Source organism: Oryctolagus cuniculus, chromosome 7 (genome assembly GCF_964237555.1).
Source record: "Oryctolagus cuniculus chromosome 7, mOryCun1.1, whole genome shotgun sequence".
NCBI classification, from domain to species: Eukaryota; Metazoa; Chordata; class Mammalia; order Lagomorpha; family Leporidae; genus Oryctolagus; species Oryctolagus cuniculus.
The window spans coordinates 858894-930982 of NC_091438.1; the positions used below are offsets into that span (position 1 = coordinate 858894).

Here is a 72089-nt window from a genome sequence, read left to right on the forward strand (position 1 = left end):
CTCAGACTTCCCTCCTCCCTGATGGCCCTGCCTTTGGACCCACTGGCCAGGGCCAGCACTAGCCTCAGGAGTCCCACATGGTAGCCAGCAGTCCTGATGGAGAAAGACAGGAGAAAGAACCCTGCTTGAACCAGGAGTGCACAGCTAAAATGGATGGCTGGAGGGGGCACCGGAGGCCCCTCAGGTACTCGAAAAGCCCAGGAGTCCTCTGAGGGGACACTGGGGAGGCTGGGCGGGCAGGCGGGCACAGACTCCCAAATCTAAGAGGGGCGCCTCAGCTTGTCGGGGGGATGCAGGTTGTGGAGGTGAGGTGGGGCCCTCCTTGCTGGGGAAAAGCAGAAGAGGGAGAGTCAGAGGCCAGCGAAGAGTGGCAGGTGGGGCCCTGGGCCAACTCTGCGGCCCAGCCGGGCGGAACTCAAGAGTAGCTGACCTGCCCTGGCTAAGGGGCTTCATCCGGGGCTGAGGACCCCGCCTTCAGCCAGTAGCAGGTGTGACAATGCCCAGGAGGGAGGCAGGAGGCTGCGCGTCCCTGCCTCACCTGGGCTGATGGGTGCAGAGGATTCTCAGGATTTGAGGTCATCAAGCAACCGAAGGCTTCACCCTGGCCACTGCTCAACTGCACACCCAAGGGACAAGGTGACCCCCGGCCTTTCACCCTGGCCTGTGCTGGGGCTCCCAGGCCAGGGGGCAGGACACCCCCCTGCCCCCAGCAGCACAGCTCCGATTGGGGCAGGTGTGGCATGCCCAGGAGGAAGTTCAAAGACCTCTGGCTGTCCCACAACAACACCCCCCAAGTTCCCAGCCCCTACACCATCAACCACAAGCTCCCTGGCCTCTCTGACAGCTCAGAGGGCACCCACATTTGCCAGTGGTGCAGATTCTGTCCCGAGAACCCCCAGGCTCAGCCACGGAGGCCCTGGGCAGCTGCACTGAGTCCCGAGGCTGCCTGGGAAGGGAGAGGAGAGAGCCAGCTGGCCCAAGGACAGAAACAGGAAAGAGGGAGTCTGGAGCTGCAGTAGGGAGAGGGAGGGGCTTGGCCCTGAGGTCCCAGGGGTGCCCCCCAGTGTGGGGCTGGTGCAGTGGGGCAGATGCTGTCCTGAGGCAGGCAGAGTGGCAGGTGCCTACCTTGGCTGACGCTCCTCAGGGGGCACTGAGAGGGATTCTGAAAGACAGCTCAGGAGCCTCCCAGAGTTTTGTCTGCCCAGGAAGACTGAGGAAGGCCCACCTGTGGGCTGTGGTTGGGGTAGGGCAGGGCTGGGGGTAGCTGTTATTGCCACTATGTGGGGGGGCACGTAGACATCCTCCCCCCATTGGGTAGGCTCAGAAATCCTCATGGGGGATGGAGGGTATTGGCACCACAGGGGTTGGCAGGTGCTGGCAACCTCATGGGTCGGGGAACAGAGGCACCCTCACAGGTCAGGGGGCATGGGCACCCTCACGGGGTTGATGGCCACAGCGACCCTCACCAGGTTGGGTGGCAGCCATCCTCACAGGGTCAGGGGCAGCTACCACCCTCATGGGGTTGGTAGTTCAGGCACACTCATGGGGCTGGGAATACTGGCACCCTCATGGCTCAGGGGGCACTGGCACCCTCATGGCTCAGGGGGTAGTGGCACCACATGTCGGGGCCCCTGCACCCTCAAGGGATTGTGTGGTATAGTGAGAAGGCCATGCCAAGATGGCCACTGGCAAGAAAGTGTCAGTTACTCAGGAATTGCTTCAGAAACTCCCTGGGAAACCACCTGGCAATGGAGCCTGCCTGGCAACAGGCTGTGATTGGTCAGGGCATAAACCGCCCCTTGACAAGATTGGCTGCCTCGGCTATATTAGCTGCTGCACCAACTGAAATAGACAAGTCTGCTGGCTGCTCACCTCTGGCCTGCTTTCACCCAACTCCTGGCATCTGTGTGGTGACTCTGCACCTCTTGCCCCCACCATGCTCCTCCTCTCAGAATGAATCCACAGCAACATCTGGCACCAACGTGACTGAGAGAGAGACAGTGTGTCGGACTCGGTGAGGTCCTCCCTTGATTTTGGCAAGTAGGCCCCTCGGTGTTTTGTGTGCTATTCGGTTCTGTGAGGGTGAGCACAGAACCCCCTCCTACACCCCTTTCCTTGTCCTTGTCCTCCATCTAAGTGACCCCAGGTTAGTCACACACCGCCCAGAAACCTAATGCCGCTTCTCACCTCCTCCTTTTACTTCCGGTTCACCTGGCGAATTCACATAAGGGACCGATCATCCCAGAATTTGTAACCAAGTCATCTACCCTTCCTTGAGAGAGTTGACGCTCTGGAGACACCGTGTGGACATATGGCCTTGACCTAACGAATCAAGGAAGTCCCCCACTAAGCACAGGACAAATGTACGACCTGATACACCACTGTCTGTCATGTAGGGAACCCCTGCATAATGCCATCAACCATTGAGGTGCTAGGAATTTGTTTTGTTATGGCAGCAGTACTGTGCGTGTCTTTCCTTTGGCTAGAGTTGGCGTGCCGTGCCACTCTTAAGCACTCAAACATGGGAAAGATAGCCCCTCTCAGAAACCCACACAGATGACCAAACATAATGAATCTGTGAGTGATAAGAGCCTGTCACTCCAGGTCCCTGTCTCACAGGCATCAGTTGATGACTTAGGGAGAGAGCGCTCTGACAGTGAAAATGACGTGTCAGCAGACAACGCAGCAATGCCTAGTCAGACACCCCCCAGATACCCATGGGATGAACTTAGACGACCTCAAGGAAATAACCCATGTGAGGTCATCCCATCCGCACCCAGTGAGGGTCCCCATGTTTGTGGCAGTCCCCAGGTACCCCAGACTCTCAGAGCAGCTGCTAGACCCCATCCCACCTGCATGTTTGCCCTAAATGTAGGAGCAGATGTGGAATTCAGGCCCTGGATTCCAACACCCATAGAAAGGCTTTTGCTGACCAAGGGCCAAGGATATGCTTGTGTCTATCCAGAGAATGCGGGACAGCCCATTTGGGTACCAGCCAGAAACATCAAGCCTGCAACTGATAGTCAACCAGAACCAGCTGAACAAGACAGAGTCCACTTTGTCAGTGGACACACCTGCTACCAATTGTTGAGCTGCTGCCCTATCATCCTACCCTGAGGAACTGCCCATAGCCATATTTTCTACTGTTTTATATCCCCACTAGCTCTGGTCAGCCACTCAAATGGCCCACAGCCTGCATGCAGTTACCATTGTTCCTTATTCCTACCCCCACCTGAGCAAGCACTCCTATGGTCTCCTGTTTTGAGCGCTGCTTAGTCAATGATGGGTAAGATCCCCTGGGGGACAACTTAAGACAGACACAGCCATGAATGGAGACCACATGGAAACAGGGTCAACAATGGTATGGCCAAGAATCATGTCTCCCGTTGCTCAAAAATAAACAAAAAGGGGCAATGTGGTGGAACAAGAAGGCCATGCCAAGATGGCTGCTGGCAACGGAGCCTGCCTGGCAATAGACTGTGATTGGATGGCTTTGGAAACCACATGGCAATGGAGCCCGCCTGGCAACAGGCTGTGATTGGATGGCTTCCAAAACCACATGGCAATGGAGCCTGCCTGGCAATGGGCTATGACTGGTTAGGGCATAAACTGCCCCTTGACTGGATTGGCTGCTTTGACTATATAAGCTGCTGTACCAACTGAAATAGACGAGTCTGCGGGCTGCTCACCTCTCACCCGCTTTCACCCGACTCCTAGGACCTGTGTGGTGACTCCACGCCTCTTGCCCCCACCACGCTCTTCCTCTCAGAATGAATCCACAGTAACAATTAAGTTCAGGGTGGGAGCAGGGGCTGCCTCAGAATGTGGATTAAAACTCGAGATTTGCACTCTGGCCCAGGGGTGTCTCTTTGAGGACAGCCAGGCCTGGATGCAGCTCCAGGAACCCTGCAGGAACACACCTGCCAGACAGAAGCTGCAGGGTAGCTCCTGTTAGTTAGTTACCTGATAACCCACCCTTAATTAGCTTGAAGGGTCTTAACCTGCTACTTCATTCCCCCATCCAAATTTTTATCTTCTCTCCTTTATTCAAAGAGAAACTGCATCCTGCACCTGGATGTTGTTAACCAAGAATTCATACTCAGCTTCCAGTCCAAGCCACGTCTCCAGGTGCCACTTGGGGGGTGCCTGACAAATGAACAGGTATCCACACCACACAGAAGAGATGTTCCAGTTACTGGTGTTACTTCTCTAACGATGAGGTGGTTTGGGCCCCACGTGAATACTCATGAGCTTTGCACACACTGATACATAGACCAGCCCAGAGGTCCCCAAGGCCTGGATCCAGGAAGAGGATTCTCTCTAGTGCTTTGTACTTGGCTAGAGTTGAGGATGCCTGCACTCATTTCTGCCCACTCACACAGCCCCACACCCTGGGTGCCTAAGATCCATTCTCAGGCCTGCCTCACCACCACTGACCAGCATCAGGATATTCTGAGACTCCCCACAAAACCTCTGGAGGCTCTGAGAGTACACAGGGAGGGCAGGATGACTGATCCAGAAGAGACTTTTACCTATGGGGGCCTGGGGCTGCAGGAAATTGTTTTTTTTTTCCTCCCCCAGGCTATGGATTAATTGAATCTGGGAGTAGAGATGCCCCTTGCAGCTCAGTGACTAGAGAACAACCTCTCTTTCATCCTTTCAAAAGGTCAGCACCTTCAACACCAGAATGGGCTCATCCTGGCCCCCACTTCACATATGATCTCAGTGACAGCTCCAAGGCCAGCAGTCAGGCCTCTTGGAACCTGTCTGGGGCATGTAGGAAAAGAAGGGGCCTCTTGGGAGAGAACATGATGCCTTGGGCCACCTGGCCAGGTTTTCTGTGATTGCCAGGACAATGGCAATCTCAAAAGCAAAAATAATCAGGTTTTGCAAAGAATGATATTCATTTGGGAATGGTAGAGCAACGCAATGGTTGAACATGTGTCATAATAGACTATGAGTGCACTCAAAGGGTCTGAGGGAGGGGGAGTTCTTAAAGGAAAACATAAGGAATGCTATACCAAATACTTGGAAACAACAATATTGGATCACAATGGATAATACCTAGGCTGAGTCCTTTACAATAGTTACTATTAGACAACCAAGAGTTTAGCATCAGCTTCAGGGCTGCAGCAGGTTGGACAGGACAGGAGCTGAGACGGTGCTACGGGACTCGTGGTTGTTAGTGACCATACAGGAAGTGCCCCTAGAACGGTGGTAAATGCCCAATTAGGGTGAGCCCAAGAAATAATGGCAGAAGCATGGACAAGAGTATACACACGAGTCCACGCTTCCTGCTGAAAAGAGAGTCGAGTGTTTACAAAGACATGTGATGCAGAGGTTTTGTCTCACAGATGAACATTGCATACGATGCTCAGACCATGCAAAGAGATTGATGTGAGACACTGGTAGAAAATCAACATACAAGGGACTTCGGAGTGCACTTACTTTAGAAATGAGAAATATCAACAAACAATTTCTCTTTGGTTTGTCTGTGCTTTGATGAGGGAAGATTGCCTTTCATCTGAGAGCCATTTTTCATTGTGTGGTATGCTGCAATCGCACCGAATTAAAATATTTTTCCTAGTTGTTTTTCTCTGAAAATGTTCATCTTAAGGATGTATTTACAATAAGATTGCATTTTGGGGCTGGTACTGTGGTGCAGTGGGTTAAACCACTGCTTGAGGTGCTAGCATCACATACAGGTGCCAGTTTGAGTCCTGGCCACTCCACTTCCAATTCAGCTCCCTGCTAATGTACCTGGGGTAGTAGCAGAAGTGCTTGGGCCCCTGCACCCACGTGGGAGACCTGGAAGAAGCTCCCAGCTCCTGGCTTTGGTCTGGCCCAGCCTTGGCCATTGCAGCCATCTGGGGAGTGAAGTACATAGAAGATACCCCCCTTTCTATCTCTCTCTCTTTCCTCTCTCTCTCTCTCTCTCTCTCTCTCTCTCTCTCTCTCTCCAACTCTATCTTGCAAATAAAGTAAATAAATCATCTTAAAAGATATTGCATGTTATATACCTATTACCATCAGATAGCTGAATAATTTTGGGGCTCCTAAGCTTACTGGGGATGCATTGAAGACCTGAATTTAAGGCCTATGACTAAATTTGCTAGGAAAAAATATAGGGGAAACACTTCAAGACATTGGTGTAGATGGTGACTTCTTGGTTAAGGTCTCCAAGGCATAGACAACGAAAGCAAAACTAGACAAATGGTATATCAAAACTCAGAAGCTTCTGCATGTCAAAGGAAAAGGTAGAGTGAAGAGACGTCCAACAGAAAGTGCAAAAATACTTGTGAGCTACTTCTCTGATAAGGGGTTAACATCCAGAATATATCAGCAACATAAAAAACTCAACAAGAAACAACCAATCGAGTTAAGAAATGGGGAAAGGACCTCAGAAGACAGTTCTCTGAAGAAGAAATGCAAATGGCTAACAGATATAGTGAGGGAATTCTTAGGGGATAATAATTTAAACCAATCCAAGCATTTGGTATATGATTGTCCTTGAATTCAGAACATGGCAATCAGGAGGTAATTAGTTCTGACAAAATGATACTACATTATTGGTTTTGTAATAATTGTCAAATATCATCAGTTTCTCATAGTGGATTCCAAAACATTTGGAGAGGCTTATTACTTTCTAGACATTTGGGAAGGAAGGAGAGACTGTTCAGTGCTCAGAAAGGTGTTCTTTAAAACCACCACAAGAGAGCAGTAAGACATAGGCTTTAATATCTGCACCCCTGTTTCTCAGAGGCTTGGGAATATGTTTATTCCACCTTTCTTGTGTTAATGTCTCCTTTTCTTCATTTTAAAATTCTCAAACATCTTGAGATAAATTTACTCTCTCTGGAACCTTCTGATTGTACATCTGTGTCTGTATCTGTGTGCACATGTGCATGAGTATATGTTAATGTTCATACATGCATTGTGATGTGTGTGCTTGTCTAACATGTATAAATCTCTGTTAGTGTTGTTATTGTATATCTTCATGTGTACCTTCATCTGTGTGTACTATGTGTGTGAAGGTTAAGTGTATGAGTGTGTGTACCTTTATGAAATATATGTTTGCGTATACCCACTCACATCAAATACTATGCACATGTATGTGTGTGTGTTAGATGTGCACTGTGGTGTGTCCATTTGTGTGGCTCAGGCCTATTCAAGTGTGGGCTAGGGTATGTGACATATGTGTGCCTGTGTTCATGTTTGTGGGATTTTATTGGATGGGCAGGGAGATTTCAAATAGCATTTATATGTGTGTGTAATGACAAGGAACTAAACCAACTGCCCTCTTTTTAAAAGATTTATTCATTTATTTGAAAGTCAGAGTTACACAGGGAGAGGAGAGGCAGAGAGAGGGGGAGAGAGGTCTTCCATCTGATGGCTCATTCCCCAATTGGCCACAACAGCCAGAGCTGTGCCGATCTGAAGCCAGGAACCAGGAGCTTCCTCCATGAATCCCATGTGGGTGCAGGGACCCAAGGACTTGGGCCATATTCCACTGCTTTCCCAGGCCATAGCAGAGAGCTGGATTGGAAGTGGAGCAGCCAGGTTTTGAACCAGCATCCATATGGGAAGCCAGTGCTTCAGGCCACAGTGCTGTGCCACAGCACTGGTCCCACAAACTGTCTGTAGAACTTTCTTCCCAATTGAACACCTCACTCTGGCAGTGTGCTGTCTGCACTCTCTGGAGAGATCAGAGGAAACCCTTTGACTCCCATGTTGAGACCACTACTCTGTCTGTGTTTCTCTGTCCTGCACAACAGTTACGTTCACTGGATTGTGTGGGGGCCATCGTAAGCCCCCAGACCCACCCTTAACTATTTGTTCTGTGTAGAAGCTCCGAGTCTAAAGAGCACTTTAGTATTTATTTCTATCACCACACAGTCTTACTTTCTCTGATATTTGACCATTTCATCTCTAATGATTGACTTTCTTAGAAAAATACAGGTGTCAACTATCCTCTCAAATAATCTGTTTCTAATATGACCATTTTCTTGGCTTCAGCAGATTCTTTTGAAGGAAAACTTGTCAGCTTATCTTCCTAAAGCTTATTTATGCCCGCCTTTATTTTAAACTCTGTATTCCTTTGCAAAAATGCCAGAGGAACCTTTACAAGCTCTGTTTTCTTAGAAATAGTTGATTACTTGCTTTTGAGGTTTGTCTTGAAATGGTGTTCTCTGATCTTAGTGCCTGATATGTAGTCATTTTTCATGTTTTCCCACCTAGCATTTTCTTTTTATTTATTTATTTTTTGAAAATAACACAGAGAGAGAAGAAGAGGCAGAGAGGCAGAGGTCTTCCATCCACTGGTTCATTCCCCAATTGGCTGCCATGGCTGGAGCTGCATCAATCTGAAGCCAGGAGCCAGGAGCTTCTTCTGAGTCTCCCATGTGGGTTCAGGGCTCCAAAGACTTGGACCATCTTCTACTGCTTTCCAAGGCAATAGCAAAGAACTGGATTGGAAGTGGAGCAGCCTGGACTCAAACCGTCACCCATATGGGATGCCGGCACTGCTGGCAGCAGCTTTACCTGCTACACCACGATGCCAGCACTCCCACCTAGCATTTTCTAACTTCATAGCATTCTGAGAGAGCAATGACTTTGCAGCCAGAGTATCCCAAGATCAAACCAGGGGCCAAGTCAAATCATTTGGCCTTTACAGTAGTGGCTTTGGCTATAGCCTGCACACTAAGTTATATAGTAGATTACCCATAAACTCCTACTAATTTTCATTTAAATTTTATGAAGGAAATGTTTTAAAAACAGTTTCTCAGACAAATTATAGTTGAAAGATGTTAATGTATGGTGGAATGAGAAGGCCATGCCAAAATGGCCACTGGCAAGCAAGCATCAGTTACTCAGGAGTGGCTTAGGAAACCCCCTGGGAAACCCCCTGGCAACAGAGCATGACTGGCAACAGGCTGTGATTGATGGCTTTGGATACTTCCTGGCAACAGGCTGTGATTGGTTAGGGCATAAACCACCCCTTAACCAGATAGGCTTTCTTGGCTATTTAAGCTGCTGTTGCAACTGAAATAGATGAGTCTGTGGGCTGCTCACCTCTGGCCTGCTTTCACCTGACTCCCGGGGTCTGTGTGGTGACTCCACGCCTCTTGCCCCCACCATGCTCCTCCTCTCAGAATGAATCCACAGCAACAAATGTAGCTGATTTTCTGCATAAGAATCAGAAAATATTAATTCTACATTATTCAAAATGGAGAATGTCGCTCCCCCTCTTCGTGGAGGAACGACACTAAACCCTGCCTAGGCTTCATATCCGAGTCACGGCACCATTATGTCGCTCCCCCTCTTCGTGGAGGAACGACACTAAACCCTGCCTAGGCTTCATATCCGAGTCACGGCACCATCATGTCGCTCCCCATCTTCGTGGAGGAACGACACAGGACCCTGCGCTGTTCTTTTGTCTGCTCGGCCCTCCCCGGGTTTGCTGCTGGTTCTTCCCGGGTTGGCTACTGTCCCTCCCACCTCCGTGGAAGGGCGGTTCCCCCTGCCACATTCCCCACTTCCGCGGGGGAGCGGCACACCGCCGGCCGGCTCTCTCGGGGGCTGCACAGGTGTTCCCCTTAGATGTTCCTCGTGCATGCCGTCTCTCTCCTCCTTTATAGTCCTCCTCCGCCAATCCCAACTTGGCTGCCCACACGCCGAGTACACTGCTCTCCTCCAATCAGGAGCAGGTCCTGCAGCTTGTCAAGTTGGTGAGAGGCAGCTGGGTAGAAGCTGTTGCCTCCTCTCCCAGCGCCATATTGTGGGAGAGCAGATGCATAGAATAAGTCTTAATTCCAGTAACTCAGTCCAGTCCGGGTTGCTCCCCACAGAGAACTTTATGCTTCAAAAGAACTCTAAAGCTACTGACCTAAAAAATATGAGGGGGTCTTCAAAAATTCATAGAAAGTGCATATTTTGAAAAAACTATGCATGGAGTTGAAACAGTTTTGCATCAAAATAAACATATCTTAATTTTATTTTTCCACAATTTTTGAAGCCCCCTTGTATACAGACTCTATAAATATTTCTATCAACACTTTTTATCCTACATAATGTTCAGTACTTGTTGACATCACAAGAAACAAGATTTGGGTGAGAACACATTGCTCAAATAACCGAATCTTCAAAAAATTCCAAAGATTTTCAAATTACATCACTCCGAAGACAGATAGACATTTAAGCTATTTTGTAATTACATTCAATAAAAACACAAGCTATTGCTTTGGAAGATTATGTTTATCAGTTGACAGTATCAAAACAGAGTCAGCATAGGCATTTGGTTCAGTGGCTACGCTGCCTCTTGGGACACCTGCATTGCATACCAGAGAACCTGGGTTGAAGTCTTGTCTCTGCTCCTAATTCCAGCTTCCAGCTAATGCAGACTCTCAGAAGGGATCCAATACTTGGGTGTGGGAGACCTGGATTGAACTTCCAGCTCCTGGCTTTGGCCTGACTGAAGCCTGTCTGTTGCAGGTGCTTGGTGCATGAACCAGTGCATGAGAGTTCTGTCTGTCAGTCTTGCTGCCTCTCAAAAAAATCTGCAAAAAATATAAAAAAAGAAGCAAAATCAAGAGTTGGAAATGTGAATTGATCAGGAGGACACCTTCCTGACAACTTGATTTGTGCTTCCTGATCCATGGTTATTCTCTCCATTCTTCCCATCCCCATTCAAGCTATGTCAGTGAACACTTCCCCCACTGTGAGATTAATCCATCCTTGATCCCAGTCCCTTCTTATTCTACTTTTTACCCTATAGTTAATCTGGCAGTGAGATTGTTAGAGTCGACTGCCCGAAAAACGTCACCAAGAGACATCTCTTATGCAAACAGCAAGGGGAAGCTTTATTGATTATCCAGCATGCTGGGGCTGTCTGATCATCATGAGCAGAGCAGCCCCGAATAACCAAAGGTTAGAGTTTATAAAGGCAAAAACCGCAAAACCGGGAAGGGGAAGAGAATACACGGTTGTTAAGCGGTTGCTAAAGTCTTACAATCAGCAATTATGATCTTAAGACATAGACAAATCACATCTTCATTATTAGCCCAGGTAACCCAGGTGTAACCTTTCTACTTTTAAGCTTGAGCAATCATGCTAGGGGGTTTTTGTGTGTTGCCAAGGGTGATGTAGTGCACTGCTATTGTCCGACTATTTGAGATCATAGTTTCGGACCAGAGTCTCACGGTGGGGGGGGGTTGCTTTCCCAGAATGCAGTCTCAAGTGCTCCAAAATGGAGTCCCTACTGTCAAGGTGCTACTTCACTCTGTTTTATTTTCACAGCTGCACCAGGAAGGTTTAAACCTGTAAGCTTAAGCTTAACTTTTTACACCCGCACATATACAATTTTAACTCTTCATTCCCCACTCCTTGTTGTAAGGATCTCTAATCTTAGAGATTGTTTTTTTTTTTTTTAATGTGACATATTGTTGTCTTATGACCATGAGTTTAACATTTTTAACTTGTTTCCGCATGAAGGTGATGAGTCTATTTAACACACAAGGTCCTATGGTTACAATTAGGAGTAGAACAATTAAGGGTCCTGCTAGGGCTGACAGTAGGGTAGTAAGCCATGGGGACCGGCCGAACCATGACTCAAACCATCCCTGTTGAGTTTCCCTCTCCTGTTGCCATTTTTCCAGTCGTTTTCTGAGTTTGGCCATGAAGTTTCCACCTGGGTTTAGTCAGCATAAAAACAACATTTTTCCTTTAGGGCCACGCATAACACACACCCCCCCTCATGAAAATGAGATCCAACCCCCGCCTGTTCTGTAATACTGAAATGCAGATACTGGGCTACATCTGGGAGATTGTGGAAGATTTGTCAGGCAGAAGGGGCGGGGATCTCCACCTGGCAGGTTATCAGGTAGAAGGGGGCAGGGCAGGATGCAAAGGCCGGGCTGTCCATGAAACATTGTCAGGATGACTGAGATGCAGATGCATATGGTGGACACATTAGGCCTTTATGTCACACACACATAAGCTCATAACTAACTTTCTGCCTAATATTTTTTTCCTCAAGAGGTAATACCCAAAATTCTTCTTTGGGATTATGGATGGAGTTCCGTCTTCTGTAACTTCTTCGAAGCTGGCAGGTGGGCGTCGAGGGGGATTTGGGTATTTCCTCTTGCTACCTGTCTTATGGTGTGCAACAGTGGCCTTGGAGAGACTGTACTGCTTGGTCCAGAGGGCTGCTCAGGTAGTCCAGTGGAATGGGCTGGAAGCCTTGTCTGACGACCATTTGGAGTTAACAGCTTTTAGTCTGTTAGAGACAAAACAAATAAGGGCATTAAAAACACACGGTGTAAGGAGAAGCATCTATAGTTTCAGTACAGGAGTGGAGGGGACCACTTCCCCCTGGACTATTGGATAGACTTTTAAGGCCTGGCAGGGTGTGTGTGGCCCAGACCTATCCATGGGGTGCTGTTAAGAAAATTGTAAGAGATGCAAATCTCCTTTAAGGGAGGCACCCTGTTGACTCGCATTACATGGCTGGACTAGGAGAGTTAAATAGGAGGCTGATAGAAATAGGCAATTTACGTTTTACTGACCCTAGGCCATCCCCAATAGCAGTGGCTGGAGCTGGAAGCCGGGCAGAGGCTGGGCAGAGCCAAAGGCTTTTTAGCTCGGGGCCACAGGGTCTGTAGTTCTGAACCAGGAGTCCTTCGACACCCAGGGCAGTTCCGTGTCCAGTGGCTGTGCTCTTGGCAGGGCCGACAGAAGGCATTTGCTGTTACGACAGCTGCTTGCCCAACGCCCTGGCTCCTTATATCAGCAACAGGTGCACAGGTTTGGGGTGCACTGGCCTTGCTGGGTCTCCTTGACGGCAGATCACCGTGTAAAGCAGCCATTGATTGGCCTGTTGCCCATCCATACATTGCTCCTGCTGCTAGCTTGCTCCTCATTCCACTGGTCTCTAATAAAGTGGACCATGGAGGCAGCCTCTATGATGCCAGTCAAGGGGGGTGCCCAACCCAACCCTGATTTTTGGAGATTTTTTTAATATCAGGGTGAGCTAGAAAAATTATGGTCATGGGCAAATTCTGACACTTAGTATTTTCCTGCGAGTTAAGACCGTGCCCATGAGGAGAACTATGACCCTTTAGGTAAGATCAACTGTGGTGACCTGTTTGTATACTTTGAGGTCGTCAGTGTAACTTTTCACACCAAAAAATTGATCTAGTTGTCACATTATTTTACAGTTTAACCCCCCCCCCCTTTTTTTTTTTTGTTATGTTGTTTGGGGCCCTATACTGTGGCCAGGCATTATTACAGAAAAGGTCAGTCATCCCTTATATAAGGTCTGGGGATCAAACCGTACATCACAGTGGAGAGTCCTGCAGAACAGTAGTAACTTCCCTTCTGAAAGAGAAAAGAGGAGAAGTGAGGCAGCAAGTTGGGTCTCTAGCCTGACTTTTTGGGCTTTTAGATTTAACTGGCAGTTTAACCAGTGTTTACTGTGTAGCCTGACTTAGAGGAGAAATTGTGGCAGAGGTCTCTGCCATCCTTTGGCTTCCGGGTATTTACCGTGTAGCCTGTGGACACTAGCGCTTTCTTGGGTTTCTGGAACCCAGTTTTTTAGCATCTGCCGCATAACCATAACTTAACAGAGACAGTAGAGTACACAATGGATTAATATGAATTTTATGTCTCTTGTCGAATAAACCAGAAATTAAAAAAAAAACCCTTGTATATAAGAGTTTACATAATTTAGAATTATTTAACAGAGTCAAAAAGAGCTTACAGGACCTAACTCTAGAAATGGCAGAGTAATCGATTAAGCAGACACTGTTAAAATAGACGTTACAGTTTTTGCAGAAACAGATTTTAAGATTTATGATTTAGACCATTTTTAGATATTTACTAACATTAGTACACTTTTTTTTTTTTTTTTTAAACCCCATTGTTATAACAGAAGATTAGACTTTAACTTTAGGTCAGTGTAATTTTGGTATTAGCACTTAACTCTGTAAATAATATTTTAAAATTATAAACATTTTAAAACTTTTTATGACTTGTTTACACCTTTTGAAACTTTATACTTATAGTTATTTTTACATAGTCTTGAATTGTCATGTATGGCCAACCTATGAGAATACATGTTAACAAACTCAGTTTTTTTTTTTTTTATTGAATTTGAGATGTTAAAAGTATATATAATATATTTTTCCAAGTTTTACTTAGCACTGATGCCTAGATGACTTAAGACACTGAGTTATTAATGAATACCACACCATTATCTGAAATAAAAGTTAAAATTACATTTTTATGTTTTTAAGTAACACAAGGATAACACCTCCTGGACAGCAAACATTAGTGTATGTTTACAACTTTGAAAAGATCTTCCTCATTAAGAGAAACAAGTTTAAAGCATATCAAAGACATGTAAAACTGAGCAAGCAAGCCACTGAGCAAACCGAAGGGCATTTGCATTACCTCAATTTTCTGAACCAATCTGTATTGGCTTACTTTAGTTAACAACATAAAGGCTTGTATACACAGAATTTTACTCTTATTTTTATAAGACCGCTTTAGCTGGAAAGCAAAAACATAAATACAGCATAGGTCTGACACTATTTATAACATTTTAATATATTTTATATAATCTGAATTGACTCAAGCAGCTGTTACTTTAACAAATTTAGAGTCTCATCCTTTGAGAGTTCCAGGGATCCGACTGGAAGCCCAAAGTTGGAAGACTCGGTTTAGAATTTAAGCTGTCAGAGAGTCAAACCATTTAGCCAAAATTAGTACATTTCTGATCAGTTGGGTAATTACTTAGACATTAAAAACAGATAAACAATGTAAACAAACTTCGCGCTGTAGTTTTTCCAATCAAGACTCATAATGGCAATAGAAAAACGCGAAACCTTCAAGACAGGTGAACGCTCTCAGATGAGTCAGGGACAGCAGCACAGAAAAGAGCTGATTATCAGCATATGAACCCATTGTTTAGGTTTTTATTAGCTGCAAAGAGAAAAACCCATCAGGTTGGAAAGGGTTAATGGCTTAAGGTTCTGGCTCCCTTAGGTAAGGTCAGCAGTGGTATTGAATTGGAAATTCCTCCAGGAGAGGAAAAAGAAGCAGCCCTGGGGTGGGGGCTCTGCCTAGAGATATTTGGAGTGCAGAGAAAGGCTGTGGTCCCCCATTTACAGGGAAGACTGCACACACCGGGGCCTGGCAGGACTAGCCGTGGGGTGTTGGGAACCTTCTATAATTTAACCAAAGCCAGATTAATTAGGACTACTGCAGACACTCAGTCAATTACAACAGATAGTTAACTTTAGCTCTTTTCCAGATTTAGTCCTCAGGCAATCAAAGCTTAGCAACAGTAATAGTTTACAAAAAACTTTTAAGACGCACCAGAGCTACCATAAGCTGCAAAGACGGAAAACTTTTTACCCGGTTGGAAAGGGTTAACAGGTAACAGGTAACAGCTTTTCCCCAGGTGGAGAGACCTGTGGAATTTCCCTCTCCCTTTCTCCTCGCCAGTGGTATAGGAATGGAGATGAGGAGAGCAAAAGAGTGGGGGAGGGAGCCCCCCCCCCCCGGAGGAGGAGGAAGGCAGAAAGCAATGAAGCTCCTCATGTCTGGGGGCTGAGTGGGGTTTGAAATCTCCTATCACTCAAGGTTACCCACTACCTAGTTGTCTGAGTTTACCTGGAGGGCCAATATTAGCCTCGACCGAAGCTAAGCCCTGCTCGCGTAGCAGTAGGCAGCGTGACCAGGCGTCCCTCCGAGAGAGAGACCTGGTCCTCGGGTCGCAGTCCGGCCGCCGGGAAGCCAAAGCGAGCTCAGGGGGTCTCCAGGCTCTCAGCCAACTGCCCTTCCTAATTTCCCTCCCATTCCTTACAATCCCTCTGGAGTTTCGGCCGTAGCTAAGCCGTGGCCGGGGGGACTCCGCGTTCTCGGAGAGCTGTGGGGTGCCGGACACTCAACGGTCACTTCCACAGATCCGGTCCCGCTTGAGGGAAGGAATACTGACCTCCGATGTTTTCTCAAAATCCCGGTCTGGGTGCCCAGGACGGCCAGGGAGGAGAACGGCCTCTTTCACTTGGCGAATGAGTGGTAAATGGAGAGCCCTCCGGGGGGCCATTCAGAGGCACAGAAAGACTGCCACTTTACCTTCTTGACTGACAAAGAAAGGTTATGTGCCCGGTCGCTTACCTCCTACCAATGATTTAAAGTTAGAGACAAAGGTGTAGACACAGTCTGGCCCATGTTAGCAGACAACACAATGTACACGAACAGACAAACAGTGTAGAGAATCAGCACACAACAACCACACAAAGTGTCCGTAGAGGAACTGAGATAAACTACTGGTCGCGACGATGCTAGCAATACAAACACAGACTCTGGAACCGCCTCAGAGCCCTGTGAGGATGCCGGTAATACAAATGCAAGCTCCGGAACCACTTCAGAACCTACAAATGCAGACTCCAGAACCACTTCAGAGTCACGCGACAATGCTGGCAATACAAATGCAGATTCCAAATCTACCAAACGGGAGCCATCACAGCACCCCATACAATGCTAAATGACAAGAGAACACAATCAACAAACAACAAGACAACCAACAAAGCACCTTACAACTACAAAAGACTAATAATAAGAAGGCCTTACCGGCCACCCCGTCTGTGCTGGGAATGCAGACTCCACGCCTGCCCCGTCGGAAGTATCTGGGCGTCCCCAGCCTTCCTTTGTCCTCCTGAGGCGTCCCTCAGGGCCGTAGCCTGTGGCCCCCGGGCACGTCTGCCGGCCACAGCCAGGAAGGGCTCACGCCCTGTCCCAGCAGCTACTACACCAGCACAGTTCCCAAAACCCTGGAGCGCTCACAAACTACCAAAATCCAGAATGAAGAGACACAAACCACAAATAAGCCGGCCGACAACACGAATAGGCGCCTGCACTTACCCCAAGAGATATCCGTTGGAGACGTCTGCAGGCAGCAGTCAGATCTCGCTGGGGCCTCCAAATGTTAGAGTCGACTGCCCGAAAAACGTCACCAAGAGACATCTCTTATGCAAACAGCAAGGGGAAGCTTTATTGATTATCCAGCATGCTGGGGCTGTCTGATCATCATGAGCAGAGCAGCCCCGAATAACCAAAGGTTAGAGTTTATAAAGGCAAAAACCGCAAAACCGGGAAGGGGAAGAGAATACACGGTTGTTAAGCGGTTGCTAAAGTCTTACAATCAGCAATTATGATCTTAAGACATAGACAAATCACATCTTCATTATTAGCCCAGGTAACCCAGGTGTAACCTTTCTACTTTTAAGCTTGAGCAATCATGCTAGGGGGTTTTTGTGTGTTGCCAAGGGTGATGTAGTGCACTGCTATTGTCCGACTATTTGAGATCATAGTTTCGGACCAGAGTCTCACGGTGGGGGGGGGTTGCTTTCCCAGAATGCAGTCTCAAGTGCTCCAAAATGGAGTCCCTACTGTCAAGGTGCTACTTCACTCTGTTTTATTTTCACAGCTGCACCAGGAAGGTTTAAACCTGTAAGCTTAAGCTTAACTTTTTACACCCGCACATATACAATTTTAACTCTTCAAGATCTCACCTATCTGAAATATGGCTTTTCAGAACTCAGTTCAAGTTCACTGATGTCTAAATCAAGTTCTTGTATACAGTTTTATACTCTGAAGATAAACACAATAATAATTCTCTACCCTATACTTATGTGGTTATAAGTCCTTAGGGTAACCACAAAAAACTAGAATATCTATAAATTTTAATTAATTATCTAACTTAGCTGCTTAAGAAATACTCAAATGTGAAAACAAGCCAAATACATAAATCTTAAAGAAGAAATTATGACAAGTTGTCATGAGGGAAAGGGGGCCAGTGCTGTGGCGTAGCAGGTAAAGCTGCTGCCTGCAGTGCCAGAATCCCATATGGGCTTCAGTTCATGTTCCATCTGCTCCACTTCCGATCCAGCTCTCTGCTGTGGCCTGGGAAAGCACTGAAGGATGGCCCAAGTCCTTGGGCCCCTGTACCCACATGGGAGATCCAGAATAAGCTTCTGGCTCCTGGCTTCAGATCAGCACAGCTCCAGCCCTTGCAGCCAACTGGGGAGTGAACCAGTGGATGGAAGACCTCTCTCTCTCTCTCTCTCTCTCTCTCTCTGTAATTCTGCCTTTCAAATAAATAAATAAATAAGTATCTTTAAAAAAAAAAGAGGGGGGGCAGCACTGTGGTGTAGCAGGTAAAGCTGCCGCCTGCAGTGCTGGCATCCCATACGGGCACCCGTTCGAGTCTTGGATGATCCACTTTTGATCCAATTCTCAGTTATGGCCTGGGGAAGCAGTAGAAGATAACCCAAGTCCTTGGGCCCTCACACTCATGTGGGAGACCTGGAGGAAGCTCCTGGCTCCTGGCTTCAGATAGACTCAGCTCCTGCCATTGTAGCCATCTGGAGAGTGAACCAGCAGATTGAAAACTCTCTCTCTCTCTCTCTCTCTCCCTTTCAAATGAATAAATAAATCTTTTAAAAACAGGAATATCAGAATATGTATCTATAAACAGCTAAAATCTTTTTTAAAAATTATTTATTTGAAAGAGTTACACAGAGAGGGAAGGAGGCAGAGACAGAGAGGTCTTCCATCCGCATCTTCTACTGCTTTCCTAGGCTGTAGCAGAGAGCTGGATTGAAGTGGAGCAGCCAGGTCTCGAACCGGCGCCTATATGGGATGCTGGCACTACAGGCAGTGGTTTTACCCACTATGCCACTGCACCTGGCCCATTGCTAAAATCTTTTAAAAGAAACAGTAGCAGTTGCAATAAGAACTTTCATTCATCACTGTCCCACCCTCCCTGTAGATTTGAGAAGGAAATTGCTTTTGAAAACAATCATGTCAACACCATGCAGGAAAAACAGAGACCATCCAACTTTATTTAACACAGTAAGCCCACCAATTCCAGTGCAGCCACCTGCCAAACCAATCAACCTTGTAGGATGTCACTATGCAGACATGATAGAGTAATACTGGAAGCCACACAGGGAACATCAAGTTAGTTTCAGAGATCAGATATCACACCATATTACAGGTCATCATGTGGACCTAAAAATCAGTATTACAGGTCACTGTCCAGGCCTCATACTAGTTTCAGTGGCCATCTTTTTTTTTTTTTTTTTGACAAAGAGTTAGACAGTGAGAGAGAGACAGAGACAGAGAGAATGGTCTTCCTTCCATTGGTTCACCCCACAAATGGCCGCTATGGCCAGCGATGCGCCGATCCGAAGCCAGGAGCCAGGCAACTCCTCCTGGTCTCCCATGCAGGTGCAGGGCCCAAGCACTTGGGCCATCCTCCACTGCCTTCCCGGGCCACAGCAGAGAGCTGGACTGGAAGAGGAGCAACTGGGACTAGTACCCAGCGCCCCAACCAGGACTAGAACCTGGGGTGCCAGCGCCACAGGTGGAGGCCTAGTGAGCCACGGCGCCGGCCATGGATATCTTATTGGTAGATATCTTGTGCTTTAGGTGGAATTTCTTCCCCCATCCCCCCAGACCTTTCTGTGTCCAGCACTCTGAAGACCTGTCAGCCAGAGATTGGAAGCATTTTACAGAGTGCAGATCTGAGATTTCATCCTTGCTGGGAACCTGGCGCACTTCTCACACCCTTGATGGCTACAGTCAGAAAAGGCAGGCTCGCGTGCCCTCTGGTGCACTTCTCACACCCTTGATGGCTACAGTCAGAAAAGGCAGGTTCGCGCGCCCTCTGGCGCACTTCTCACACCTTTGATGGCTACAGTCAGAAAAGGCAGGCTCGCGTGCCCTCTGGTGGCTTCTAGGACTCCGCACAGGACTCGCGGCCGTTTGCCACAGACTCCATCTCCCAGTGGTCCCCACGGGCATCCTGCTTCAGAGGACCGCGTCTCCCAGAACACCTCACAGGCTCTGGACTCAGACTCCATCTCCCAGAGTCCCGTGGGCGCCTGCCTCAGACTCCATCTCCCAGAGCCCCGCGGACAGCCGACTTCCGAGTACTCCTCTCACGGAGGGCCCTGCGGGGGTGCCCTTTTGAGGAGCCCGTCTTCCAGAGCACTCTGTGCAAATCCCTAAGACCCCATCTCCAAGAGCCCCATGGGTGCCTCAGACTCGAACTCCCGGAGCCAGCGAGCGACAAGCCTCAAAGGACTCCATCTCCCAGTGGTCCCCACGGGTGTCACGCATCAGAGGACCGCGTCTCCCAGAACACCTCATGGGCTCTGGACTCAGATTCCATTTCCAAGACTCCCGTGGGCGCCCGCCTCAGACTCCATTTCCAAGACTCCCGTGGGCGCCCGCCTCAGACTGCATCTCCCAGAGCCCCGTGGGTGCCCGCCTCAGACTGCATCTCCCAGAGCCCCGTGGGCGCTCGCCTCAGACTCCATTTCCAAGACTCCCGTGGGCGCCAGCCTCAGACTCCATCTCCCAGAGCCCCATGGGCGCCCGCCTCAGACTCCATCTCCCAGAGCCCCGTGGGTGTCCAGCTTCCTAGGACTCCGTCTCACGGAGGGCCCTGCTGGGGTGCCGTATTTGAGGACCCCAGCTTCCAGACCCCCTGAGCATGAAACTCTCAGAAAGCCATCTGCGAAAGCCCCGCGGGCGCCCGCCCCCGACTCCAACTACCAGAGCCCAGCCAGCGACAAGCCTCGGAGGACTCCATCTCCCAGGGGTCCCCGTGGGCGTCTTACATCAGAGGACCGCGTCTCCCAGAATGCACTGTGGTCTCCTGCTTCAGACTCCATCTCCCAGAGGTCCCCGCGTGCACTGTGCATCAGAGGACCGCGTCTCCCAGAACTCCACGCGCCCCCCCACCCCGCCTCTGACGCCATCTCCCAGAGCCCAGTGAGCCACAGCCTCAGAGGACTCCATCTCCCAGAGTTCCTAGCAGGATGCTTACGTCAGAGGACCGCGTCTTCCAGATAGCACTGTGGTCTCCCGCTTCAGACTCCATCTCCCAGAGGTCCCCGCGCTCACTGTGCGTCAGAGGGCCACGTCTTCCAGAACACCTCGCGGGCGCTCATCTCAGACTAACTTTCCAGGGTCCTGTGAGCGCCTGCGTCAGACTCCATCTCCCAGAATTCCTAGCAGGATGCCTACGTCAGAGGACCGCTTCTCCCAGAACACCTTGCAGGCGCTCACCTCAGACTCCATCTCCAGGGACAAGCTTCAAAGGACTCCATCTCCCAGTGATCTCCGCCGGCACCGCGCGTCAGAAGACCGCGATTCCATGAAGGCACCGGGGCGTCCATCCTCAGACCCCGTCTCCCAGCGCTCCCCGCGGGCACACACACACACACACACACGTTATCCTCAGAACGTTGGAGCCCTAGAGTGTGGAGTGCAGAGCACGACAGGATATCTGTCACAGATGCGTGGACACTCACGACGCGTGGTGGGAGACGGCGCTTGTGTGGAATCCACAGGCCGGAATGAAAGTGGAATGCACACGATCAGTGCACCCTCCTTCTTACAGGGCCAACAGAGGCTTCGGGCGTCAGGCGTTGCGCCACAGCGGCTTAAGTGGCTGCCTGCAACGCCGGCATTCCCTATGGGCGCTGCTTAGATCAAGGCTACTGCACTCCCAATCCAGTTCCCCGCTGATGTGCCTGGGAAAGCCTTGGGTGGTGGCCAGAGTCTTGCACCCGTGCCACGCCCATGAAAGACACAGAGGGAGTTCCAGGCTCCTGGCTTCAGCTTGGCCCTCCCCACTATTGTCGCCATTTGGGGAGTGAACCAGCAGATGGAAGATCTGTCTCTCCCTCTGTCACTGTAGCTCAAGAAAGAAAGAGAGAAGGAGGGAGGGCGGGAAGGAAGGAAGAGGAAAAAAAAGAAATTTAAAAAGAAAAGGAGTCTTAGGGAGCCTGTTTCACCGTCCCGCCATTCAAGGCCACAGCTGCAGACCCATCAGTGAAGAGCAGGTCTGCACCAGAAATCTCCAGAGCTTTAATATTTGTCTGCTGTCCAGGACCACGGGCAATAAATTACTGTTGTGATCTACTTCCTGAAAACCCATAACCCCAGTCCCATTGTGAGGAAAGTCAGAAAAGAGAAACTCATGGCATAAAGCTGGAGACCTAGAAGCCATGAGCGATTTTCTAGTAAAAATACATAAAAGTTTGGGCCAGTGTTGTGGTGTAGTGGGTTAAACCACAACCTTTAGTACCAGCATCCCATATGGGCACCGGGTAAGTCTCTCCCTGGTACTCTGACACCATCAGAAGCACATGTCCTACCTCTCCAGTCTATGCATATCCTGGAGCCTGTGTGAAGTGGCACAGACCCTAAATGCCTCCATTCCACTTTTATCTTCACTCATTTCCCAGCGTGCAATCTTTCCCCTGAGGGCATGGATTTCAGGGGACACAGTGCACATCTGCTCTGGGAGATAAGTAGGAAGTGAGAGAAACCTGGAAGGAGATTCCCTGAATCTGAGATCCCCAGAGGCGATCCCAGCTCTGCCCTCCACTGCCTTCCTCTACAGTGGAGACTCCCTGGGTTCCTACAGCCACGGGACAGGTGTGGAGAGTCCTCCCCTTTGTGGTGCATCCTGCAGAGTAGTGCAGTCATGAACATTTATGTCCTTTATGTCTTAGCAAAACTGAGTTCCCATCTCCATGGAGAACCTTAGGAAAGGTCATGTGGGGTGAGCTCCTGTTTCTATGTCAGCTTTGCAACACTGAATGTAAAAATGGTCACTGAAAAAACCAGGAAGCTTGCTTATTGTGAGAGTTGAAGGATCAAATTCCACTGCATATTAACTGTAAATTTCAAGATTTAGAGGTGACTTTTTCTTTTTTTAGTTTTCTTAAAGATTTTAAAATTTATATGAGAGTTACAGAGAAAGACAGAGAGGTCTTAGATCTACTGGCCCAGTCCCCAAAAGGCTCCAATGGCACAGACTGGTCCAGGCCAAAGAGATCTTTCCCAAGTCTCCTGCATGTGTGCAGGGGACCAAGCACTTGGGTCGTCTGCCACTGTTTTTCCAGGCTAATTAGCCCAGAGCTGGACTGGGAATGAAACTGTCAGGTCCTGGACTTGTGCCCATACTGGATGCCAGCATCACAGACGGCAGCTTAACCTGCTATACCACAATGTCAGCCCAAAGTAGTTTTATTTTTAAACATTGCCTTTGTTAATGAATTAATAAATCTATTCATCCTTGATTTTTCCAGTCATTTCTTTGTTCTCTGTGAATTTGCATTTGCTCTTTGGGATACCAACCCTTCTGCATTATTGACTGCAAACATTATATGAGGTTCCCTCTGTCATTCATGAAGGGATGAAAGCATAAACTCATTTTAATGTGAACCTAAGGAGATCGTTTTAACATTAGAGACAGATAATCTTTTTTTTTTTTTTACAGGCAGAGTGGACAGTGAGAGAGAGAGACAGAGAGAAAGGTCTTCTTCCGTTGCCATTGGTTCACCCCCCAATGGCCGCCACGGCCAGCATGCTGCGGCCGGCGCACCGTGCTGATCCGATGGCAGGAGCCAGGAGCCAGGTGCTTCTCCTGGTCTCCCATGGGGTGCAGGGCCCAAGCACCTGGGCCATCCTCCACTGCACTCCCTGGCCACAGCAGAGAGCTGGCCTGGAAGAGGGGCAACTGGGACAGAATCCGGCGCCCCAACCAGGACTAGAACCCGGTGTGCCGGCGCCGCTAGGCGGAGGATTAGCTTAGTGAGCCGCGGTGCTGGCCGAGACAGATAATCTTGAGGTAGTTTCCTTTTTCCCTTCATTTGCTGGATTTTATTTATTTCCCCACCTCTCTGGTGTAAGCATGGTTTTAATAGCACAAGTTTCCATTAGTTGTGTTTCCAGAGTGGCCATGAGAAGCCACTCAGATGTAGTCAGCTGACGCCTAGTAATAGTTCTGCAGTATAAAGCACAAGCACATCAGAGCACTGTGTTGGTTTCTGATTTTCAGACTGCTTTTTATTTTGCTTTTTATAAACATCACAACTTGAATTAACATATCTCAGTCCATTGCTGTGGATAGAAGTTAAACCATGTGTTGTAGAAAATAGGGTGTGGAGGGAGAGTTTCTGGGTGATGTTCCATCTCTGTCTGGCTTCTTGGTGATTTGGACCTGGGTCAGTGATAAATTCATGCTTCTCTCTGGTCTGCTTTGCCTTCTAGGAGTCCAACTGTATATTATTCTAGCTATTTGTTCCTCCAGGTTATTGCTTTGCAGGTTCCTTTGAATGCCTGTTATAATTCAGGCCTATTTTTGGTTAGGAATGGCAGCAGTGGAGATGAATGTATGTGTTACTGTCGTCCCACTAAGCAGCCTGGAGTAGAGCCGATGGGTTTACTTGACAGTGTGAACTTCCCTTCGTGTTCCTGGAAGCAGCCTCGCCCCCTGCATGCAGGCAACAAGGTAGCAGGACAGAGGCACAGCAAACGATGCCATGGAAATTTACTGTCGCAGGGAGCTATGCCATGCTGCATTGGCTTCTGCATTGGCAGTGCTTAGCCTCGCCAGCAGGGCCATCCGCTGGGGCTGCCTCCTTCATACAGTCAGCCCTTCTTTCTTAGTGACCATGGCTCCTGTGATAGCAAAGCTACAGGTTTGGGTGGTGGAAACCATGGAGGAGTCAACAATGTGGAGCAGCTTGAGTGTATTTCTTTGGTGCTTGAATGATCCTGGCCCACCTGTACAGCTTCTGTGTCTAACATCACTGCCTTCTGTTGCATGGTGGCTCTGCTCTGTCGTGTGTCAGAGACCTTTGGGTGGCATTTTCATTTATAGAGCATGAGCCTAGAAATGTCACTTCCCCAGTGGTTTTAAGTATTAGTTCTTTGGCCTCAGTTTCTGGAAACTCTCTGTCTTAATGTCATGGCCCAGCACAGAGATGGTGTTTTTCTGGCACTTGCTGTGTTGAGATGGCTGTGTGGCCTTCCTGCTTTATTCCATAAGTGAATGAAATCCTGTTTCAAAGATCAGAAACATGATTTGTTCATTTCTGAGTCATGGACAGCAGGCTACCTCACTGGCAAGGCATGCATAAATGGTTATCGCATGATACCTGGTAAAAGCCACTTGGTTCTTCCTTTAGTTCTGAAAAACTAAAGCTTGTAGAGTGTTTTTGTAGGCTACAAGCTGACCATTATTGAAGGTGCTGTGAGCATGTGGTAACCCTGTATTCCTAGTCTTGGTTAGCATGTGAACGGTTGTGTCTAATGTCTGAAAAAATATATAGATATATATTTCTAAACCTCCAAGAAATAAAGGAAACAAATTGCTTTCAAATGCTTGTGAGTATTTAAATGTTTGGTAAGTAAAATAGTAGTATCATAGACTTAATAATAGCTCTGTCTCCCCATACGTACATGTGATAAAAAGTTACTAGGAAATTACTGAAAACAATGGCTAGCTTTCTTTAATATTATTTCTCTCTAGAGTAGAGTGTAGATCCTTTCTAAGCCAGATAAAGTACTGAAACAGTAATTACTGAACATAAGTTTACGTATTCTATTTGACATCTTGCTTCCGTATGATAAGAAGAAGCAAAATATCTTGGAGTATCTTAATGAATATGAAAAGGATAAGCCGGTGCTGTGGCTCACTAGGCTAATCCTCCACCTTGTGGCACCGGCACACCAGGTTCTAGTCCCGGTTGGGGCGCCGGATTCTGTCCCGGTTGCCCCTCTTCCAGGCCAGCTCTCTGCTGTGGCCCGGGAGTGCAGTGGAGGATGGCCTAAGTCCTTGGGCCCTGCATCCCATGGGAGACCTGGCTCCTGCCATCGGATCAGCGCAGTGCACCGGCTGCAGCACACCGGCTGCGGCGGCCATTGGAGGGTGAACCAATGGAAAAAGGAAGACCTTTCTCTCTGTTTCTCTCTCTCACTGTCCACTCTGCCTGTCAAAAAAAAAAAAACCTGATATCACATGAGGGTCCTTATTCCTCTAGAAATTACAGATTCACAAATGTGTTAGTCTGCTATCAAATGCTGCTCCATGACTGCACTATAGAGTGAATGTTCGTGGCTTCCTCAAACATATCTGTTGGTATATTTAGCCTGTTGTGATGGTCTTCGATACTGGGGTTCTTGGTAAGTGATATGGTCACTCTTACAACAGAACCCTATGTGTTTTTGTTTTTTGATGATCTTTTTTTTTTGACAGGCAGAGTTAGACAGTGAGAGAGAGACAGAGAGACAGAGAAAAAGGTCTTCCTTCCATTGGTTCACTCCCCAAATGGCCACTACACCTATCTGAAGCCAGGAGCCAGGTGCTTCCTCCTGGTCTCCCATGCAGGTGCAGGGCCCAAGCACTTGGTCCATCTTCCACTGCCTTCCTGGGCCACAGCAGAGAGTTGGCCTGGAAGAGGAGCAACTGGGACAGAATCCAATGCCCCCTCTGGTACTAGAACCCCGGGGTGCCAGCGCTGCAGGTGGAGGATTAGCCAAATGAGCCACAGTGCCAGCCTAGAACCCTATGTCTTAAACATTATTTGGCTGTTTCTGCTCTGAACAGCTCTCGGCAATTTTGACAAATTATTTCAACCATAATTGTTTCCATACTTCTCAGCATGTCCTAGGAAAATAATTTATTTGAAATCACAATTAAGAATTACAGAATCAAATTGTTGCAGTTTGAGTCAGTTTTTTATTTCAGGTTGGATAATGAGTGTGAGAAAAAGGAGAAGTAAAGTTTCACTGAGGAGGGGATCCAAGGGAGTGTTCCAGTAAGGTTGTGGACAACACAGCTTATTTAGCAATTGCCTGTTGATTGATCAATCGCCTATGTTGGGGCCTGCTTTGTTGTTTTGTTTCATGTTTGCATATGTTTTCTTCAGGGGTCTGGTTTCTGGTGAATTGAGAAATGGCTTCCTTACATACATTTCAGGAAATGATCATTGTCTCTGACCAGGTTATCTCTCTATTGAGGTCTGATCTAGCTTCCAATACCTGGAACATTCTATACATCAAGGAAGTGGTCCTGGTCTCTGATGAGCTGAGAATGCCATCTTTCTGAGTAGAAAGAGTTGAAAGACGTTACCTCACTGATCACTATAGAAATGCCATAGTTGGAAACTTGCTGACAGGTTGAAAATGTGGTGGTCTGGCTGGTGCCGTGGCTCACTAGGCTAATCCTCTGCCTTGCGGTGCCAACACACCGGGTTCTAGTCCCGGTCGGGATGCCGGATTCTGTCCCGGTTGCTCCTCTTCCAGTCCAGCTCTCTGCTGTGGCCAGGGAGTGCAGTGGAGGATGGCCCAAGTGCTTGGGCCCTGCACCCCATGGGAAACCAGGAGAAGCACCTGGCTCCTGCCTTCAGATCAGCATGGTGTGCTGGCTGCAGCGGCCATTGGAGGGTGAACCAACAGCAACGGAAGACCTTTCTCTCTGTCTCTCTCTCTCTCACTGTCCACTCTGTCAAAAAAAAAAAAAAAAAAAAAAAGGAAAAAAAAAAAGAAAATGTGGTGGTCTGCTCCGACACCAGAACCTGGTATCTTGTAGTTATTTAAGAAAAAAGGACACTTCTATATCCCAGAACCCGTTATTTTCCTATCTTTCTGCTGGTATTTCACTTACTGCATTCTCACAAGATAGTTACTCAAGGAGCACCGCCCCCCGCTACCCTTACAATGCTATAGTTGATCTGCTGACTGATGTGAGATGAGAAGGCCATAGATATCCAACTGCAGCACCAGCAACAATAAGCACAAAGAAACACATAGGAGCATCTGACTACAGAATTGCCCACTTTTGGCAACTGAGGTTTATCTTCAGTTATTGAAACTGGAGTTAGAGAAGTATTTAACTTCATAATAGTAAATGAGAAATGGGCATATCTTTCCCATTCATAAGATTCTTTTTTCATTTGCTGACTGAGTGTGGTGGCTGCAGCTGACCAATTCTACAATAGCTTCTCTGTGCTGAGAACTACAGGTTGCACTGGGAGGCCAAGATGCAGCCCCTCTCCTACCAACACCTCTTTTTCTGTTCTATCCTCCATGGTAGGAAGGTTTGATTGCTTCTACAACACAAAACTCAGAGATCACAACCAGTTAAATTTGTGTTTTAACTCTGGTATACTACACATAAAACATGAATGCCATGGCATTGTTCTTAACCATCATTTTTGTACTATGTCTATGATGATTAATAATTATTCTGTAAAGAATTTTGATGGTGTTCATGTTTGCAAGGAATTTCTCCCTATATTAATTATCTGGTTTTTTTTTTTGAGTTCCTTCTCCATAGACTTCTCTTATAATTCTGTTTCTGTGAATTCGTTGGTAACAGTCTATGTTTCATTTATGAGTTAAGATTCTGAGTCTCTCCTTTGTAATCTAAGTGTTTGTAATATGTGTTCATTTGTCAAAGAATCAAGTTTGATTTTGGTGATTTTTAAAAAGATGTACTTATTTAAAGGCAAAGATGGAGGGGGGGTAGGGAGGGAAAGAGAGAGATATCTTTGACTTTCTGATTTAATCACCAAATCAGCACAGTAGCCTGGGCATAATCAGGCCAAAACCAAGAGTACAGAACTCAATCAGGGTCTTCAAAATGGTGGCAAAAACCCAGGTATTTGAATGAATATCTTCTTCTTCCTATTTGCACAGCAGTGAGCTGGATGGGGAGCAAAGCAATGTGATTGTTTACTTCCCACATACTCCATACAGTCAGGTCCAGGCTTGCTGAAAGCCAGAAGCTTGAAACTCTACAGCTATATCCCACATTGGTGGCCAGGACCCAGGTTCCTGTGCCATCACATGCTGCTCTCTGTGATCTACATTAGCAGAACAGGTACCAGTAGCCATAACTGTGACTAGAAACCAAGTATACGCATATGGCGCTTAGGCATCCTAACTGGTTGGTATCTTAACCAATAGGCCAAATGCCTATTCCATATTGTATGTTCTTTTTAAAAACATTTTATTTATTTTATTTGAGAGGCAGAGTTACAGACAGTGAGAAGGAGAATCAGGAAAGAAAGGTCTTCCCTCCATTGGTTCACTCCCCAATGGCTGCAATGGCCAGAGCTGCGCCAATCCGAAGCCAGGAGCCAGGAGCTTCCTCCAGGTCTCCCACATGGGTGCAGGGGCCCAAGGACTTGGGCCATCTTCCAGTGCTTTCCCAGGCCTGAGCAAAGAGCTGGATTGGTGGTGGAGCAGCCAGGACCAGAACCAGCAACCATTTGGAATGCCAGTGCTGCAGGTGGAAAGATTAACCCACTATGCCATGGCACTGGCCCCTCCATATTATATGTTCTTAACACAGTAATTTGTATCAATATGTAATGTCCTTTTTGTCTCCTGCAATGATTTTTGTCTCTCATATAATTGTCTGATGGTAGTATAACCACACCAGTTGGATTTTTTACCTATGATACAATTCTACATTTCCTTTTCTGTCCATCACTTTGAACCTCCTTTCTATTGAATCTACAGTGATTTTATGTAGACAGTGTATGGTTGGATTTAGTTTTAAAGCATTCTGATATCTTCTTTTTCATTAGAGTGTTGACACTATTTATATTGGAATAATTATGACATTACTTCTGAAATTTTACATTTGCTTTTTGTTCTCTCTTAGACTTTTTATCTCATTTCAACCCACACAGAATTTTCTTCATTTCCTTGAATTTTGTAGTGAACACTTTTGATTCCCTTCTCATTTTCCTATTTGTACATGTTTAGGATACTTTTGTTCTTATTACCAATACTTACCTTGGCAAGATTAACATAGGAGACAAAGAACATTATTGAGGAAAATTATTGGGTCAAGAAGACAATATGGGGTTGGAATTGGGCCTGTTAGTTAATGCACTGGTAAGGATGCATGCCCCAAATATGTAAAAAATCTCAAATGTATATTATATATAACATTCTAAATACATAACCACTTAGCCCGAGTTGATGCCACCTGCAATAGCACACAAAGACAACGTTCCTATACGCCTCAGTCCAACCCTTTTTTTTTTCTTGGTCAAAGATAACATTATTATAACTTCCATGCACGAACATGCTTATTTCTAATTATGTTTATGTATTTCTCTTTTAATTGTAATAAGAAATAAAAGGAAAGGATGGACAACTATAAAACCATCCTCGATTCACCATCCTCTCAAATAGAGCAGGAGCTGAGGAGGGTCATGGTATAGTTGGTTTTCATGGTGGCATTAAACTTTGTTCCCTCTCTACATTCAGGAAACACCTTCAGAGCAACAGGTATTTCCCAGAGTTACCTTGATCTTTTGACTTTGTTCTCAGTCATCTGGATTCTCCAACTTTCCTTCTAACAATAAACACATGGCCACTATGCATGAATGTGCACTGGTCCTGGGGTTCTACATATATAACACTTTTTTAAAATGCTTTGGGAGGTAGCTAGAGTGCCAATTTCAGGGGTTCCCAATGGCCAGCCCGAATCCCTTCCTCATGCAGAACAATGTGTCATTACAAGCTTCTTCTGAAACTTTTTCTCTGGAACAATGAACAGTCAAGGTGAATCCAGATCATGTACCTGCTTCATGCAACATTTGAGGGAACTACAGGTCAGGGTGGTGAAAGCCATGGCCACAAGTGACACAGCTGGCAGGCATGGTGTTCTCTAGATGGTCAGATCCTCACAACATTTTGTTTCTCATCTTATAAAATGTGAACCATTGTCTTCTTTCCTCCTTCACCAAAAATTCATCACACCAGAGTCAGTTGGCATATACACTGGGGTGATAAATGATCCCAAGAAATGGTGTGTGTCACATTTGCACATGAGCTGCTGGATAGCCTGAACCACAGGGGCTCAGGCTTTAGGAAACTGCTCTCTCACTCTAGTTTTACACTTTCTGCTTGACCCTATGGGACTGTTTGTCTTTGGTTATTTACCTTTCCAGCCTCATCATTTTCCTGCTCCCTAGTAAAACCCTTCTCTTGGCTCCCTTGTGAACCTGTTCTCCCCTTCCTAACCCTTCTTCCTCCTCCTGCCTGTCTTTGCTTATCTAAGGTTATGACTATGAATGCCAAAATCCTGCCTTAATCTTGGAGTTTTATTTTCTGTGTGCTCATAGTATGAACGTTAATTTTATATAATAACTAGCCTGAACCACCAACTGCCCATACATTTGGCCCAGCCCCATTCTCGATGTGTCTATGTGGGAATTTCTGGGTAGGTTTAACATCTGAACAGCTAGAGTTTGTAAAGGAAATTGCTCTTCCTGGTGAGCCTTGAATAGAGCAACAGGACTGAACAGTCTGATCAAGAGGGCACCCCCTCCCTTCATAGAACATGTGAGAGAACTTAGGGGCAGGGAAGTGAAAGACCTCACCCCAGTTGACACAGCTGACAGCCATTGAATTTTCCTGGTGATAATCCCTCTCACCATTCTGGGTATGTCACAAAATTTGAGCATAGGAACCATTATCTGCTTGCCTTCTTCAGCAAAGGTTCATTGTAACAGGGCTGGTTGGCATATAACTTAGGGATGAAAAATGATTCCAAGAAGCACTGTTTCACATTTGCACATGAGCCATATGATGTCCTGAACCATGAATGCTTCTGAAAGAGATACTAGGGATCTCTGAATATGGAGAAAGGAGGAAAAATGTCCCAGATGCTCCTGAGGAAGTAGGAGCATTGGATTCCCCCTGCTGGGTGTTTCCTTGGTGGAGAAGCCATTGCAGGTGCATGTTTGATGTTTTGTTTTTATTTTGTTTTGGATGAATAATTCCAATTTGTATTTATCTGGAACCCAAGAGAGAAATGAGCAGAGCCAGTGTGGGCTGTTGGAAGCAGGCATGAAGTGAGTGTTTTCAATCATCATCCACACAGCACCTCACTCTATCCTCAGATCACCCCCAAGGTGCAGGCATCATTATCATCACTCTGTGGGTGAGAAGACTGAGGTTCAAAGAGGGAAAGGAACTTGTTTTAGCAAAGAAGGACTCAAAACCAGGGACAAAAAATAGCCAACTTGGATTTGATTTAGAAAATTTGTAATGCTGTAGATCTACACCATCCTTTTAGGTTTTTCAACCAGGGAATACCTTGATGAAAACACATGGAAGAGCTGGCTGGTAGCATTTATAAAGGATTTACAGAGGTAGGAAGAAACTGGAGCATAGAGAAATGACATAGAAGGTTGTGACTGCAATCCAGACACTGGAGATGGAGCAAACAGAGTGTGGAACTAGCAAGCCTTGGTCCAGAACAGGCCTACTGTTTAACACACTGGTTGGGATGACCATATTCCATATTGGAATGTCTGGGTTCAAGTCCAGGCACAGCTTCAGATTCTAGCTTCCTGCTAATGTGCACCCTTGGAGGCAGCAGGTCATGGGTCAAGTAGTTAGGTTCCTGCTACCCACAGGGAGGACCTGGATGGAGTTCTTGGCTCTCAGTTTCAGTCTGGCCCAGACCTGGTAATTTCTGGCATTTGAGAAGTTGGATTAGCAGATAGAAGCTTGTTTTCTCTGCCTCTCAAAAAATACATAAAAAAATACCCAAAACACCCACAAAACCTTGTTCTAGTCTTGTCCCTGCCATGCTTCCATTACTGCTGGGGAACCCTGAGCAAGTCACAGCCATTTCTCTGAAGCTTTGTAATTTGTCCCTAAGATGCTGATGAACTGATAATAGAAAACCTTGAGGTTCTTTCAAACTCTAAAATTCTGCCTGAGATTTATAAATTTTAATGCATTCTGAATACCATCTTGAATCCAGAAGGGAATATAGATGTAGTAATTATTAACATAATCTTGTCAAAGTACAAAGGAATAGGCTTGATTTTAAGAATTTTTTTTTGGACAGGCAGAGTGGACAGTGAGAGAGAGAGAGACAGAGAGAAAGGTCTTCTTTTTTCCATTGGTTCACCCTCCAATGGCTGCTGCAGCTGGCATGCTGTGGCTGGCACACTGTGCTAATCTGAAGCCAGGAGCCAGGTGCTTCTCCTGGTCTCCCATGTGGGTGCAGGGCCCAAGGACCTGGGCCATCCTCCTCTGCACTCCTGGGCCAGAGCAGAGAGCTGGACTGGAAGAGCAGCAACCAGGACAGAATCCGGCACTCTGACCAGGACTAGAACCCGGTGTGCCGGCGCCGCAGGTGGAGGATTAGCCTATTGAGTGGCAGCATCGGCCAAGAATGCTTTTTAAACCAGATTACATCACAACAAGCCCATCATTTCAGCATCTTTCTGTTTTCCTTGTTTATGAAAATGATTTGGGCACTGCTGCTATAGCAGTGGTTGACATTAAAGTCAAATAAGAATATTATGTTTGAAACAGAGGAGAGGATTTAAGCTTATCTTTCTAAGAAATTTATGAAAATATACTCGGCAGGCAAAAATTGCATTGTCATCAAATTAGTTTTCTAAGCTCAAATTTAATTAAAATGAGACACTTCTACAACTGGTTCAATCAACAGAGTGTAAAGAGATTTTGGAGGGGCTGGCACTGTGACACAGTGGGTTAACGTCCTGGCCTGAAGCACTGGCATCCCTTAAGGGCACCAGTTCAAGACCTGGCTGCTCCATTTCCGATCCAGCTCTCTGCTATGGCCTGGGAAAGCAGTAGAAGATGGCCCAAGTGTTTGGGCCCCTGCACTCATGTGGGAGACCAGGAAGAAGCTCCTGGCTCCTGGCTTTGGATCGGTGAAGCTCTGGCCATTGCGGCCAATTGGGGAGTGAACCAGCAGATGGAAAACCTCCCCCCCCACCTCTCCTCCCTCTATGTAACTCTGAATTTCAAATAAATAAATAAATCTTTTTAAAAAAAGAGAGATTTTGAATAGAGCACACAGGAAATAAATATAGTACTACTCAAGTAAATAACCAACACAACAGTTACAACAGTTGTCTGTCTGCTGTTGCTGGTGATGCTTCTCAAATATCTTTAACAACTTCTGGATGAATTGGCTTCTGCTGGTGTGAAGCAGGCCCGTCACACCTGGCTCACACTTGCAAACCTCTCTCCTCCTCACACCTGACCACAAGTCTGTCTCCAAGATCCGTTCAGTGCTTGGTGTCTGGTTTTTCCCAGAAGGGATCCTTCCTCACCTTTATAGATGTCTGGGTGGCTGCAATGGCCTTACCCCATTTAGCTGGGATAAAGCTTTCACCTTGCTGTTTCTGGTGTCAGAGCCCTCAGGGATCCCATGGCTTGCAGGATGAAATCTCCTGCAGCTGAGACTGCTGCTGTTTCAGCTGGGCAAATGAATTAGATTTCTTTACAGATCTCTGCACATCTGAGAGTCTGCATCTTGGAATGCTTTGCTCTTCCTCTGCCAACTCAAGGACTTTTCCTCCTTCCATTCTATCTGGAAATTCACTTCCTTCAGGATGTTTTCCTCATTTAGTAGCTACTCAGCAAGTAAACAACTCTCTTTTGTGGAGCTTTTAATTGCATTAAGTGCTTTTAAGATGAATTATCCAAGTCTAGGGATAAGCAAGTCAGAGATTTTCATTCCTTACAATGTTTAACAATTTGGAATTTGAGAACCAAGTGGGGAAAGTTCCTTATTTCACATGCAGGTCTGTGTATGTTGGCTCTCTGGCTTGGAGAATCTAGTTACTTCCCTAGTGACTTTCACTAGAGTGGCATTCTAAGTGCCATGCAGGAGGATTCCTGGGCCCTTGAAAATGCTTTCCGTGCTTCTCTAGGGATTGTTATTATCTGAAGTCAGCTGAAAAACATAAATTCTTCATTTCCCCAGCCTTTCTATTTGTTGTGCTGCACTTTCTATTGCTATAAGCTGTTTTAGCTGAGACTGGATAATTTATAGACATATTGGGAATCATGGTTCTGGAAGCCAGGAGTTCCAAGGTCTGGCAGTTACAGCTGGGAGGCTCTGAGGCTGCTGCATGTTATGGCAGAAAGCAGCTGATAAGCAGAAGGAAAAGAAGGGGCAAGTCAGAGGAAGCAGCCTGGCTTTATCCAAAGGGACTCTTGTCTGGAAGAACAAGAGCTCCCTCTTGGGGAAAAGACCTTAATTCATTTATAGAGGCTCCAGCTCTATAACGGACACACTTCCTACTAGGTGCCATGTCCAAAAACTGTCCCATTGAATAATTAAAGTTCCAAGCCATGAACTTTTTTTCTTTTTCCCAGAATGTAAGACCACCATTTCATGAAAGTGTAAGTTGGCAACTCTTTTTTTTTTGTTTGACAGGCAAAGTGGACAGTGAGAGAGAGAGACAGAGAGAAAGGTCTTCCTTTTTCCATTGGTTCACCCTCCAATGGCCACTGCAGTCAGTGCACAGCACTGATCTGAAGCCAGGAGCCAGGTGCTTCCTCCTGGTCTCCCATGCGGGTTCAGGGCCCAAGGACTTGGGCCATCCTCCACTGCCTTCCCGGGCCACAACAGAGAGCTGGACTGGAAGAGGAGCAACCGGGACAGAATCTGGTGCCCCGACCGGGACTAGAAACCAGTGTGCCAGTGCCACAGGTAGAGGATTAGGCTATTAAGCCGCGGTGCCAGCCCAAACCATGAACTTTTAATGGACAATTCAAAACCACAGTGCTATTTAAACCGTATCAGTTTTTTTTTTTTTTTGTAGAAAAGTGTCTTGGTTGACTTTTGTGATACCTCTAAATTGAGGGATAGGAGAAGTGTATACAATTAATACTTTCCCACACATTGATTGTACGCTGGAGATAATATAAAGGGCTGATGTCAGATGCTAAGCTTTCAGTCACAAACATCAAGTGGATTCATGGGGTGATTAACTGGGGAATATTGATGGAGGCCCATGAGAATGTCACTTAAGTAAGTTAGTTGACCCTCGCAGCCTGGTAGATGATGAACAGTTAACAACGCATCTGCTTACATGAAATGTGTGAGGTCTGGAAAACCTTGGGGATATCAAAGTCACATAAACAACCTTGATCTGACTTGCATGATCCAGGCAGGGGCTAGTCATAGTTGTGAAAAACACCAACATATCTCCCAGGATTTCTAGTTTCCCATCCTTATTAATCCTATAAGAAAGCATATTCTCTCACTGGTGATTTTACCAGACAGTTGTGTATGTTGGGGACCTCTTGACCAAAGGAATAAGATGCTTCTCTGGGAGTTCTTTACCACAAAGACAAATTAATAGGAGAGATACATGAGGGAGCAACATTGTTTTCAGTTTGGTTTGTATTGACTGCATAGTCAGATACTCATGATTCATTTAAGGTGCACTCCTGTCCATGTTTGGCTTTGTCTCCATTGTGTAGCTTATGCTAACAGTTTTGGCAAGAAGGCTCTGCATTGCTTTGCTTGGAAGGTCAGGCAGACATGCAAGAAAGGCTTGCAATCCCTTCTCACTGTATTTCTTCTGAGCAGAAGCCTGGTGAATTGGGTTGAAGTGAAAGGTCTTTTCCCTTAGCAGAAATTCCCACCTGGGTCTGTTCTTCTGGGAGGGGCTCAAAGCCAATTTAATGACACCAAACACTTCCCTGCAGCTGAGGGCATTGGGCTCTAGTCACAGCTAGGGCTACAGATTGCTTTTCATGCTGATGTAGCTCACAGACAGCAGCATGTGATGACTGAAGAACCTGGGTCCCTGCCACAAAAGTGGGAGGTGTCCACCTGGTTCCAAACTATGGCCTGGCTGGGACCTGACTCTTTTGAATATTTGAGATGTGAACACTCCATTTGCCCTGCTCTCAATTCAGCTCGCTGCTGTGCAACCAGGATGCAGCAGATGATCAAACACTGAGTATTTACCACCATTTGTAGGACCCAGATGGAGTTCTGGGCTCCTGGCATTAGCCTGATTCTGCCCAGGCTACTGAAATGAAATGATTTATGTTTTAAAGTAAGACTGCTAGGTTACAAGCACCTGAAAGCTTTTAGGCAAACAAGATAAACAGGAGTATAGTGGCAAGAACAGGTGATGAGAAGGCAGGACAGCTTGTAACCCCAGTGTTTCAGCCTGTGAAGAAGCAGGGGAAATGGCTGGTGCCATGGCTCAATAGGCTAATCCTCCACCTTCAGCACTGGCACACTGGGTTCTAGTCCTAGTTGGGGCGCTGGATTCTGTCCCGGTTGCCCCTCTTCCAGGCCAGCTCTCTGCTATGGCCAGGGAGTGCAGTGGAGGATGGCCCAAGTCCTTGGGCCCTGAACCCGCATGGGAGACCAGGAGGAAGCACCTGGCTCCTGGCTTTGGATCAGCGCAGTTCAGTGGCCATTGGAGGGTGAACCAATGGCAAAAGGAAGACCTTTCTGTCTCTCTCTCACTGTCCACTCTGCCTGTCAAAAAAAAAGAAGGGGAGGGATCTCCATGCTAGGAAATCAATAGTCAGCTCTAACCACCCCAGGTATGCTGACCTACCAAGCTGGAAATCTTGCAAGATTGTTAATAAAGTTTCGATGTTGGTGCATGCACTTCCCGAACCCATCATTTGACTGGATGAGTGAGGTTGTTCATCATACAGACCAGTCTATGAAGCATCAGTCAACAAATGCAGGGCCATCCACGGTGAGTATGTGTCCCTAGAGAGACAAACACACATGTGTTGGCCTTCATTACTTGGCTGTGGTTTCCTATACTAAACTGAATTCCAAAGATGCCCAGAAATGAGGACAGGCAGGAGCCCCCATTTCACTGCTGTGGGTACTGAGGAGCTGCCTGTGGATGAACCTTTTGTGCAAGTGAGAGTTGTTTGGCGATGGCTGCCCATGTCTACTCTGATACCTTCTTCCTGTATTTGGGGAAATGGGCCCTGGTTGGCCCAGTGATATTTTTGGTCATCATGGGGTGAGGGAGGAGGGATTGAGGTAAGCTTGGGGGCTCAGGCTTCAGATACAGCTCTCACTCCAGAGTCTTACTCCTTCTGCTCACCCCTCAGGAACTGTTTTCTCTTTGGTCATTTGCCTTGTCAGTCTCATCATTTTCCTGCCCTCTAGTATCCCCTTTTCTGGGCTCCCTTTTTTACTTCTTCTCCCTTTCCAGCCTCCTCCTTCCTGCCTGACTATGCATATCAAGGATTATGGCTATGAATGCAAAAACCCTGCCTTAATCTTGTTTTTATTTTTTTATTTTCTGTGTGGTCATAGTATGATAGTTAATTTTACATAATGACTGGATTGGGCCACCGAGTGCCCATACATTTGGCCTAGCCTCATTCTTGATGTGTCTATGTGGATATTTCTGGCTTGGTTTAACATCTGAACAGCTAGAGCCTGCAAAGAAAATGGCCCTTCCTGGTGATGCTTGAATAGAGCAAAAGGACAGAGCAGTCTGTAATCAAGAGGTCACACTTCTTCCTTTATTGTCTTCAGAATATTCTGGATAGTGTTCTAGAATTTGATGAATGACTCTCCTGGGTATCCAGATTGGGAAATGGGAACACATGAAGGTTTCTGCAGTAATGTTTGATCTTTCCTTCATAGGACCTCTGCCTCCACCTCTATTTGAATATGCACTAGTCCTGGGTGTCTTTCACATACCACACTTGTTTCAATGCCTTTGGGAGGTGGCTCAGGTGCCAGTTTCAGGGGTTTTCAATGTCAGCCTCTGTCCCCCCCACATGCACACCAGCTGTGACATTGCAGACTTTTTCTGAAACTTTCATCTGGAAAAACAATGAACAGTCTAGATGCATGCAGATTATGTACTTTCTTCATAGAACATTTGAGGGAACTAAGGGCAAGGGATAAAGTTTATTACTTTCAGAGCATCTTTCTCGTATAAACCTCAGGGAAAAGCACAAGTGTCCATTCCTTTCCTTGACACTCACAACCTAGCAGAGATATTTTCCAGACCAATCTTTCTACTCTAGCACCATGTACTGGAATATTTGTTTTTGAAGGATCCCATATCTTGGAAAATTTAAAAAAACATTTTTATAATGATTGGCTGGTATCAGGAATCCCATCCTGCTTAGCCAGTTTCACTATAGTCTCACAAAGTGTCTCAGTATGGATTTTAACTTTCATGTGAAGTGTAGATGCTGGCAAAATCTTTCCATTCTTTCTATATTCTCCATATACTTTATTTACAAACATATTTATAAAGTCAGTTCACAATGGTCAGTAGCATGTCTTGATTAGGATCAATGCAGTTTGAGATCTTGTCCAAGTTAAGATATTGAGGAAGCAGTTTCTGCTGATTAACTGGAAGTGATCAAAATTCTCTTTCTATTCAATGTGCCAGCTCTTACATTCTGGGGCCATAGTGGCTGAGAGCATTCGTGATCTTCCAGAAGTGCTAGTGCTCCATCCTGTCCTTTTCCTCCTCCATGCTGCTCAAGGCAGCAGAGGACATCGCCATGGCCAAGCCCCAGTGCAGGGTGAACAGTGATTCCACCGCACCACTTCCAGCACTGCTGCCACTGCTTTCTGGCCAGCAGCCTTTGGCAGCTGAGTGGCGGGAAGCTGTGCTAAACTCCTCTGCTGCATCCCTGCCACCATCCTTGGCTTGGTGGCAGCTGCTCTGTCCTCCTCTTGATGGTGCCAACATGGACCTGCTGCAAACTCAGTGCACATTTCACTCCCTGTTTCCCTCAGTGCTGCCTCCATGCTGGAACCACTGAGGTCCTGAGGTATCCTTGGAATCCCCCACAGGGTTAAAGGGCTACACAGGGCCTTATTAAGAGTTGGCCCAAGGCACAGTGACAGGATTTGTTCACGTACTATCAAGAAATATTTCCAGGGTCCTGTACTCTGATGTGTCATGGGCATAATTCCTGGGGCCCATGGCAATGGAGATCTTACCACAGCTGCAGGGGCTCCCCAAGATACAGCTCAGACACCCGGTGTAAGCCTGATGGATCATCTCTGGGCATCAAGCTCAGCAAAGCAGAGCTGCTTCCATTCATACTCTCATTGGTCCCTGGACCAAAGCAGGTGGGTCTAAGGAAGATGGGGCAGGGCTGGGTCCAGGCACCTGAAGCCATCCTTTCTAGTCTTTGTGACCTGACTGGAGTTTAGCTGTTTGACCCTGCCCACCCCTTCACTTTTGCTTTCTTGTCTGCCAGTTGCAAACTCTATTCCTGCCTTTACAGGAAAGAAGCTGTGGTCTAGCTTCTTCTGCAAGTAGATGCAGGACCCTGCAGTGGGCCTCAGTGAAATGCATGCACCTAACCTCCTGTGAGCACACTTGTCATTAGACAAACATCCTGTCATCCAGTGCTTCCAAACATGAGTATTTCCTTCTCCCTGCTTGCCTTGTTCTGGCTTTGATCCATTACCTTCCTGCCCTTGAGTTCTCATTTTTGTTCTAAAACAATGCCCTGGTCCCCTTTACCTTATTCCACCTCTGGCTATGTAGACATGTCTCGACTTCAGACTTAATGGGATTAGAATTCACTTGCTCTATCAAGCATTTAAAACAATCATAACTAGGGTGTTATGTTGTGGAGCAGCAGGCTAAGCAGCTGCTTGCAAAGTCATCACCCATAAGATCATGAATTTTAGTACCTGTAACACCACTTCCTATCTAGCTCCCTTGTATAATGCCTGGCAAGACAGCAGAAAATTGTCCCATTCCTTGGGTGCATGCCTCCCATGTAGAAGACCCAGATGGAGCTCCATGTCCTGGCTGTGGCCTGGCCCAACCACTGCTACGGTGGCCATTTGGACAATTAACCAGAGGATAGAAGATGTCTGTCTCTCAAACTCTCTCCCTGTCTTCTCTCCCTGTTACTTTGCCTTTCAAATACTAACAAAAATGTACATCTCTAAAGTTACTCACCACTAGCCTAAGCTCATGCAAAAGAGGAGCCCTGTTTTATTAACCACAGCATCTGTAGTGCCAGGGACATCTCTGTCCTTTCAAAAACATGTACAAATTAGAGACTTTTTAAAAAATTTATTTATTTACTTGAGTTACACAGAGAGAAGAGAGGCAGAGATAGGGAGCTCTTCCATCTGCTGGTTCACTCTCTAGTTGGCTGCAATGGCTGGAGCTGGGCCAATCCGAAGCCAGGAGTCAGGAGCTTCTTCCAGGTCTCCCATGAGGGTGCAGGGGCCCAAGGACTTGGGCCATCTTCTACTGCTTTCCCAGGACATAGCAGAGAGTTGGATCAGAAGAGGAGCAGCTGGGTCTAAAACCAGTGCCCCTATGGGATACTGGCACTGCAGGGGTTGCCTTTACTCACTATGCCAGAGTACTGGCCCTGAGACACGTTATTTGTATACCTGGGCCATTGTCTGTCCCAGATTGCAGAAAATGTGGTGAGCAATAAGGACTGTGTCATACACATACCTGATGGGATGGATTCAGCCTCCCAGCCCGCATTTGTGGTCTGCCTTGTCATGCTGTCCTTAGTATGCACCATCTGATAATCCCATCAGATTCTCAAGTTCAGCGTATTGAGTTTACAGAGTCTATATTGTGCCTACTATTTCTGAGCCTCTTTCTGGAAGGGGTGGTATTGACTGGAATATGCATGAGGAAATAAAATTATAGTTTGTTTTTCACATCTTCATACTCTGAGGCCTATATTTTGTTTTTTATTATCTTCCCTCTCCAGTCTCTGGAGAAGCTCAATGAAGGTGACAGAGAAGTGCTTCCTGACTCTGAATGAGAGGCAGATTTGAACTTGAGCATGGTCTAATCAAGTGAGCAATGTGAAACCCTCTCAAACCAAAAAGGAAAACAAGGCATCTGCTAAAGGCATCCTCACAAAATGTATATAAACTGCACTTGTTACTTTTGCATGTTGATTCATGTATATGTGTTCAATTTAAATGGTGTAGCAGGTAGCCCACATTCCCAGATTGCCCTCCAGTCTCTCCTCACCTGAGGAAGAGGCCAACGGTGGGGATCATGAGAGCAGTTGTGTCCAGCAAGCCCATTATCACTGACCCAATATTGCATCCCCCCTTCTCATGTGCAGGGAAATTGGAAAACTTGTCTTTCTTATACCCTGGAGGTCTGTCCAGCTTGAAGTCACCTCCTTGTAAAATCTCAGGATGAGTTGTGGAGGGCATGCCCAGCCAGCAATGCGGATCTGTCTCCCAGAGAATCTATTCATGGTGTATAGGCCTGAGAAGCTTCTGTTTGCATGGTTTGGGATAGTACCAAGGAGATCTGTGGATGGAGACACTTGAGCAGGGGCATCATGTTATCTCTGGTTGACTTGAGCAGAGGGAAGTAAAGGTCGGGGAGAGAAGTAGGTGTAAAATATTGCATGACATGTTTAAGCCATTCTGAATTGCGGAGAGCCATCCTCCAAGATTCTGGGCCCCCAGGCACCAAATATCTGTCTCTTGCTTCTTTTTCCTCACTGCTCTGGGATGGAAAGGAGAAAAACAACTCACTTTGCTCTTAGCAGATTACCCTCTTCATGAACTAGCTATGCACTGCAAAAGGAGAGGGGGATGAAGAAAGTGGATTAAATATTTTGACACAAATGGGTCCATGGTATCACATAATGATACCAAGAACAACATCCCACATTGTCTGGTTCCACTGATTATTTTTAAAGATTAATTAAAAAGGGACCATGACAGAGACAAAGGAACACACACACACACACAGACATGAGGAGGGGGTGTAAAGGGAGAAGGGAGGAAGTGGGGGAGAGAGGGAGAGGAAGTAAGGGAGGGAATGAGGGAAGTCTTCAACCTACAGGTTCAACCAGCGCTGGACAGGTAGAATCCAGAATTCAGGAACTCCATGTGGATCTCCCAGGTGGGAGCCAGAGACTCAAGTCCTTGAACCATGGTCTGCTGCCTCCTAGGGATGTTAACCTGGAGATGGCTTGGAAACAGAGCATCTGGGACTTGGTCTGCCATTCTGATGTCAGCTGAGCAGCAGAAGCCTAACTTGATGTGCCACAACACCCACTCCTCTGATTTTTTGTTAAGCTTTATTTGAAGGAGAGAGATTGTCTCTGAATCAGTCAATCAAAGAGAAGATCTTCCATCTGTTGGTACCCTCCCCAAGTGACTGCAGTGATTGGAGATAGGCCAATCTGATGACAGGAGATTTTTGTGTGTCTCCCACAAGGGTTCAAGGACTTAAATACTTGAGCATTCTCTGACTTTCCCAGGTGCATTGTGGAGCTGGATTTGAAATGGAGCAGCTGGAACTTGAACTGCCCAAGTGGCAACATTACCTCTATGCTACAGCACCAATCCCATCACTGATTTCTTTTTTTCCCATAGAAGACTTTCATTTAGAGAATACAAACCTCATGCATTTCATAAGTACAGCTTTAGGAATATAGTGATTGTTCCCACCATACCCACCCACCCACTCATCCCATCTCCTGCTCCCTGACCCACTGCCAGTCCCATTTTCCACCAAGGTCCATTTTCAATTGACTTTATTCACAGAAGACCAGCTCTTTACTAAGCAAAAAGTTCCATAGTTTGCACCCAAAAAACTGTTCCTCAACAGTTGAGACAAGGACTGTTCAAAGTCCTTTCATCTTGAAGTTAATTTCACTTCATTTTTTAGAAACTTAATTAACTTTAAAGAAGCATTGAAGAATGATACATCATTTTGCGAGCACCTAGACATAATTATAATACAACTCTTAGAGGTACTGCATGAAAAGTTAGTGCACAGTGACTCCTGTGTTAACAGTTAAAACTCTTGGCCAGCACTGTGGCTCACTAGGCTAATCCTCTGCCTGCAGCGCCGGTACCCAGGGTTCTAGTCCTGGTTGCTCCTCTTCCAGTCCAGCTCTCTGCTGTGGGCTGGGAAGGCAGTGGAGGATGGCCCAAGTTCTTGGGCCCTGTACCTGAATGGGAGACCAGGAGGAAGCACCTGGCTCCTGGCTTCAGATCAGTGTAGCATGCCAGCCATGGCGGCCATTTGGGGGGTGAGCCAATGGAAGGAAGACCTTTCTCTCTCTCTCTCACTGTCTAACTCTGCCTGTCAAAAAAAAGGAAACAGTTAAAACTCTCATGTATAATGTCAATGACCACCCAAGGCTCTTGACATGAGCTCCCTAGGCTATGGAAGCCTTTTGAATCCACAAACTCCATCAGTATTTAGACAAGGCCATAAGCAAAGTGGAAGTTCTTTCTTGCCTTCAGAGAAAAGTACCTCCTTCTCTGATGACCACTTCTTTTCACTGAGGTCTCACCCACCAAGGTCCTTCTTATAGGACATTTTTTGCCACAGTGTCTGGCTTTCCATGCCTGAAGTGTTCTTGTGGACTTTTCAGACAGACCAGGAAGACTTAAAGGGCTGATTCTGAGGTCAGAGTGCTACTTAAAGGGATTGTCTATCAGAATCTACTCAGATTCTGAGTCTGCTTTTTAATTCTATTATTACCAGACCCTTAATCCTATCCATATGTTCAATTTAACACTTAAGATGATATATTTACCACCAAGTTTAATGGTATTTGAGATCCCATGGCAAATAAGTCAGTGTGTAGGAAAGTATGCAGAACTATACAGCTTTAGGGTTACAAACTTCATATGTTTCATAATTACAACTTTAGAAACATGGTGATTCTTCCCATTGTGCCCACCCTCATGCCCATTCTACCACCCCTCTTCTTCTCCTTCTCTTATTCCTACTCTTACTTTTTACTGAGAGCTATTTTCAATTGACTATATATATATATATACATATGTTAAACACTGTTAAGAATTAAGAATTTGAAAACTAGTATTAAAAAAAAACCCTGTTCCTCAACAATAAGACAAGGGCTGTTAGCCATTGCATCTCTTCTACAGATTTCCTTTTAGGTGCTCTATTAGTTATCACAGATCAGGGAGAATATATGGAGTTGTCCCTTTGGGACTGGCTTATTTCAGTAAGTATGATGTTTTCCACATTCATTCATTTTGTTGCTAATGATCAGATTTCATTTTTATAACCACTATGTGGTATTCTATGGTGTACATATCCCATAATCTTTTTTAAAATTTAATTTAATAAATATAAATTTCTAAAGTACAGCTTTTGGATTGCAGTGGCTCCTCCCCCATAACCTCCCTCCCACCCGCAACCCTCCCATCTCATTCACATCAAGATTCATTTTCAATTATCCTTATACAGAAGATCAATTTAATATATACTAAGTAAAGATCAACAGTTGACACCCACACAGAAACACAAAGTATAAAGTACTGTTTGAGTATTAGTTATACCATTAATTCACATAGTACAACACATTAAGGACAGAGATCCTACATGAGGAGTAAGTGCACAGTGCCTCCTGTTGTTGACTTAACAAATTGACACTCTTGTTGATGGCATCAGTAGTCACCCTAGGCTCTTGTCATGAGTTGCCAAGGCTATGGGAGCCTTTTGAGTTCACCAACTCGGATCTTATTAAGAGCAGGTCATAGTCAAAGTTGAAATTCTATCCTCCCTTCAGAGAAAGGTACCTCCTTCTTTGATGGCCCGTTCTTTCCATTGGGATCTCACTCACAGAGATCTTTCATTTAGGTCATTTTTTTTGCCACAGTGTCTTGGCTTTCCATGCCTAAAATACTCTCATGGGCTTCTTAGCCAGATCCAAATGCCTTAAGGGCTGATTATGAGGCCAGAGTGCTGATTAGGGCATCTTCCATTCTATGAGTCTGCTGTGTATCCTGCTTCCCATGTTGGATTGTTCTCTCCTTTTTAATTCTATCAGTATTAGCAGACACTAGTCTTGCTTATGTGATCCCTTTGACTCTTAATCCTATCATTATGATCAATTATGAACTGAAACTGATCACTTTGACTAGTGAGATGGCATTGGTGCACGCCACCTTGATGGGATTGAATTGAAATCCTCTGGCATGTTTCTAACTCTACCATTTGGGACAAGTCAGATTGAGCATGTCCCCAATTGTACATCTCTTCCCTCGCTTATTCCCACTCTTATATTTAACAGAGATCACGATTCAGTTAAATTTAAACACCTAGGAATAATTGTGTGTTAAAGAGTTAAACCAATAGTATTTAGTAGGACCAAAAAAAAAAAAAGACCAAAAGTGATCTTCACCATGACACACTGTAATCAATCTCACCACAGAGAAACATAAAGAAAATATCCTAAAATGTGCAAGAGAGAAATGTCAGATTAGTCTCAGAGGATCTCCAATCAGACTCACAGCAGACTTCTCACCAGAAACCCTATAGGCTAGAAGGGAATGGCAAGACATAGCCCAGGTACTAAGAGAGAAAAACCACCAGCCCAGAATATTATATCCTACAAAGCTCTCATTTGTGAATGAAGGTGAAATAAAGACCTTTCATAGCAAACAGAAATTGAAAGAATTTGTTACCACTCATCCAGCCCTGCAAAAGATGCTTAAAGATGTGTTACACACAAAAACAAAGAAGCACAGCCATCAATATGAAAGAAGGTAAAGGGAGGAAACCTCACAGTAAAAGACCACAGGAAGCTCAAAGCATATACTAGAAAATATCGTTGGGAAAATGGCAGGGCAATGTTACTACTTATCAATAGTCACATTGAACGTTAATGGTCTCAACTCTCCAGTTAAAGGGCACAGACTGGCTGAATGGATTAAGGAACAAAACCCATCTATTTGCTGCTTATAAGAAACACATCTTTCCAACAAAGATGCATGCAGACTGAAAGTGAAAGGTTAGAAAAAGATATTCCATGCCAACAGAAACCAAAAAAAAGCAGGTATAGCCATATTAATATCAGACAAAATAAACTTTAACACAGAAATATAGCGCAATGTCCCTGATGTACATAGCTGCAAAAATCCTCAACAAAACACTATCCAAACTCAACAACACATTAGAAAGCTCACTGACACAGACCACATTGGATTTATCCCTGGTATGCAGGGTTGTTTCAATATAAACAAATAAATACATTTAATACATTGAAAATTGAAAATCAAAAACCATATGATTATCTCAATAGGTGTAGGGAAAGCATTTGATGAACTAAAACACCTTTCATGATAAAAATTTCAAGTAATTTGGCAATAGAAGGAACATTTGTCAACTCAGTCAAGTAAATATATGGCAACTAACCATCATCATACTGAGTAGGGAAAGTTGGAAGCATTTCCACAGAGAACTGGAAAAAGAAAAGGATGTCCATACAATTGCTATTCAGTATAGTTCTGGAGGTTTTAGCCAGGGCCATTTGAAAGTTAAATCAAATGGATACAAAATGATAATGGAGGAAATCAATTTGTCCCTGTTTGTAGATGACATGATTCTGTATATAGGTTCAAAAGACTCCAACTTTGGTAATGTTCTGGCATATAGTCAACAGCCCAAAATCAATAGCATTATATACACAAACAATGTCATGACTGAGAAAGAACTTCTAAGATCTATTCCATTCACAATAGCTGTAGAAAGTTTTAAATACCTTGGATTAAATTAACCAAGAAAGTGAAATATCTCTACAGTGAAAATTCTAAAAAATTACTGAAAGAAAATAAAATGACAAATCATCTATGTTTATGGATTGCAAGAATTAATATTATCTAATATCCATACTATGTAAACTCAAGAAACTCTTGAATAGCTAAAGCAGTCTTAAACAACTTAAATTCAGAAGACTCACAACACTATTTTACTTAAAGCTATACTACAGGGCAGTTTTTACAACCAAAACAGCCTTGGCCAGCGCCGTGGCTCACTTGGCTAATCCTCCACCTGTAGCGCCAGCACCCTGGTTCTAGTCCTGGTTGGGGTGCCAGATTCTGTCCCGGTTGCTCCTCTTCCAGTCCAGCTCTCTGCTGTGGCCCAGGAGTACAGTGGAGGATGGCCCAGGTCCTTGGGCCCTGCACATGCATGGGAGACCAGGAGGAGGCACCTGGCTCCTGGCTTCGGATTGGCACAGCGCACTGGCTGTAGTGACTATTTGCGGGGTGAGCCAACAGAAAAGAAGACCTTTCTCTCTGTCTCTCTCTTTCTCTCACTAACTGCCTGTCCAAAAAAAAAAAACAGCCTGGTACTGGCAGAAATACAGGCATGTAGAACAATGGAAGAAAATAAAAAAAAAACAGGAATTATTCCATGTTGATACAACCACCTAATGTTTGACAAATGAACTAAAATCAATCTCTAGAAAAAGGACCACCTCTTCAACAAATGGTGTTGGGAAAACTGAATCTGAAAATGCAGAAGTATTAAATAAGGCCACTACCATATACCTTATATAAAAATCAACTCACAATGGATCAAGAATCTAAACCTGCAACATGATACCACCATGTGGGACTAGAGGGATACATTGCTAAAACTCTGTAATACATTGGCATAGGCAAAGACTTCTTGGAAAAGACCCCAGAAGCACAGGCAATAAAACAAAACTCTGACAAATGGGATTGAATCGGCCAGCGCCATGGCTCACTAGGCTAATGCTCTGCCTTGCGGCACTGGCACACCGGGTTCTAGTCCTGGTTGGGGCACCGGATTCTGTCCTGGTTGCCCCTCTTCCAGGCCAGCTCTCTGCTGTGGCCAGGGAGTGCAGTGGAGGATGGCCCAAGTACTTGGGCCCTGCACCCCATGGGAGACCAGGATAAGCACCTAGCTCCTGCCTTTGGAACAGCGCGGTGCGCCAGCCACAGCGTGCCGGCCGCGGTGGCCATTAGAGGGTAAACCAACAGCAAAGGAAGACCTTTCTCTCTGTCTCTCTCACTGTCCACTCTGCCTGTCAACAAAACAAAACAAAACATAAAAAAACAAATGGGATTGCATCAAGATAAGAAGCTCTTGTACTGCAAAGTAAACATTCAACACAGTTAAGAAGAAGCCAACAGATGGGAGAAAATACTTGCAAACTATGCAACTTATAAAGGATTAATATCTAGGATCTATAAAGAGCTCAACAAAATCTACAACAATAAAACAAACAATCCAGTGAAGAAAAGTGGCAATCGACATGAACAGGTGTTTTTCAAAAGACACAAACTCAAATGGCCAACAGACACATGAACAGATGCTCAAGACCACTATCCATCAAGAAAATGCAAATAAAACCCAGAGTGAGGTTTAACCACACCCCAGTTAAAATGGCTACCATCCAAAAACAGAAAAATAAAAGATAAAATTAACGCTGGTGAGGATGGGGTGGGCAGGTACCCTAATACATTGTTGGTGGCAATGTAAACTCATACAACCACTACTGAACGCTGCATTAAGATTTCTCAGAAATTTGAAAATATATCAACCATATGACCCAGCCAACACGTGGGGATTTATGCAAACAGAATGAAATCAGCACACAAATGAGTTATTTGTACTCCCACACTTATTGCAGCTCAATTCATAATAGCTAGGGCATGGAATCAACCCAGATGTCCATCAACTGATGACTGGATAAAGTGAATATGGTGCATATAAGCCTAATGACTAATGTTTTAACCTTTCCTTGGAGAAAAGGAAGAACTCTTGTATACTTTTACAGACGATTGTGTTTGCTTTAAAAACCTCTGAGGCAATTTGGTTTATGGTCTTACTAATGTGTTTGTAGCACAAATACCATGTTATATAGGAACACTTATTTGTACATTTTAGCCCTTATTTTCAGTAAGGTTGGGGTGCTACTACAGGATGTGGCATCTTACTAGTGGGGACGGGGACCTTTACTGCATACTATGGGGGAGGTTTTGTGACCTCTCCTACTACACAGTAAACAGTCCTATGGAAAATGCTGACTTGTCATCCATGAAGTCTACAATCTCCAGGTTTATTTCCTATTTTAACCATTACTCATTTTTGTGTCTCTCAATATTTGGCAAATGTCCTTTTGGTGGTAATTCTCATTAACTGTATTGATGAAGTTGAAATTTATTGCAAGGGGAAATAATTTTGAAATTTATTGCAAGGGTAAATAATTTTGATTTTTTCCCGTAAATCAAAAACACATCCTCTTAATGGGAAGGTCTGCGTGCCGTCTTTGAGTAATTCAGCAGTGCTTTTCTTCACTTTTTTTTTTGACAGGCAGAGTGGACAGTGAGAGAGAGAGACAGAGAGAAAGGTCTTCCTTTGCCATTGGTTCACCCTCCAATGGCCGGCACGGCCAGTGTGCTGTGGCCGGCACACCATGCTGATCCAATGGCAGGAGCCAGGTACTTATCCTGGTCTCCCATGGGGTGCAGGGCCCAAGTACTTGGGCCATCCTCCACTGCACTCCCTGGCCACAGCAGAGAGCTGGCCTGGTAGTGGGGCAACCGGGACAGAATCCGGCGCCCTGACCGGGATTAGAACCTGGTGTGCCGGCGCCACAAGGCGGAGGATTAGCCTAGTGGGCCACGGCACCAGCCCTAGTCTTTTGTTTTTACAACCTACATCAGTAAAGATAATGTTTGTTTTTCTCAGAGGCATAAGTGCCTTGATACAAGAAGGCTGGTTTAATTAATTAAAATCTTTGTTATCAGGTGGTATTCTTTACCAATGTTATATAAATTTCTAAGTGATTGTTTATATTTAGCTAATCCTCAAATCACATATTCGAGTTTCTCCTCACATGATTTTATTTTTAATATTCTTCACAAATCTGCATCACTTTTTTTCTTATACCTTTTACAGTTAATATATTCTAAACCTGAAAACGTAATATCCATCAATATTATAAGCATCACTGGGGGATTTAATAAACTTTCATTTCTTATGTTTAATTCTAGATACTAAAGTGTGTGAACTTCAATTCTTTCCCTTAAATTACCTGTATATACAAATGTTTCCATTTTTATCAAGGGGGAGGAGATAGATAACCGTGCCTGCTTTTTAGCTACTTAAATGTGTATGGTGCAGAAAAGGATGTCCAAGTACAGGAAGCACATAGAACTCCCAACAGACATGGCCAGGAAAGATCTTGACCATGACACATTGTAATCAAACTCAAAACAGTAAAACATAAAGAAATGATTCTAAAATGTGCACAAGAGAAACACCAGATTACTTTCAGAGGATCTCCATTAGACTCACAGCTGGCTTCTCAGAAACCCTACAGGCTAGGAGAAAATAGTGAGATATATTCCAAATCTTCAGAGAAAAAAATAACTGTTAACCCAGGATACTGTACCCTGAAAAGCTCTCATTTATGAATGAAGGTGAAATAAAGATCTTCCATAACAAACAGAAACTGAAAGAATTTGTCACCACTCATCCAGCCTTACAAAAAATGCTTGAGGATGTGTTACACACAGAAACATGGTCAGCACTACTAAAGAAGGTGAAGGCAGAAAATCTCCCAGTAAAAGTACAAGAGAAATCCAAAGCAAACAATAGTAATACTTATGGAAAACTGGGAGGACCACGTTGGTACTTATCAATAGTCACCTTGAATGCAAATGGCCTCAGGTCTCCAGTTAAAAGACACAGACTGGCAGAATGAATTCAAAACAAAACCCATCTATTTGCTGCCAACAAGAAACACATCATACCAACAACGATACACACAGACTGAATGTGAAGGGGTGGAAAAAGATACTCCATGCCAACAGAAACCAAAAAAGAGCTAGTGTAACCATTCTAATATCATATAAAATAGACTTTAACATAAAAACTACTAAAAGAGACAAAGAAGGGCACTATGTAATGATTTAGGAATCAATTCAACAGGAAGATATGAATAAAATAAATGTATATGCACCTAATTACAGGGCACCTGGCTATTTAAAATAAATATTAGTGGATCTAAAGGGAGACATAGACTCCCATACAATAGTGCTGGGGGACTTCAATACTTCACTTTCAGCAATGGACAGATCAACCAGACAGAAAATCAGCAAGGGAAAAACAGAGTTAATCAATACTATAGACCAAATGGACCTAACAAATATCTACAGAACTTTTCATGCTATAGATGCAGAATACACATTCTTCTAATCAGTGCATGGAATTTTCTCTAAGATTGACCACATGCTTTGCCATAAGGCAAGTCTCAGCAAGTCCAAAAAAATTGAAATTGAATCATGCATCTTCTATGACCACAATGGAATGAAGTTGGAAATCAACAACTCAAGAATCTCTACAACATATGTAAATACATGGAGACTGAACAACATGCTCCTGAATGAACAGTGGGTCAGTGAAGAAATCAAAAGAGAAATAAAAATAATTTCTGGAAATGAATGATAATAGTACAACATATCAAAACTGTGGGATACAGCAAAAGCAGTGTTAAGAGGAAAGTTTATAGAAACTGGTGCCTACATCAACAAATTGGAAAGGCATCAAATAAATGAGCTATCCGTGCACTCAAAGATCAACAGCAAACCAAACCCAAAACTCATGAAAGAAATAATTAAAATTAGAGAATAAACAAAATTGAAACAAAACAAAGATCACCAAAATGAAAACCTGTTTTTTTTTTTTTGAAAAAATAAAATTGACACTCCATTGGCCCAACTAACTAAAAAAAGAGAAGACCCAAATCAATAAAATTAGAGATGAAAAAGGAAATGTAACAATAGACAGCACAGAAAGGAAAAGAATCATCAGAAATTACTACAACGAGCTGTATGCCAACAAACTGGGGAACCTAGAAGAAATGGATAGAATCCTCACACACACAACCTACTTAACTTGAGTGATGAATACACAGAAAACCTAAACCAATGGATAACCAAGATGGAAACTGAATCAGTAAAAAGACCCTCCCAAAAAAGAAAATCCCAGGAACAAATGGTTTCACTGTTGAATTCTACCAGACATTTAAAGAAGAGCTAACTCCACTTCTTCTCAAGTCATTCAAAACAATTCAAAGAGTGGGAATACTCCCAAATTCTTTATATGAAGCCAGCACCACCTTAATTCCTAAACCTTAAAAAGATATAACAGAGAACTACAGACCAATTTCCCTAATGAACACAGATGCAAATATCCTCAACAAAATACTAGGCAATTGATTCCAGCAACACATGAGAAAGACCAATCACACATACTAAATGGAATTTATCCATGGTATGCAGATATAGTTCAATATTAGCAAATCAAGCAATGTAACAAATTAAATCACATTAACAAATTAAAGAACAAAAATCACATATTACCTCAATAGATGCAGAAAAAGAATTTGATAAAACACAACATCCTTGAATGATGAAAGCCTTAAACAAATTAAGTATAGAAGGAACATTCCTCAACACAATCAAGGCAATTTATGATAAACTGACAGCAAACATCTTATTGAATGAGGAGAAGTTGGGAGCATTCCCACTAAAATCCAGAACCATTCAAGGATGCCCACTTCCACCATTATTATTTAATATAGTGCTGGAACTTTTGGCTACAGCGATTAGGCAAGAAAAAGAAATCAAAGGGATCCAAATTGGAAAGGAGGAAGGCAAACTATTCCTATTTGCAGATGATATGATTCTATATATATAGGGGATCAAAAAAACCCCTCTAAGAGACTATCGAGGGGCAGGCACTGTGGCATAGTGGGTAAAGCCACCACTTGCAGTGCTGGCATTAAGTCCCTGGTGCTTCACTTCCAATCCAGCTCTCTGCTATGGCCTGGGAAAGCATTAGATAATGGCCCAAGTCCTTGGGCCCCTGCACCCATGTGGAGACCCAGAAGAAGCTCCTGGCTCCTGGCTTCAGATTGGCCCAGTTCCACCCATTGCAACCATTTGGGGAGTGAACCAGTGGATGGGAGACTTCTCTATCTGCCCTCCCTCTCCCTCTCCCTCTTCCTTCTTCCTTTCCTACCTCTCCTCCTTTCTCTCTCCTTCTCTCTGCCTGTTACTCTTTCAAGTAAAGTAAATATTAATAAATAAATAAATCTTTAAAAAAGAGCCTATTGGAATTCATAAGAGTTTGGTAAAGTGCCAGGATAGAAAATTAACACATTGGGGGTGGCACTGTGGCATAGCAAGTAAAGCTGCTGCTTGCAGTGCTGGCATCCCACATGGATGCTGGTTCAAGTCCCAGCTGCTCCACTTCTGATCCAGCCCTCTGCTATGGCTTAAGAAAGCAGAAGATGGTCCAAGTTCTTAGGCCCCTGCACCCATGTGGGAGACCTGGAGGATGCACCTGGCTCCTGGCTTCGGATTGGCACAGCTCTGGCTGTTGCAGCCAATTGGGGAGTGAACCAGCAGATGGAAGACCTCTCTGCCTCTCCTTCTCTATGTAACTCTTTCAAATAAATAAATAATTTTTTTAAAAAAGAAAATTAACACACAAAAATCAGCAGCTTTTGTATATCCAGATAACTCCACAGCTGAGTTAGAACTTACTAGAACAACTGCATTCACAGTAGTTACAAAAAAATTAAATATCATGGAATAAATTTAATCAAGGATGTCAAAGATCTCCATGATGAAAACTACCAAACACTTAAGAAAGTGAAAAAGACACACACACACACACACACACACACAAAAGAAAAATCTTCCATGTTCATGGATTGGAAGAATCAACATCATCATCAAAATGCCCATACTACCAAAAGCAATTTACAGATTCAATGCAATCCCAGTGCAAATACCAAGAAAAGTCCTCTCAGATCTAGAAAAAATGATGATGAAATTCATATGGAAATACAAGAGACACTAAATAATCTTATACAACAAAAACAAAGCCAGAGACATCACAATTCCCAATTTCAAGACGTACTACGGGGCAGTTACACTCAAAACAGCATGGTATTGGCAAAAACAGGCAAACCAATAGAACAGAGTAGAAACTTCAGAAATCAATACATGCATCTAAAACTAACTTACCTTTCACAAAGGAGCTGAACTTAATCCCTGGAGCAAAGACGGTGTTTTCAACTGTGGGGAGCAACTGGGAGCAACTCGGACTAGACTAAGTTACTGGAATTAAGACTTATTCTATGCATCTGCTCTCACAATATGGCGCTGGGAGAGGAGGAAACAGATTCTACACAGCTGCCTCCAGTTCAACCAATAAACAGCAGGACCTGCTCCTGATTGGAGGAGAGCAGCGTACTCGGCGTGTGGGTAGCAGAGTTGGGATTGGTGGAAGAGGACTATAAAGGAGGAGAGAGACAACATGCACCAGGAACATCTAAGGGGAACATCTATCTGAAGGAACACCTGTGCAGCCCCTGAGAGAGCCGGCCGGCGGTGTGCCACTCCCCCGCGGAAGTGGGGAAAGTGGCCAGGGGAACCGCCCTTCCACGGAGGTGGAAGGGATGGTAGCCAACCCGGGAAGAACCAGCAGCAAACCCGGGGAGGGCCGAGCAGATGAAAGAACAAGGCAGGGTCCTGTGTCGTTCCTCCACGAAGACGGGGAGCGACATTCAACAAACAACACTGGGAAAATTTGACCTCCACATGCAGAAGTTTGAAGCAAGAACCCTTATACCTTACAGAAAAATCCACTCAAAATGGATCCAGGACCTGAATTTTGACATGATAATATCAAATTACTAGAGAACACTGCAGAAACTCTGCGAGACACTGGCATAGGCAAAGGCTTATTGGGAAAAACCCCAGAAGCACAGACAGGCAAAACCAAACTTGACACAAAGAATTACATCAAGCTTAAAAGTTTCTGCACTCCAAAAGAAACATTTAGCAAAGTGAAGAGGAAACTGACGGATGGGAAAAAAAATATTTGAAAACTATACAACTGATAAAGGGTTAATATCCACTATTTTTTTTTTTATTTTTGACAGGCGGAGTGGATAGTGAGAGAGAGAGACAGAGAGAAAGGTCTTCCTTTGCCGTTGGTTCACCCTCCAAAGGCTGCCGCAGCTGGTGCACCGCACTGATCTGATGGCAGGAGCCAGGTACTTATCCTGGTCTCCCATGGGGTGCAGGGCCCAAGCACTTGGGCCATCCTCCACTGCACTCCCTGGCCACAGCAGAGAGCTGGCCTGGAAGAGGGGCAACCGGGACAGAATCCAGCACCCCGACCGGGACTAGAACCCGGTGTGCCGGCGCTGCAAGGTGGAGGATTAGCCTAGTGAGCCGCCGCACTGGCCAATATCCATTATTTATAAAAAGTTAAAGAAATTCAAACAACACAACAAATAATCCAGTAAAGAAATAAGCAAAGGACTTCATCAAGTGTTTTTCAAGAAAGGAAATTCAAACGGCCAACAGACAACAGACACTTGAAAAAATGCTCAGGATCACTAGCTATCAGGGAAATACATACCCAAACCAAAATGAGGTTTCCCCTCACACCAATTAGAATGGCTCTCACACAGAAATCAACCAATAACAAATGTTAGTGAGGATGTAAAGAAAAAAGTACCCTAATCCATTGTTGTTGTAATGCAAACTGATGCAGCCACTGTGGAGGACAGTATAGGGATCCCTCAGAAATCCGAATGTAGACCTACCATCTGATCCAACCATCCCATTGCTGGGAATTTATCCAAACCAAAACAAATCAGCCTATTAAAGAGTGATCTGTAACCCCATTTTTAAAAAAAATTTAAAAAAGACAATAGTCAAACAAATTGGAGGTCTGCATATTCTCTGAACCCCAGGCATCAAAGGCTTCACCCCCAGGGTATTGATCCTGGGAGTGGTTGAACCATCAGCAGGTATGAAGTGGGAGTCACTGAATCACTGGGCATGTCCCCTGGAAGGTAGTTCTCATAAGAGTGTTGTCATTAAGAGCCTGAGGCTGGGCTCCACCACCATCTCTGATTCCTTGCTGGCCACATGGTCCTTCACTCACTCCTCCACTGCCACCCACTCCTCTCAGCAGAGGACAATGAGGCTCCCCCATCATAGGCAGGAATGTCCAAACCCTGAACTTACAGAAAACTCTTTCACTCATCAATTAAGGCAGTTCAGGTGAAAAGCTGACTAATGCTGAGTCATTCAGAATATACCCTTTGGGACTGGATTATTTTCTTGGCCCAGTATAAGTCCACTGAGATCCATGCAAATTGTTGCTTTTATCAATAGCTCATTTCACTATTGTCAGATATTTTGTTGTATGCTGTATGCATGTTTTCATCAATTTTGTTTTTAATTAATTTGAAAAGCAGAGTGATGGAGACAAAGACAGTGGCAGAGACACAGGCAGGGATGGAGAGACAGAGACAGAGGTCTTCCTTCTGCTGTTTTGCTCCCAAATGGCCACCATGGCTGGGGCTGGGATAGGCCAAGGTCAGGAGCCTGGAACCTCATCCAAATCTCCCATGTGGGTAGAGACAGAAGCACACAGGCATCAAACACTGCCTTCCCAGGGACATTAGCAGAAAGCTGGGTTGGAAGAGAAGTCGCCAGGACTCAAATTGGCACTCTAGCCTGTGATGCCAGCATCCAATGTGTTGCCTAAAACCCCCGCACCACATCACCAGCTCCCGGGGCTCTGATTGACACTCTGTGTGCGTGTTGAATTAAAAAGCTGCTAGGAACAAGTATGCAGGGTATTTTGTGAGGTCAGTAGAATTTGTGCATCTTTTTCTTTTGAGGAGCCTCTCAACATTCTACTGCTATAGCGCCATTTCTTAAAAAATCACATTCCTGGGGCTAATGCTGTGGCACAGCTGTTGCTCATGATGCTGGTACCACCCCCGCCCCCCACAGTGCGAGTTTGAGTCCAGCTGCTCTGCTTCTGTTCTACCTTCATGCTGATGCACCTGTGAAAGCAGCAGAGGCTGGCCCAAGGTCTTGGGCCCCTGCCACCTGTAAGGGAGACCTGAACGGCGTTCCAGGCTGCAGGCTTCACCCAGGACTAGTCATAGCCATTTGGGAGGATGAACAATTGGATGGTAGATCTCTCCCTCATGCCCGTCTCCATTACTCTACCTTGAAAATAAAAAATACAGGGCCGGCGCTGTGGCTCACTTGGTTAATCCTCCACCTTGCAGCGCTGGCACCCATATGGGCACCCGGTTCTAGTCCTGTTTGCTCCTCTTTCAGTCCAGCTCTCTGCTGTGGCCCAAGAGGGCAGTGGAGGATGGCCCAGGTGCTTGGGCCCCTGTACTCACATGGGAGACCAGGAGGAGGCACCTGGCTCCTGGCTTTGGATCGGCGCATCATGCCAGCCGTAGCAGCCATTTGGGGAGTGAACCAATGGAAGGAAGACCTTTCTCTGTCTGTCTCTCTCTCACTGTCTATAACTCTACCTGTCAAATTAAAAAAAAGATTCAAAACAAAAAGAAAATAAAAATATACATGTTTACTCCTTGTAAGATTTATTTTAAAATCAGAGTTACACAGAGAAGGAGAGGCAGAGAGAGGACTTCCATCCTCTGTTTCAATCTCCAATTGGCTGCAATGGCCGGAGTTGGGCCAATCTGAAGTCAGGAACCAGGTGTTTCTTCCTGGTTTCCCACGTGGGTTCAGGGGCCCAAGGGCTTGGGCCATCTTTTACTGCTTTTCCAGGCCACAGCAGAGAGCTGGATTGGAAGTGCAGCAGCCAGCTCAAAACAGTGCCCATATGAGATGCCAGCACTGCAGGCGGTGGCTTTATCCACTGCAGCACAGCGCCAGCCCGAGTAAACATATTTTGAAATTTTTTAAATGGTGTTTTTCTCCATGGCCTTGCTTTTGCATTTTTGTCCAGACAACCTGTGGCCAACCACTGCAGCACAGCCCAATAAGCTGCTACTTGGTAGACCACATCAGATATCAGAATGCCAGGCATGATCCAGCTTCCTGCTAATTGACCCAGAAGACAGCAGGTGTCAATGGAAATACCTGTGTAACTGCCACAAAGGTAAGAGAACAGGTTGGAGTTCCTAATTTCTCCTGCTCACTCTCTACTCTCTTCCTGTCATTCTCACCTTACAATCAATCAACATAAATCAATATTTTTAAAAGTCCCAGTCTGCACACTTCAGTGCACAAATTTATTGACTTATAGACTTGAAAGGCAGAAGACAGGTGGAAATGGAGATTTGACATCCACTGTTTAATGCCCCAAGGTCCACAACACCTGAGAATTGAGGCTGGGTCAGATTGAAGCCATGAGCCCAGAATGCCATCAGAGTCCTCCATGTAAGCTTCAGCAAACCAGTAACCTGAGACTGTACTTGCTGTCCCCAAGGATGTACAACAAGCAGGAAGCTGAAGTTGGGAACCGAGCCTGATCTCATACCCCAGCTCTCCAGCATGGGATGTGGCTGTCCCAGGAGCATTTTAATGAGGTCAAATGCCTGCCTCCAACCAGAGTTTTCACCCCTGGTATTTTCAAACTTCAGTTCATTGATGACCCAGAAACTGCTCACCTACATATGTAGGCTGTTGATATTAAATCCTAGACTTCCTGTCACATTGGGTTACAACAGGAAGATGTATGCAAATGAGCAGAGTTGACATTTTGAGACTTCATTTTTTTTTTTGCTCTTTTTGAATAACTGTTTTGGGAGAGTTCTGTAAGCATTAGGAACATACATAAAATGACACATCACTGTTGACAAAGGAAAAAAAAGCACTTGATCATTTCCAGCTTTATACATTTTTAAAAAATGATTCAGTTACAACAACAAAAAAATTTAGATATTTTAGTAAGTATCACCTTGCAGGACCATAATCACATTTAAGCAACTGACTTACTGTTAATGGAAAAAATTCACACTGCATCTAGTTACTATAGTATTTCTAAGCATAATCATAGCTGATTGAATGCAATGTGATATACACCAAAATTCATATGGATATCACACAATGACAGCATTGTACAAGTAACATTAATGACCTTCAATAAACACATGTTAAATTAGACTGGTCAAGCTAAATGGAATGTTGGAGCCAAGCAGAAATGTAGTGGAATTCAGATTGTCAAGTAAGACTTGAAACTATACATTAGAATGATGTAAAAACTAAATACTGGTGGAACCCTAACAAAATACTAGCAGCAACTATTACAGCCCTCTTGAAAGGTTAAAAAAATCTAGCAAATAAAGATAATACCACTTTTGAGAGAATATAAAAGTTTATATACTCCAGCATAACCCATTTGCTATATATCAGGCTTAAGACTTGGGAGTGTATTCCAGCTGTTGCTTCTCGTAAAAGTTTTTAAATGAAGCAAATTTAATGATAGAATGCAGAATCCTCTTCAGGTATAAAAACCAAAAAATTAACTATAAATATATCTTGGTTCAGAAAGCAAGTTGAGTCACTTGAAGTTGTCAGTATGAAATAAAATATCAGCACATTTCAGCTAGGTTGCTTGAAGGGCCCAGCAATGAGATGAGGGCTGTCCTAATTCAGTGCCCAGTGCTGAAAATAATCTATAAAACTCCTACTATTACAAGGAGGCCAGAGAGAGAGCCAGGAAAAAATGTTTTTTCTTTTTTCAAATTCAAGCACAAGTTAAGGAAATAACAACACACCTAAGCTCCCCTGCTCACTGTGTGAATAAAAACGCTGACAATAACCTGTGAATACATGGATACATGTGCTGCTCTGAACATTTTGCTTTTGTTTTAAAAAGTTCATAGAGTGAGAGGGATGGAATTGGGGAAAGGAAGAGGACTAAACAAAAACATTTAAAATGGAATGGAAAGAGCTTGGCTCTCACATATTTGAACAATTATGATTTTTAAAGCAGCTACACTGGTTGCCAAGCATATTAAAACAAAGCTAGCTGCACAGTTCCAATACAGTTTACCCAGCATAAATGAAGACCATGTGGCATAGGGGTAAACAGAAAGCTACATGCAGCCAACTACTACTATAAATTATTAAGCCAGAATTCAGAACAAACATGGCTTGCACTTCTCACAAATCAGTCACAATTAAGGTAAGAGAACATGGCACTTAAAAAAGAGCCTAATCCCCATCAGGCACCAATAGCTTGTCTTGGCACAAAATGATCAAGTGATTTTAGCTGAATTTTTTTCCAAGTCACTTGGTACCATGACAGCCTCTATATCAATGGAGTATATCCTGGTAGCTGCTTTATTTGACACTTGGTGCAGATGTGGTCAGCTTGGATTTTCTGCCTTACAACTTTACCACCAGCCATAGCATGTGCTCATGGTTCCAATGGCAAACTGGTAATGTGAACATTCAGTACTTTTAATTTCCCAACTAACAAGTGAGTACTGTTAAAGTTGGAAAACAGTATTCTGACTATGTTTGGCTTCATTTCTTTTATATTTTCTAGAGGGATACAATTTTAAGGAATAAACATTTGACCACATGCTCTGAATCCCCTCCCCTCAAAGCCTAAAATAAAAAACAAAATTAAAAACAAACAAAAAAAAAACCAGAAAAATACCCCCAAACACCAAGTATTCTAATAATACAAAGAACCATTATGAATCTTTTCATTAAACTGAAGCTCACATAAACATACAATCACAAATTTCAGTAGTCTAGGCTGCAAGTTTAAATACTATGCAGATATATACAAAAATAGTAACTCTAGATCCAAGAATAAGGGCTTTTCCCAATGCTAAATCATACTTTAATGCAGCCTGAGCTTTCTTCTAGTTTCTATAGTCTACTTTATGCAGTTTCAAAGTTGTGTCAAGTTGATTCCTATTACCATATGAATATATGCAGTTGAATTAAAGGATACTACTATGCATTCTTAGCACACACAAAAACATTACCCAAAGTCCATTTAAAATATTTTTAAAGTTTAAATGATTTTTTGGTTCAATTTCTATTTCTGCATAGCCACAGAAGTTTCTACTAATAAAGAGACTACTTTAGTATTTTATATGATTTTTTTTAAGTCTTAAACATATCAACACTGGTTCATGGAGTCCCATTTTCTCCTCTCTTTATCACAAGCTTTGTATTTTTAAAAGACTCCTTCACACAGGGGAAACAGTACTGAGCACCAGTCTTATGGCTAGTTTCAAATCTAGGGAACTTGTAAGTAGTGCAAGCCACTGACTTTCCTTTGAGCAATGTGCATACAGTATAAGGGACAGATGCAAAGCTGCAAGGTAACATTCTCGTAATCAATAGAGATGAACAGAATGATCAAAACTGGATGTCAAACACAATTTTGTCTTCATAGAGGGCAATCACTAGCATGATGGCAAATCCAAACAGCAATCCCAGGTTTTGAAGAATGAATTGCCCTACTGGACAAAAGCCATGTTCTTCATTGTCACCATCACCATGCAACATTTCTGGAAGCATGTCCACCAAGGCTACATAGAAGAACATGCCTGCAGTGATTCAGTGGCCTAATATCAGACTGTCTCTGTGTTTTATTGGTCTCTGTTAAAGGTTCATGTCTAGGATCCCCAGGCTCTCTGTGAGTAATGGAATCATTATGAAAATGGCGGGTAATGTTATGGTCAAAGTGATGATGCAAATGATGGTGATGATGTAAGTGATGATTATGCTCACACATGTATTTGATTTTACAGATACTTCAATTGTCTCTTTCTCTGGGCCATATTTATGGTTTCTTTTTGTTGATACACTGGTTACAGTTTGATTTTCTGAATTTAAATGATTATGGGAATGCTGGTGGTTATATGAGTGAAAATGCTTTCCCTCTTGAACTGCCAAAATATCTAAGTGAGAAACATGATTGTGGCCAAGATCCTCATGATTAATCTCAACTACTTTTCTCTCTCCAAGGCCCAAGTTTGTTAAAAGTTTCTCCAGATTGAAAAAGGATAATCTTCCATTTTCACCATAATGGTCAAGAAGTTTTTCAATGTAGTATTTTTTTTAATTTTCCATATCCACTGAACATTTGCTTTGCTCCAGTTCTGTCATCCCACGGTGGTGTCTGTGAAGCTCTTCAGGGCCATGGTCATGTTCTTCATGGCAATGGTTGCAATGATGGAAAATAAATGTCAGCAAACAAATGAGGCAAAATTTTGTGTGCATATGTACCTTCATTTCTATTTTTCCTCACACTTGAGGGCCGTGTGCATCTCCTCTCCGCTTGGTACAAAACCCTGGCTGCACCAAATTGTGTATTCACCAAAGCTGCCTGCATTAACTCTGTCATGGAGGCCCACACTGAGACTTCATTATTTTTTACAGCCCTTTTCTACGCTCTTGAGGAAAAGTGGTTTTTCTAATTACGAGTTGTTGAGTTCCGTATTTAGTGGAGTGTAAGCTTATGATTATAAAATAACCTGATACCAATGCCATCTCACTAAATTGATCAGTTTAAGTTAATCATTGATCATACAGATAGGACTAAGTGTTAAAGGGATCACACAAGACCAGTGTCTGCTAATAATAATTGATAGAACTAGAAAAGAGAGAATGATCCAACATGGGAAGCGGGATACACAGCATATTCTGAATGGCAGATGTCCTAAACAGCATTCCGACCTCAGAATCAGCCCTTAAGGCATTTGGATCTGGCTAAAAAGCCCATGAGAGTATTTCAGGCATGGAAAGCCAAGACACTGTGGCAAAAAATGACCTAAATGAAAGATCTATGTGAGTAGGATCCCAGTGGAAAGAACAGGCCATCAAAGAAGGAGATACCTAGCTCTGAAGGGAGGAGAGAACTTCCACTTTGACTATGGCCTTATCTAAATAAGATTGGAGTTGGCGAACTTGAGAGGCTTCCATATAATTGGCACCTCATGACAAGAGCCTCGGGTGATTACTGACATCATAAATAACGGTGTCAATTGTTAAATCAACAACAGGAGTCACTATGCACTTACTCCCCATGTAGGACCTCTGTCCTTAATGTGTTGTACTAGGAGAATTAACAGTAAAACTAGTCTTCAAACAGTACTTTATACTTTGTGTGTCTGTATGTGTGCAAACTGTTGAAATCTTTATATACAGAAGACCAGCTCTGTACTAAAAGATAATTAAAAATGAATTTTAATGAAGATGGGATGGAGAGGGAGTAGGAGATGGGATGGATTGTGGGTGAGAGGGTGGCTATGGGGGGGACCACTATAATCCAAAAGTTGTACTTTCAAAATTTATATTAAATAAAAGTTTTCTTAATAAATAAGATATCCTGAAAGTATGTCATAGTAAAAAATTATATCAAAAAATAAGGAAGGAAAATGGAGAGTGGGAGCATGGGCAGGAGGAGGTTAGGATGGTGAGGATCACTATGCTCTTATTTCTGTATATATGAAACAGATGAAGCTTATTCACCTTATATAAATAACTTTTAAAAGACTAGAAGATATTACAACTGCAAGACCATCATTTAAAATCCTGAGATAATTTTCAAAGAGGGACTAGCCCCATAGTTGTGAGTGAGGAGGAGAAAAGGACATACTGCCTGGTTCCTCGAGAGAGGGGCAACTGAAGTCATGGTAGATTTCTCCCAATGCTGCTCATGGTATGCCCTGGTCCACTATGACCCTGTAGTCCTAACTTTAACAGGCACAGGATTTTGTCAAACCCTGAAAGCAGAGATGCCCACAGCAGGACAGCCCAAGATTGAGTCCTCCTGTGCAGCATTGGTCTTCACAGAGCTAGAACACCATCCCTAATAGGAACAAGCATCATGAAAAGAGAGTTTAGACCAAGAGAAATGCGACGTCTCTGCATCCCCACTCACCAATGCCCTCAGCTGCAGGGAAGGGCCCAGTGTCATGGATTTGGCTTTGATCCCATCCCAGAGCGGTCCCAGGTGGGAATTTCTCCCAAGGGAGAGGACAGATCACTTCCACACAATTCACCTGGCTTCTACTCAGAAGAAACACAGTGAGCAGGGATTGCAAACCCTTCTTCCATAGCCACCTGGCATTTCAAGCAAAAAGGCATTTCTATAGCCTTTTGGCCAAAGCTCCCAGGATAAGCTACAAAAAGGGGATAAAGCCAAACGAGGACAGAAAACACCTACAATGAATCGTGAGCATGTACATGTGACTGAGGACAATACATTCCAAACCTAAACCAATATTGTTCACTGCTATTAATATGGCTTTGCTGTAAAGAACTCTTTAAGAGGACATTCTTCTTCCTTAGGTCACTAGGCCCCCACCTTACACACTTGTATGGTAAAATTACTTGGGTGACAATATGCTATTCTGCTAGGATAAGTAAGGATGGGAGGTCACAAATCCTGGGAACTATATTGGTGCTTTCCACCATGAAAGACTAGCCTGCCTGGATCATGCAAGTCAGATGAGGGCAATGTTTGCTTATGTGACTTTTAATATACCCTGGGTTTTATAGACCTCACACATTCCATTCAATCAGATGCATTTTGTTAATGCTTTGTCCTCATATCAGGCTGCAAGGGTTAACTTACAGAAGTGACATTCTCATGGGACTTATGTGTTTCCAAATTTATTCACCACATAAAATCCATGTTTTTGACTGAATGCTCAGCATGCACCACCAGCCCCTCATATCATCTTCAGAGTACATTCACTGTGCACAAAAGCATTATTTCTGTGAGCTTCTATCCCTTGATACAGAGAAGTCACTCAAGTCAACCAGGGAACTTCTCTACAAGAAACCGATAGTGGTTCAGTAGCACTGTGGTTTCCAGGTGTCCACTAAATGACCATGGATTGGAACCTTAATTGTCCAATGGGGCAGTTTGGCAAGTGGCACCTAGTGGGAAGTTGGGAAGTGTGTCAGTCATGAGAGTTGAGCTGGATAAATGAATTAATGCCTTTTTCTCCAGGAGTGAGTGCTTGCTTTTCCAGAAGTCGATGTGTTATCCCAAGAGTGAGTTGGGATAAAGCCAGGCTGCTTCCTGTGTCCTGGCCCCTTCACTCCTCTCCACTGACCCTCTGCTTTCTGTTATGAGATGAGGCAGCCTCTGAGCCTCAGCAGTTGCAGATGCCAGATCTTGGAATTCCTGGCTCCCAGAACAGGAGCCAGAGTAAACTTCTGTATAAGTTAGAGTCTCAGACGTGTGGCTTATAGCAACAAAGAATGAAGTCAAACAAATGGAAATCCTGGAAAAACAAAGAATTCACATTTATCAGCCAACTTCTGGTAGTGACAGTCTCTAAATGAGTACTGAAACCATGCCCAATGGTCCAGGAGTTCTGCTGTTAGACTTGGGATGTCACCCTAGTGAAGGCTGAGGGGGTAAGCAGACCTCTGAGCCAGAGAACCATGAGCACAGACCTGCATGCCTAATTAACTTTCCCCACTTGGGCCTCAAATGTTGAAATGTCAAGCATGAACCAACCATTGTTTCTCTACCAAGGAAAACACCAGGAAGGTGGCATCCAATTCTGCTACTTACCCAGGAGCATCTGGGGTATTTCTCCACCTTTCTCCATCTTCAGAGATCCCTCATTTTTCTTTCAAAGACATCCATGGTTCAGGATATCCAATGGCTTATGTGTGCATGTGATTCATACCCCTTCTTGGAGTCATTTGCCATTCTAAGGGTACATGCCAACTGGCTCTGGTGCGATGAATGTTTAGTGAAGGAAAATGTAGAATGGTTCCTATGCTCACAGCTTATGAGATGCAGAAACACCAAATGCTGTGAGGACCTTACCATCAGGAGAATGCAATGCCTATCAGCTGTGTCACCTGGGGTGAGGTCTTTCACTCCAAGGCCCTTAGTTCCCACTGATGTTCCATGGACAAAGTGCATGATCTGCATCCATCTTGATTGTTCATCATTTTGCCAGAGAAAAAGTTTCAGAAGTTTATAATGACAGACTGTGCATGTGGAAGGGACTGAGGCTGGCTTGGGAACTCCTGAAAGTGGCACTGCAGCCGCCTCCCAAAGACATGTATACCAATGTGCTGTGTGAAGGATCCCCAGGACCAGTGCTGATGCACATGTGGGTGCTACCAGTGGCCATGTGTTTCTTGTTATAGGGCAAGATTTAACATTAGAGAATCCAGAGCACTGTGAACAAAGACAGAAGACCATGGTAACTTGGGAAATGGCCTCACTGTTCTGGAAGTATTTCTTCACAGTAGAGAAGAAACAATACATTTACTGCCACTGCAAACACAGTACACCATCATCCTTCTCACCTCCTGCTGTATCTGAAGGGATGGTGAGAAGAGGATGGTTTGGAGGAGTCTGTCATTTCTTGGAAGCTTCTGTCTGAGGAAAGGGGATCAGAGAGTCACACTAAAGAAACCTTGGTTTTCAAGGAGTCATGTCTCCCTGGTAATTCTACAACCTGAGAACAGAAATTCTTATACTGTATTTAGTGGGAAACAAGACCCCCAAAACATGATAGGCTTTTTTCTTTATCAGACATATATATGCCATTTAAAGATGTCGAAGGGTACTGCCATTTGGTTTCTTGCTTTGATTCTGTGGACATATGATTAAAAGCCCATGCTCCTCTCTCCACTGCCATTTACAATCCTAACTCCAGACACTTTACCACAAAGCTAACTTGCCAAATGTTGGTGAGATGGAGGACTTGAGTGCAGATCAAGGAAGACACAGGACTAAGAGGGTAAATAACATACCAGATGCTTCATTCAGGAAATGCCTCCCAGCATGGTACCAGTCAGACAAGGCTGAAATGTGATGAGATCTTTGGGTCATCACAGCTCAATGATCTACCCAGGTAGGGCTGATGGACACAGCGCTAGGTCCATGGCATATAAACTTGAAGGAATCATCATAGCTAGGGAAAAGCCAGGGGATCTTACTGCCCCTACCACTCCCCAAAACAGCTGAGTTGAGTTTAATCTTAAAGTGACCACGGTTTGGCCTCACTTGCTGATTTACATGGGACAAATGTCACCAGTGCACCAGCATTTTGAGACAAAACATTTCTCTGTGCTCCATTTTGACTTTTTCATTGGCTTCTTAGGCAAATTTGCTTTCTCTACCCAACAAGCCTGTGCTTTCAGGGTACAAATTTGTTTCTTTCATCTTTAATAAACCAATGCTACCTGACACCTCAGCGTTGTGCAGTTACTCAAGACTTCTGCTGGCCAACTATATATATTTTTTAGCCATAAATGCCAAAGTAAGTAGAAGCAATAGAATGTATACATCTCCAAGTATGCATATCTGTGTATCTATTATCTATTCATCCATCTATGTATCTGTCATTTTCATACATCAGCAGGGAAAGAAAGACCTGTATTATACAGCTACTGGCACTCTCAAGCCATTGAAGGAGGATCCCAGGGACCATGAGGTCCACATCCAAATCTGGAAACCAAGGAGAGCCACTCACCAAATTCTAGGACACTATCCAGAGTATTCTAAAAAATACAATTACAAGTCAGTGACCCCAGTGAACATACCTCTAAATTCCTCAACTCTAGCAAAATGAACTTAACAACACAACAAAAAAATCATTCATATTGATCAAGTGGGATTTATCACAGGGATTCAGGTATATTCAACCTGTGCACACCAAAAAAACTATCACAAATCACTTCAATAGAAGGAAGGAGTATGCTCATATGATCAAAATAGACAGAAAAATCACTTGATACAATTCGACAATCTTTCCTGATTTAGAAACCTTGAACAAACTCAGTATAGAAGGAGTATGTCTAAATACGGTATAGGCTATTTTGGACAAACTCACAGCTAAGAGGATTTTTCAAAGATCTGGAGTCTGAAAAGAATGTCTACAATCACCACTCTTAGTATAGCACGACAAGTTATCACAAAAGCAATTAGGCAAGAGAAACAAGTAAAATGCATACAAATAGGAAAGGTGGAAGTCCAATTGTCCCTGTTTGCAGATGACATGATTCTACTTGGGAGAAGCCTGGAGACTCCAGCAAGAGAATATTAGAATATTAGAACTAGAAAACAAACACAGTAAAGCTGCAGGATACAAATTCAATGTTCAAAGCTAATTAGCATTTGTATAAACAAATAATGAACTGTGAGAAAGAAGTTACAAGACCAACCCCATTAATAATTTAAAAAATTTTAAAATGGAATAAATCAAACCATAAATAGTAAAGGCTCCTCCTATGATAATGACATAGCACTAATGAAAGAAATGAAGGAGTTAAACTAAAGAATGGCCTCTCATATTCATGGTTGGAAAACTTATTTGCTTTTTAAAATAATTTACTTGAAAGTTACAGTGAGGTGTGGGGGGGTGGAAAGCTAGGTCCTGTATCCACTGGTTCACTCCCCAGTGGCCTCAATGGCCTGCACTAAGAAGTCTGAAGCCAGGAGCTTCATCCAGGTCTCCACATGAGCAGCAGAGGCCAAAGCACTTGAGCCATCTTCCATTGCTTTTCCCAGGCCATTAGCATGTGCCTGGATTGAAAGTAGAACAGCCAGGACAGGAACTGCTGCATATGTCTGCTATGCCATAGTCCCTGCCCTTGTTTGGGAAACATTACATTGTCCATACTACTCAAGGAGATTGAAAGATTTGATGTAGTCATCACAAAAATACCAATTACATTCTCCAAAGAACAACAAAAAACTCAAATTCACATAGCAGCACCGAAGTAGTCAAATGGACAAATCAGACTTGAACAAAAATAATAAAGCTGGAAGCACAAGAATACCAGACTTCAAGCTCTTCTACAGAACTATTCCAACAAAACCAACATGATCCTGGCACGAAGACAGTCACAGAGATTAACAGAACTGAGGAAAGATCAAAGAAATAAACCCAGCATCCACAACCATCTTGCCTTGGACAAAGTTGCTCAAAACACACAAAGAGAAAGAACAGTGTCTATACTAAATGGTGCTTGGAAGACTGCATATCCACACACAGATAATTGAACTGGGAAAATTCCCCAATCCTATGCAATCATTTACTCAAAATAGATCAAATATCTTTTTTTTTTAAATTATAAATGCCAACACTGTTATAAAAATAATAGTGTGGCCCTTTTTATTTCCTTTAATCAGAAAAATATGCCCCACATTTCCAAGACAGAGGCCTTAGGGAAGCACCAGAAAGGGGCTTGCCTTGGGGGGGGGGCTCAGGGCTGCCCTGGCTGGGCAAGGGGACATCAAGCTGCAGGGGTCGAGGGCCCTCACCCCAGAGCCTCTGCAGGACCCAGGGAGGGGCCTCTTGAGTAGGGGTCTGGGGGCGGCAGATGGCCTGGAACACGGGGTGGCCGTGTGCCCTGCAGTCCATGCACATGCAGCAGTGAGCAGTGCCTGGCCAGGGACCCCAGGCGACAAACGCTGCTCTCCGGAAATGGAGGCCTTTGCAGGGCTGAAGGCTGCCAACAGCCCCCGACTCTCGGAGGTCTGGAGACAGAGCGGCAGTGGAGGGAGACTCGGAGACAGCCCTGCGGGACAGGAGCCGCGAGGGTGTGGGACAGGGCTTTCCCAGCATGGCCCTGGACCCCTGCACCCTGAGGCTCTCCCGCGTGGAGACATGAACAGCTGCCTTTCAAAGGGAGCCCCTGAGTGGAGACAGCAAATCCTGAGAAGTGGGTGGCAACATCCAGGTCACACCAGATGGACTGTGTCCCTCCTAAGCCCGCAGACCCTCAAGGGGACACCAGCATCATCCCATGGCCTGAGTGGGCAGGGCTGGTGGCAGAATCCCATCTTGCTGGATTCACGAGGCTATTCTGCCTGGGGGCAGGGAATGCACATGGGTCAGGCGGGGTGTGGCAAGGCCGTGGCTGGCACCCCTCCCTCAAAGACCACACAGGCCCATGTGCCCAGGCACACATGCACACACACCTGCACGCATGCATGGAGACAGATGCAGCCTGTGTTGGCAATTCAGAGGCACAGAAGGATGCTGAGGGGCCCCTGCAAGCTCTGAGCCCCTCCTGGGGCACGTCTGTCATGAAGTGACACCCACAGGGCACTGTGACACCGCAGGGGAGGGCATGGCACGTGGCAGGAAGCATGGAGTCATCTCCTCTCTTGGCTTGGCCTCGGCCTGATCACAGCCCTCCTGCCTCTGGCCAAGCTCAGTGTCCAACAGCAAGCAGCTGGGGCCTGTCTGGAGAAGGCCTCAGGCCAGTGCAGCCAAGTATCTCAGGCCCTCGGACGCAGAGCTGGGGTGGTGCCTGCAGGGACTCAGGCTCCAGGGCTCACAGACGGGGCCTGCCGGGCCGCCCCTGGGGCACAGGACCGTGGCGACCGTGCCCTGAGGGGCTGGCAGGGATGGCCCAGGAGCGAGGGCTGGGGCTGCCGGGCCGGCACCAGATCCAAGAGGGACCTCCGCGGCTGGCACAGAGGCCTCAGGAGAGGTCGGCGGGGTGGGCCTGGCTGCCCCAGGAGTGAAGGGCGCTCAGGGATGGGAAGCAGCAGCTGGGGTTTGCAGGACTGACAGGGGCCCATGAGCGACCGGAGGGGCTGGCAGGGCTGCTCTGGGCCCATGAGTGGCCGCTTCGGGGGGTGGGGTTGCTCCGGGCCCATGAGTGGCCGCGTCTGTTGGCCCGACTGTCCTGGGTCCAGCAATGAAGGTTTGGGTGGACTGGGCTGCTCTGGGGCTTCAACCAATGGCTGACTGAGGCCTAGCAATGACCTCTGGGGGCGGCTGGGATGTCCCAGGAGAGCCCTGCGGGGATGGCCATGTGGACGGGGGGCTATGAATGCCTGCCAAGGGCAGCAACACTGGCCTGAGAGGGAGCCAGGTGGCCGGCGGCGTGGGCACAAGGTGAGGAGTGACCGCGAGGGCTGGCACCATTGGCATTGGGCTAGCAGGGACCGACGGGGTGGGCAACACTGTCCAGAGGAAGCCCTACAGGGCTGGCCATGGAGATACGGGGTCAGGAAGGACCGCAGGGACCGGCAGCGGTGACACGGGGTCAGCAGGGACCGCAGCGGCCGGCAGCGGTGACAGGGGGTCAGCAGGGACCTCAGGGGCTGGCAGCGCTGCCTGGGGCCTGGGAATGCCCAATGTGTCCTGCATGGCTGAACTGGGCGTGACCGCTGGGGCCTGCAGAGCTGATCTGGGGCATGAAGCAGCCGCTGGGGCCAGGGGTGCTGCCCAGGGCCCAGAAGTGACCGCCGGGGTTGGCAGGGCTGTCTCGGGCCCGGAAATGATGGCTGGGGCCAGCTGCGCTGACCCGGGAGTGACCGCTGGGACTGGCAGGGCTGCCTGGGGTCCGGGAGAGCCCGACGGGGCTGGCAGCGCTGACAGGGGGCTGGGAGGGGCCCCTGGGGCGGGCTGGCTTGGCTGGGCTGGAGCTGCTGCTGCCGCTGGGCCGGGCGGTTCTGGTCCCAGGGGTTGGCTGGGAGCGGCCCCCCTTCTGGAGAGCACACCTGCTTGGACGGCTGCAGCGGGGCCTTCCTGGCGCCCGCCTCGCAGGCAGGCTCCACGTCCTGCCCCGGGCTGCCCGGCTGGGGGGGCTGCTGGCTCTCGCGTGGCTCGACAGCCGGGCAGCGCTCCTGCTCCCGCGGCTTCTAGATGCGGCGCTGTTCCCACTTCTTCCGCTCCTCAGGTTTCAGGGCCATGTCCTTCTCCAGGGCCTCCAAGGTGCTGAAGCTGGCGATGACCTCCTCCTCCTGCGAGCTCGACTCGCGGCGGCGGCGGCGCGGAGGACGCGCGGCGCGGGCGGGCGCGCTGCGCAGGCCCGCGTTCTCCTT

The 72089-nt window shown here is 45.3% G+C and overlaps 1 long non-coding RNA gene and 2 pseudogenes across 1 annotated transcript; all 3 read right to left on the reverse strand.

Moving 5' to 3' along the window:
- Positions 1 to 7835: 7835 nt before the first annotated feature.
- On the reverse strand, positions 7836 to 17585 carry LOC138850460 (uncharacterized). The gene is made up of 4 exons (XR_011390229.1): positions 16927 to 17585; positions 10341 to 13374; positions 9073 to 9185; positions 7836 to 8439 (listed from the first exon to the last, which is right to left on the reverse strand). It is a non-coding gene; the product is annotated as an uncharacterized lncRNA (long non-coding RNA).
- Positions 17586 to 38559: 20974 nt separating this feature from the next.
- On the reverse strand, positions 38560 to 39398 carry LOC103346229 (carnosine N-methyltransferase pseudogene; annotated as a pseudogene).
- Positions 39399 to 69457: 30059 nt separating this feature from the next.
- Positions 69458 to 72089, reverse strand: part of LOC138850373 (fibrosin-1-like protein pseudogene) — a 2953-nt pseudogene continuing 321 nt past the window's right edge.